The sequence below is a fragment of the Scyliorhinus torazame genome, chromosome 7 (genome assembly GCF_047496885.1).
Source record: "Scyliorhinus torazame isolate Kashiwa2021f chromosome 7, sScyTor2.1, whole genome shotgun sequence".
Taxonomy (NCBI): Eukaryota; Metazoa; Chordata; class Chondrichthyes; order Carcharhiniformes; family Scyliorhinidae; genus Scyliorhinus; species Scyliorhinus torazame.
The window spans coordinates 311,113,453-311,185,541 of NC_092713.1; the positions used below are offsets into that span (position 1 = coordinate 311,113,453).

At 46.7% G+C, this 72,089-nt stretch overlaps 3 protein-coding genes across 4 annotated transcripts in view; all 3 read left to right on the forward strand.

Annotated features, from left to right (window-relative positions):
• The first annotated feature begins 5,310 nt into the window (after positions 1-5,310).
• Positions 5,311-28,422, forward strand: LOC140427197 (protocadherin alpha-C2-like). Of its 2 annotated transcripts, none has more exons than XM_072512783.1 (2): positions 5,311-7,918; positions 28,280-28,422. In XM_072512783.1, the coding sequence occupies exon 1, from the start codon at positions 5,499-5,501 to the stop codon at positions 7,890-7,892; it is 2,394 nt and encodes a 797-aa protein (XP_072368884.1). In that variant the 5' UTR covers positions 5,311-5,498; the 3' UTR covers positions 7,893-7,918; positions 28,280-28,422. The 2 variants fall into 2 exon arrangements, with proteins under 2 accessions (XP_072368884.1, XP_072368883.1); XM_072512782.1 differs by lacking the exon at positions 28,280-28,422 and adding an exon at positions 25,623-27,211.
• Positions 28,423-28,772: 350 nt separating this feature from the next.
• On the forward strand, positions 28,773-31,616 carry LOC140427196 (protocadherin-10-like). Its single transcript, XM_072512781.1, has one exon. The coding sequence runs from the start codon at positions 28,774-28,776 to the stop codon at positions 31,177-31,179; it is 2,406 nt and encodes an 801-aa protein (XP_072368882.1). The 5' UTR covers position 28,773; the 3' UTR covers positions 31,180-31,616.
• A 40,279-nt stretch (positions 31,617-71,895) lies between these two features.
• LOC140427198 (protocadherin alpha-C2-like) overlaps positions 71,896-72,089 on the forward strand; it is a 2,960-nt gene continuing 2,766 nt past the window's right edge. The window contains exon 1 of the mRNA XM_072512785.1: positions 71,896-72,089. This exon is cut by the window's right edge and continues 2,766 nt beyond it. Within this exon, the coding sequence (XP_072368886.1) occupies positions 72,086-72,089 (4 nt within the window). The 5' untranslated portion in view covers positions 71,896-72,085.

Genomic DNA, 72,089 nt, shown 5'->3' on the forward strand with positions numbered 1-72,089 from the left:
GGTCTCTGTCGTCTTTAAATGCATTCCAAGCCCCGGCGTGCACTGCAATCTGGTTTATTGAATTTCACAGATGCATGCCCGTTGAGAGAAGGAATTTCATCTCATCTGTGTTTTAACTCTGCAACCCCTCATCCAAAAACTATGACCTCTCGTTCCAGAATGCACCACCAGAGGAAGCATCCTCTCCAGGTGTACTTTATCAATACCTTTTATGATATTATATACCTCAGTTAGATCTCTTATTATTATTTAAACTCCAGAGTGTAGGCCTAAGCTGCTCAATCTCTCTTCAGAAGACAACCCACTCATCTCTGGACGCAATCTGGTGAACTTCCTCTTGACTATTTCGAATGCAACTGCATCCGTTCTCAAATCTGGGGACCAAAACCATACTCCAGTTGCGGTCTCACTAATGCCTTGTGCAGTTTCAGCAGCACTTTCCTACTTTTATGCTCCATCCCTTTAGCTATAGAGGAGGCATACACGCTGGAAGTGTGCAACTCCAAAATTTCCGGCCCACTATTTTTTCACAGAATCCCTACAGTGTGGAGGAGGTCATTGGGCCCATGGAGTCTGCACCAACCCTTTGAAAGAGCACCCTACCTAGGCCGAACTTCCTGGCCTACCCCATAACCCCACTGAACCCTTGGACCCTTAGGGGGAATTTATCATGGCCAATCCGCTTAACCTGCACATCTTTGGACTGAGGGAGGAAACAGGAGCACTCAGAGGAAACCCACACAAAATTGGGAAAATGTACAAACTCCACACAGTCATGCGTGGAATTGAACCCCTGTCAATGGCGCTGTGAGGCAGCAGTGCTGACCACTGTGCCACCATTTTAATGCTGATCGCAGAGTGCTGCACTGAACCTACAGATGAATATGCATGACGCAACGCTGACTTGGTCCAATGTTCGGTGAGATTTTATAGTTTTTTCTTTCCGCTCTTTTTTCTTGGTCCAGAATTATCGAGCATTGACAGGAGACATCGAGAGCCATTCTTTGGTGGGCTATTGTGTTATATTATTCGTGTTTAGCGGTTATAAATAAATATGTCTAAAATGCAAATTATGTGAAAGCAAGTTATATATTTTTTTGTTAAGTTTGGTTTGCAATGAGGCTATTAATTCAATTAAAAAGACGATTTACTGTATAAAGGGAGTTTGGAGTCACAGAAAGTGAAATAAATAATTTTTCTAAACTTTAGTTTCCCATGAGGATGTTAATTCCATGCAAGGAACTACAATGGATAGAATGGGATTGGAATATATGTAATCTTCAGCAATCACCAGCTAAGGGGTATGATTGTCAATCGAAGTTACTCCGTGTTACTGGTTCTGTGGGACCATGCATGGTCGACGAGCCAAATCCTAAAATCACATTTTCAATCACTCTCTTGCCTTGAGTTTGCAAACTGTCGGATTGGTCCTTGTACTCTAGGTCACGGGTATTCCATTCTAAGGCTCATTTTCCATGCCTCCTCCTATCACCACGTGGTCTTGAAGAATTATGTCCCTTCACTCAGGAGGTTCCTCCAAGGCTCTCTCTTCGGAGGAAGGGACTCCCAGGCATTGATGATCATGTTCCGTGTCATGTGGGAAGCCTTCAAGGTGCCGTTGAAATGCTTACTTTGTCCTCCTTTCCTTTGGGATCATTCCTTGAGCTGGGTGAAGAAGATTTGCTTTGGCGGCCGGTACTATAGACAGCCCACCGGAGGTCATCATTGGTTTTGGATGATCATGGCCTTGATACTCGTGTTAAGCAAGCTTATCCTCCCAGGTGATTCAGAGCTACAGTACATTTTGATTTCGCAATTTATTTTACGCTGTATTGTTTAAGAGTCTCCCTGATGCATTGTAGCACGGTAGCACAAATGGATAGCACTGTGGCTTCACAGAGCCAGGGTCCCAGGTTCGATTCCCTGCTGGGTCATTCTCTGTGCGGAGTCTGCACGTTCTCCCCGTGTCTGCGTGTGTTTCCGCTGGGTGCTTCGGTTTCCTCCCACAGTCCAAAGACGTGCAGGTTAGATGGATTGGCCATGATCAATTGCCCTGAGTAACCAAAAAGGTTAGGAGGGGTTATTGGGCTACGGGGATTGGGTGGAAGTGAGGGCTTAAGTGGGTCGGTGCAAACTCGATGGGCCGAATGGCCTCCTTCTGCCCTGTATGTTCTATGTTCTAATATTCACCCTTACAAGTCTCACTGATTGCTTCAAATGATTGAACAAATTTTGATGCTTTAGGTGCCGCATGCACGACCCCTGTAAGCTGATGTGAATTTTTGCATGAACAGGTGTTGCAAAATCCAGTGCGGATTCAAAATATGTAGTCACCCTTCGCCTCTGCTGGGGCATCGCACTAATGCTTTGCTTCTTTGAATCCATGAAGCTCTTTTGAGTCTTCGACATCGGCAAAGGTATTGTGAGAGAGGAGTCAGGCTAGATCTCCACCTAACAAGGATGTGAATCAATTATACACCCCATAGAGTGTACAGGCAAAGGACATCATATGAAATGATGTCAGAGGAGGTGTGTTTTAAATTAGCGTTTTTCCAATTCCATGGGACATTCCCCGCATCAAGGGAATTTTGAACTATTATTAGCAATTGATCCACTATCTCCGCTGCCACTTCCTTTAAGACCCTGTGGTGTAAGCCATCAGGCCCTAGGATTGTGGCCCTTGAATCCCAATAGTTCATTGAGTACTTTTACGCTACTGAAGGGTAATGCAGGTCCACAGATCTTTAAAAGTGGCAGAACAGGTGGAAATGGTGATAAAGAACGCATATGGCATGCTATCCTTCAGCGTATGGGGCATCAGGTATCAAAGTCCACAAATTACGGTACAGGACGTCGGTTAGGCCACGATTGGAATACTGTGTCCAATTCTGGTCACCACACTACCAGGCGGATGTGGAGGCTTTGGAGAGAGTGCAGAAATGGTTTACTAGGATGTTGCATGGGATGGAGTATATCAGCTATGAAGAGAGACTGAATAAAATTGAATTATTCTCCCAAGAAATACGGAGGCAGAGGAGCGACCTGCTAGAAGTTGATAAAATAATGAGGGGTATAGATAGTGTGAACAGTTGGAGGCTGTTTCCCAGGGCCCAAATGACAAATGTTTGAATTTCCTCTCTGACTCTGGCTTCGTTCTCTTTGAGTCTCGACTCTGACTCTCGGCTCCTGCTTTTTTTAAATCACTGCGCTCAATCTCCGCTTCGGCTCTCCTTAACTCTCCTCTTTGACTCTGAACTCCCGCTCTTTTGAAATCCAGAGGACTAATGCCATTATTCTATTGGACATTAATTTATTTATTTTAGCGCATCCTCTGAGACCGCGCCTATTAATGAGGCGCACAGTGGAGACATGTGGCTTAATCATTTCTCACAAACTAATATTTCCCCAACAGCACACATAAATCCTCTTAGCATATTCAGCAATGAAATCATGTTATTATGGCAAAGGTAGGAAAGATATAGCATATCACAGCGACGATTGCTTTGAGATGATTTGAATGTGGCAAAGCAAACAACATTTTTCACCGAACGGATGGTAATTCGTGGCTGTTCTTGGCGTTGTGAACATGATGAAGATGGATAGAGCCGAATGAATGTAGATTTTAGGTTCAGTCTCTCTTACAGGATGTTATGAAATTCTCAGCTCCTAATTTCATTTTGTAAACACAGAAGGATTTTAAAATAATAATAATCTTTATTGTCACAAGTAGGCTTACATTAAGACTGCAATGAAGTTACTCTGTCAAGCCTCGAATCGCCACATTCCAGCGCCTGTTCGGGTACACAGAGGGAAAATTCAGAATGTCCAATTGACCTAACAGCACGTCTTTCGTAACTTGTGGGAGGAAACCGTAACACCCGGAGGAAACCCACGCAGACACGGGGAGAACGTGCAACCTCCGCACGGACATTGTCCCAAGCCGGGAATCGAACCTGGGGCCCTGACGCTGTGAAGCAACAATGCTAACCACTGTGCTACCGTGCGTTATTTGACGTTTATCGAGAATAAGATGTTAACCTGCTATTCCCGGAATGGAAACACGCCAATCTATCAGTAGAACACAGTAGAACACCTAGCTTCGTGACGTTATAATCTACTCATTTATTTCACATTTCCATTTGCTGCATTTGTTCAACTTGTACAACAAAATGCAATGCTTTTGATCGCAATTTCCTGCAACATAGTTGTGCTTCAAGTCTATACATTAACCACCATCTTGGGCGGCACGGTGGCTCAATAGCAGTTAGCACTGCTGCTTCACTGCGCTGAGAACCTGGGCTTGATGCCGGCCCCGGGTCACAGTCTGCGTGGAGTTTGCATTCTCCCCGTATCTGCGTGGGTCTCATCCCCACAATCCAAAGATATGCAGCATGGGTGGATTGGCCACGCTAAATTGCCCCTTAATTGGGAAAAATAATAATTGGGTACACGTTAATCATCAGCTTAAGTGAAATTCAAAAATACTCGTCGTAAAGTATATGCACTATATTTATTGTTGCACGGTTTGTTTTGAAGAGTTTTTTTATTGAAATGCACAGATTCTATTAAATAGGGCCAATTTCTTCCGACGTGACACCGACGTTGCGCAATAATAGTGAATTTGCTCACCACTGACAGGTTACTTCTGCGGACGAAATAGTGGTTTCTCCAGGATGGTTGTAGGGGCATTGATGTCGGAGGTTACAGATATGTCGATCTTTGCGGCAATGGCACGATGAGGCACCCTTGACAAATGCTGGTATGGAAGACGGCGCCAGTAATCCCATCATTTTAAAACATGAGACTGAAATTAAATTTATATATCAACAATTCTTTATGCGGAGATTGTTTTAGGCTTCCTTCGTCGAGCAATGGATGTATGCAGTGTCTGTTTCTGTGGCTTGGTATTCCTGAAGCCAGATCTCTGCCGGCTTGCATTAAGCGCAGGAGACCAGGACACTCTCCCACTCATAGTACCTGCTATAAGTCTGTTGGAATTATTTTCACGTTGATGATCCTGTTTAGTTGCGTTATACGCGCGTGTTCCCTGTATATCAAGATTCGGGTAGGACTCAAACGCTGTGTTTCAGACTCGGTGGTGGGGACGGTATCCATTGCGCCACAATACTTCCTAATACATTTTAAGTTGCACACTCTGAAATATAAAAACTTTCGGAACAGTCTAGCTTTAAGAACAGTTGCTGCAGTTATTGGTTGAGTCTCGCCGTGTCGCTGTCTACCAATAAGGAACTGAGTGACTGCCAGTGATCTACCCACCTCCTGCTTCAGAGAAACAACAGAAGAGAAGAGACAGACGGTGCCTGCCTTTTTGTTGGACGGCCATGTTCAGAGATGCTGCCCACACCGGTTCTTTTCATTCCCCCGTTCCATGTCCGCATTTAGAAATATATTTGCTCAATTTACGTAGTGGAGGAGAAAAAAATATATAAACGACCCGCCGATGTTTTGAGATTTTACGGCAAATTGCAGTCGCAGCAATGGCGAATATAGTCAGGAGTGGGGCGTTGTTTATTTTCCTGCTTTGTGCGGTAGACCTGGTTTCCGGACAAATTCACTACTCGATTCCCGAGGAACTGGAACATGGGGCCTTTGTAGGGAATATCGCTGAGGATTTAGCGCTCAAAATCTGGGAACTGCCGGCTCGGAAATTTCGGTTGGTCTCTGATGACAGGAAACAATACATGGAGGTAAATCAAGAAAATGGGATTTTATTTGTTAATGAAAGAATCGACCGTGAGCTGATCTGTCGACAAAGCGCTCCGTGTTCCCTTTGGTTTCAAGTAGCACTCGATAATCCTCTGGAAATGCATCATGTCACAGTGGAAATAATGGATGTAAATGACAATTCACCTAGTTTTTCGAAGGACGTATTCTCTCTGCAGATCGATGAGTTAACTGCACCAGGGGCGCGCTTCCCTGTCGAGCGCGCACACGATCCAGATGTGGGTTCAAATACAATCAGTAATTACCAAATCAGCCCAAACGAGCACTTCGGCATTAAAGTACAGACAAGAACAGATGGCAGTAGAACTGCTGAGCTGTTATTAGAGAAGTCGTTGGATCGTGAACAACAGTCCAGCGTTCATATTGTACTGACGGCCAGTGACGGGGGGATTCCTCACAGATCTGGCACAGCAGAGATTCACGTTATAGTAGTGGATGGCAATGATAATGCACCCATATTCGACCAGGAAATTTATAGAGCGGCATTGCCAGAAAACGCCCCTCAAGATACCTTAGTAACAAGAATTAATGCTGTTGATTTAGATGAAGGCGTGAATGCTGAGTTGGCCTATTCTTTCACAAGCCATGTGTCCGAAAGAATTGGCGAGCTGTTCAAATTGGACCCGATAACTGGAGAGATCAGAGTTCGGGCTGTACTGGACTTTGAGGAATCAGGTTTTTATGAACTTGATGTACGAGCCGTGGGCAACGCTCCACCTATTATGACTGGGCATGCCAAGGTTTTGGTCAATCTAATTGATGTGAATGATAACGTCCCTCAGATAGAGGTGAGATCATTGTCCAGCAGCGTCCCTGAAGATGCTATGCCAGGCTCGGTAATTGCTGCAATCAGTGTCACAGATTTAGATTCTGGAGCAAATGGTCAGGTCAAGTGCGAAGTGTCCGGAGATGTTCCATTTAAACTTCAAAGGTTTTTGACGAACAACTACAAATTGGTAACGCGAGGCCCCCTGGATCGCGAAACTGCCGCACTCTACAACATTTCTATTTCAGCCTGGGATGGAGGTGCCCCCCCTCTTTTTACAAGCAGAACTATTTTGGTTTCCGTTGCAGATATCAATGACAACGCACCTCGCTTTACAGAATCCTCATATAAGGTGTATCTGTTGGAGAACAATACTCCTGGAGGATCTATATTTGTTGTTACCGCTTTGGATTCAGATTTCGATCAGAATGGGGGAGTCATCTATTCAATTTTGGAGAATCAGATTGAAGAGAGTCCGACGTCAGCCTACGTCACAATTAACTCTAAAAATGGGAATCTTTACGCGATTCGTTCCTTTGACTATGAAAAACTGAAGTATTTCCATGTCAATGTTCAAGCTCAGGATGTTGGATCACCCCCACTAAGCAGCACCACCATCGTGAATGTTATTATTTTGGACCAAAATGACAATGCTCCGGTTATCGTTTCACCTTTAACATTGAACAGTTCAGCATCAGTAGAGATTGTGCCTCAGTCAGTTTATCCAGGTTACTTGATCACCAAGGTAATCGCAACTGATGCCGATTCCGGACAGAACGCACGGCTATCCTACCAACTGCTGGGGGCTACTGATCCCAGTCTGTTCAGAGTGGTGTCTTTGACTGGAGAAGTAAGAGCAACTGGACGATTCAGAGACGAAAACCTCATTGCGGAACGATTAATCCTCAGCGTGAAGGACAGTGGACAGCCAAGCCTTTCCACCACAGTCACAGTCTCATTTTCTATCGTCCCCAATATTACTGTAACATCTTCTGAACGAAGTAACGCCCCGATCCTGTCCGAACATTTCTCCGATTTAAATCGTTATTTGATCATCATTTTTGGGTCCACTTCATTTCTGTTTCTCGTCACCATAATTTTTCTGATCGTCTTGAAGTTTACCCAAAATAGAAACATTGCAGAAAATTACACATCTACAGCATGTTCTTACAGGCGAAGCAATTCGAATACGGCTTTTAATCAGACACCTGCACCAAATCAACCTTTAAATTACAGCGTTCCTGCTCAAACTGAAGGTTTTGGTTATACTGTCTGTTTATCACCAGAGTCATCGAAAAGCGATTTTCTGTTTTTGAAACCATGTCATCCGACTTTGCCATTCAGCGAAGTGAATGTCCGGGATACGAAAGCGATGAATTAATTTAGAAGCTATTTTGATGCAGGCAGGTAATTCACTTTAATGACGAATTACATGTGTTCTGTTAACAGATTCGTTATTGTTTATTTTACTAAAGATGCTTTCAGTCCTAGTAGAAGGCATGATAGGCTTTTTTAACTGCTCTTCCTATTTTGGTATAATGTCTGATACTGATTATCTGCATATATGCTAATTTTCTGACAGGCCTCAGAGACACATTCTGTATTAACCTGAGCATGAAATCTGGCTCCTATTTTTTCAGTTCTCTCCCCGTTGATCGTTTACCTCACGTATATAAAGCTGAATATTATAATAAGGCATGCTTGTTTCCTTTGACGGAAGCGTCCAGTACTAGAGAAAACCGATTTAAAGTGCTTGGCAAAAGAACCAGAGGAAACATGAGGGGAAAAAAATATTTTATGTTTTTGGTGGTTGTGACCCAGAATGCACTGCCCGAGAGGGCAGTGGGTGCTGATTCAATCCCTGCTTTCCAAAGCGGCTTGGGTAGTTAACTGAAGAGAAGGCGTTCAAGCCCCATCTGGAAAAGACAGGCGGATTTGGTACGAGCTGACTTGCTCTCGCAGGGGGTCGCCGTGGATACAATGGGTCGAATGACCATCTACTGTGATGAAATCATTCAGTGATTTTACAGTTCTGTGATTCCTGGGCCAGCGCGAAAAACAGTAGCGCTTCATGGAACTAAGACTCAGGAATTACACGTCAAAGTGTATTCAACCCTTTGGATTTAACCTTCCATGCAGTGACAATCTAGCGCTTTTGTGTAAACATCCCTCTGTTAAAATATTACATCATATCCCCAAATAAAATGTCGTAATTTAATAGAATTTGTGGATGGAAGATTTTGTTCTGTCTTTACGGCACGTACTGAGTTATTGGCGAAGCCATCTATTCCATGTTGAATTCGGTATTGGTGTAGTGCAAACTGCTCTCTTAAATGCACTGATATCTCAGATTATGTAGATAATGTAATGTTGGATATTCCCATTCCTAAAGTTGTGACGTTTCCTGTCACAACATGTGACGCGCACGTGACGGTCTTCGTTGTTATGAATATGCAAGACAACACGGTGGCATAGCAGCCACCTCACAAGGACAGGGAACCGTGTTCGATTCCGACTTGCACCTTCTCTCGCCGTGGCGCTCCGGTTTCCTCCCACAGTCCAACAATGTATAGGTTAGTTGATTGGGGATTCTCAATTGCCCCTTTGTGTCGAAATGTTAGATGGGGTTACAGGGCCGGGGTTAGGGTCCTCTTTCGGAGGGTCAAAGCGCTTCTGAGCTTTTATTGTGATCAATGTTCCTCTTCAGTATCCCTAGTATCCAAAATAAAGAATGAAACCAAACAAGTACAATTGAAATACTGCATAGTTGACAGTAATACGATTACGGTTGTCAAAAGAATTGTCCATTTATAACACAAATCATGTTTCATCTTGGAATTCTGCAGATCAGATGACCACGTGAGCTTTTAGATTATCCAGTCTTTGCAGGCTCAATGACTAACTGCTGAGGGGTTATCACAATTGTTCAATAATTTTAACAGCTGGAATTATCAAGCAAACGTTGCGCACGGGCATATTTTTTTTTGCGGAAATATTAAGGAACAAGTTTCAAAATCATTATTCAGATAAAAGTAAATTATAGGATCCTTGACGGTCATTGGGTGAAATTCTGTTTGGGAGACTACATTCTCCCGTCGCAGGAGATTTGATGCTGACTTGCGCTCCCAGCAATTCCTGCATGGCGAGGAATACAAGAGATTAGCGCGGGAATCCCGTTATTGAGCCGCGATTCCCCGATAGGGAAGTGCAGCGCCGCCCCCCTTCCCCCTCCCCCCCCCCCTCCCCCAGTCCCACCTCGCGCATCGCAAGGCAGCCTCCCCCGCATGGATTTTCTGGATGTTCACCCTTCGCTCAAGTACGAGGGTGACGCTACCCATCCCCTCAGGGACTCTCCAAATAGAGAGAACCCACCCAGGAACCCCTAAATAGGGAGTACCCACAACGGGACCCTCTAACTACCACCCCCGCCAGAAACCCCATAACTGAAGGGCTCCTAAGAACACTAAATAAGGAGATTCCCACCGGGGCCCCCTAAGTTCAGAGACCCCCACAGGGATCCCCTGACTACAGGTACCCCACCAGAAACCATCTAACTAAAGATAACACCAGGGACCCCCTAACTAAAGTGAGAACCTACAGGGGCCCTCTAAATAGGGAGCTCCCCCCCCCCCCAAAGTGTCCCCAGAAATATGTAGACAACTCACCGGACCCCCCGAATTAAAGGGAGCCCCAGAGGGTCCCCCGAACTGAAGTGACCCCTCATAGGGAATCCGAAATAAAATGACCCCAAAGGAACCCCCTAACCTAAGGGGCCCCAACGGGACCCCTATCACGAGGGTCCACGATATACCCCCCGCCCCAACCCACAGAAACGTGCCCCTATCTGAAAGTTAGGGAGCAGTCGAGACAGAGGAAGTGAAATTCACTCAGCTGGAAGCACCACGTGTGTATTCCTGGAAAGGGAACTGGTGTCGGCTCTGTTTCAACCCTTCAGAGCAATTAGCTGCAAACAATTCATTCATTTCGCGCAGTGGGCGGTGATTGACAGCTTCCAAAATTAGGTGCGATCCTTGTTTAGTTAATCTTCTTCATGGATGAGTTACTCTAAGTTCTGTAACCACAATGTTTACAAACATCAGCCTTATGAACGAGAGTTAAGTGCATTCCAATCACGCCTCCCACACTTGTGTGTTTTTGAAGTACTGAGCTGGGAATTGACAGCACTTAACTCTCTCTGATGTGGTTAATGTTTGTAAACGATGTCGTTCGGGCACGACCGTGAATGAAAAGGAATGGAACAGTGCTGACAGCCGGGCAGTGAGAAAGTTGTCAATCACAGCCTAGTAGTCACAAAGAAATGAATGTATGGCTTGCAGATACGTTTACAAACATCTGACTGGTTTTCCCTTTCCGTGAATTGACAGGTATTGCTTCCTGTGTCTGAGCCAGCAGGTGCTTGTCCAGGTGAGTGTATTCACTGCCTTTGTCTGGACTTCTCTCTATCTTCTACACATGGGTTTCTCTTCTGGTGAGCGTCCGGACAGAGATCTATTTTCTGAGGCTTCCTGTCAGGGGACTCTTTTCAGGAAGCCTTCCTGACTGTCATTGGAATGTCGCTTTAGGAAATGTTTGGCTGCTCAAGTAGCTGCAGTGATGTCAGAGTGTGGGTGGAACTGAGCTCTGGCTCTGCTTTTTAGTTTCGCTTTGAGGAAAAGCTTGTCTATGTCTGTGTTTTTTTAAGTTTAGTTTTAGTTTTGGAGATGCTGCAATCACAGCAGGAAGTGTTTTAATTTCCGCAAGCTCATGAATGTCCATTTGGTGATTACAACGTGGTACGTGTTCTCAATAGTGAAGTTAAACCTGATGTCTGCCTGTACAAAGGGTTCTGTTGTCTTATGGATGTTAAAAGGAAAGTTGAAGTATTACTTAGAATGGTGAATTCTTTGGGGGGGGGGGGGGGGGGGGGGGGGGGTTGAACTGATGGGTGCGAAGATGTTCACCGTATGTTTTAAAAAGGTTAACTGAGTTCACAGAATAAATATTGTTTTGCTTTAAAAGTTACTTTTACATTTCTGTTGCACCACACCTGTAGAGTGGGCCGTGTGCTCCCCATACCACAATCTAGTAAAAGTCGTGGCACAGGTCAACTCCATGATACACTTCGGTGTTCTCTATACCCCGGCCCATAACAAATTGGGGGCTCGAAAGGGATAGAAGTATATTTATTGGATTGGCTTAGTGAACTTAAAGACAGTGAGGGGTGAGCATATTGTGGTTGCTTTTCAGGTGTGGTATTTCAGTTTAAGTCGTGAGTGTGTTGTGGAAAATAGCTCTTTCAGAGGCTCTAAAGTTTTTGAGGGTGGAGACGGTCACATGCAGTACCTTATGGACTAAAAACAACCCTTCAGAGTTGGCAAAAACATTGCAATTAACATTACCTGACAAAATGCGAAAAGATGAGGTAATTATGGCGGTGCCTAAGCATTTAAAATTGCCTGAGATACAGTTCGACTCACTAGAAATGGCAAAATCCAGTTACAAATTAAACAAATGGAACATGAGAAAGAATTAAAGCCGCTTGAATACGAAAGAGAGAGAGAGGAAAAAGAAAGATATAGAGGGCAAAAAGAAAAAGAGAGAGAAGAAAGGAAAACAGAACAAAGAGAAAGAGAAAGGGAGATACGGATCAGGGAAAAAGATAACGCGAGAGAGTATGAACTTCAGAAAATGGCCATGAAACATGACAGTTAGTTAAAATCGGCGGACGTAAAGCGAAACATATAGTTGGAGGACAGTAATGAGGATAGTGAGAAAGAGCGTCACAGTCGAAGGCTTGGTGGGGATCTATTTAAATATTGACACGCAGTTTTATGAGAAGGAGGTAGAAGCCTTTTTCATTTCATTTGAGAAGGTAACTAAACAAATGAAACGGCCACAGGACATGTGGGTATCGCTGATTCAAACAAAGTTTGTAGGTCGGGCTAGTAAAGTGTTTGAATCACTATCGGAGGAGGTATCTGGGACGTATGAGGAGGTGAAATAATCCATCTTAAATGCATATGAATTAATGCCTGAAGCCGACAAACAAAGGTTTGGAAAGGTAAGGAAATAATTTGGTCAAACATACATGGAGTTTGAAACGATCAAACAGAGTAATTTTGATAGGTGGGTAAGGGTTCTGAAAATAAACCAACCGCATGAAGATCTGAGAGAAATTATACTTTTGGAGGAGTTTAAAAATTCAATTCCCGATGAAATGAGAACTCATGTGGAAGAGCAGAGGCTTAAAACTGTGAGGTTAGCTGCAGAAATGGCAGATGGTTATGAATTAGTTCATAAGCCAAAGCTTGGTTTCCGACATCAGTTTCAGCCTGTGAGGGAGAGAAACTGGGTACATGAGAAATACTCAAGTGGTAGAGACAAAGGTGATCTGATGGGAGATAATAAGGACAGTGTACCTCAGATTTAAAAACGAATCCAGGAGGGTGGAAGAGACATGACAATTTTCAAATGTTTTCACTGTAATAAACTAGGCCAAGTAAATTCACAGTATTGGTGGTGGAAGAAAAGCACTTGGAAGGCTGATATGGTAAAACAGGATAAGAGAATGGGGTTTGTTAAAGTTGTAAATGAATGCCCAAGTGAAGCGAAGGAGGTGCAAAAGATTGTACAGCCTGATCAAGAGGTGATTGATAAGAAGGTGCCAGTTCTCTTGAATTTACTTGGGTGGGTAAAGTTTACTCATGTGTATCAGGAGGAGCAGGTAAAGAAGTCACAATTTTAAGAGACAAGGTAGCGAGTAAATAATGGATGGTAAGAGATGAGGAGTTATGCAGTTTGGGAGGATTATTGCCAGAAAAGGTGATAATATGAGGAATTCAGGGTGAGAAGAGTAGTGTTCCATTATATAAGGAAAGGTTGGAAAGTCCAGTGAAGAGTGGTGAAGTGGTAGTAGGAGTAATAGAGACACTTTCTTGGAAAGGAATACAGTTTATCTTGGGTAAAGATATAGCTGGATCGCAGGTAGGAGTGATGCCTACTGTGGTTGATAAGCCAGTGGAAAATCAGACAACTTAATTGTTGAAGTTCCGGATTGTGTAATAACAAGGTCGCAAAGTCACAGATTAAGACAAGAGGAGAAATCAAAGAGTGAAGATGAAGTTGAAGTGCAATTATCAGAAACGATTTTTGATCAGATGGTTGAAAAAGAACAAGAACAGGTGGAAGATGAGGCGGATATTTTTAGTTCAGGAAAATTGGCCGAGATACAACAGAAATATGTAGAAATAAACCGAATGTATCAGAAAGCATACACGGAAGAGGAATCTGAGTGTATACCGGAGTGTTAGTATCGTAAAAATGATGTCTTCATGAGAAAATAGAGATCTTTACATATGCAGGCGGATGAAAAGCGGGCAGAAGTTCATCAAGTAGTATTGCCGGTAGGGTATAGAAGGGGGGTGTTGCGAGTTGCACATGAGGTACCAATGGGAGGTCATTTGGGAGCAAGTAATACTCAAGCTAAAATACAAAAAAAAAATTATTGGCCTGGACTACATGCAGATGTAGTTAAAATTTGTCGATCATGTCACACATGTCAATGATAGGGAAACCTCAAGCAGTGATAAACCCAACGCCCTTAATACCCTTCCAGCATTTGAGGAACCTTTTTAAGAAGGTCTTAATTGATTGCATAGGACCGCTTCCTAAAACGAAAAGTGGGAATCAATATCTTTTGACCAAAATGGATGTGTCTACTAGGTTTCCAAAGGCCATTCCAGTACGTAATATTAGAGCTAAAAAGATTGTGGAGGTGTTACTCAAATTCTTTACTAGATATGGACTACGCACAGAAATACAATCGGATCAAGGATCAAATTTTACCTTAAAGTTATGCAAAGAAGTAATGGAAAGCTTTGGAATAAAACTATTGAAATCAATTGCGTACCATCCAGAATTCCAAGGCGCATTAGAAAGGTGGCATCAGCCATTAAATACAATGTTGAGGGCTTATTGTCAAGATTATCCAGAGGATCGGCATAAAGGAATTCTATTCGTACTGTTTGCAATTAGGGATGCACCTAAATAGTCAACCAAATTCAGTCCTTTTGAACTAATTCTTGATCATGAGGTAAGAGGGCCACTTAAATTGATTAAGGAAAAATTGTGAGTGAGAAATCAGAATGTACATTATTGGATTAAGTGTCAAATTTGAGGGAACGATTAAATAGAGCAGGGGAATTGACTAGACAACATGTAAAAATTGCACAACATGTGATGAATCGGGTAGCGGACACAAAATCCAAAGTTCGTAGCTTTGCCAGTGGAGATAAGTTTTGGTATTGTTACCAGTGGTAGGTGAACCTTTAAAGGCAAGGTTTTGTGGACTTTATCAGATTGAAATGAAATTAAGTGAGGTGAATTATGTGGTAAGAACGCCAGATCGACCGAAAACTCACCAAGTGTGTCATGTGACTATGCTTACAAGGTACTTTGAAAGTGAAGGACAGAAAAAGGAGGAGGTTTTAATGATTCTTACTCAAAGTGACTAACCAAATCCAGATGACTGCGAATTTGACATACCTCAAATTAAATTGGAAAACGAGGGTGTTCTTAATAATTGGGATAAAGTGATGAGTTACCTTCCGGAGGAAACACGTACTGACCTGAAGATTTATTGATATACATGGGCAAGTTTGTGTACATAAGTTGGGAAGCACTAAAATGGCTATTCATGATGTAGATGTGGGAAATGCTGTTCCATTCAAACAACATCCATATAGACTTAACCCTTTAAAATTGGCACAGGTTAACAAAGAGATTGAAAGTATGCTTAAACAATGGTATAATTGAAGTGGGTTGGAGCCATAGTGATGGTAGCAAAACCGGACGGTACCAAACGGTTGTGTGTGGATTATAGAAAGGTTAATGCAGTTACAAGAACGGACTCTTATCCTATCCCACGTTTGCAGGAATGCGTTGAGAAAGTGGGACAACCAGCTTTTATTTCCAAATTGGATTTACTCAAAGGTTACTGGCAGGTACCTTTATCCGACAGGGAAAAGGAGATTTCAGCTTTTGTGATTCCAGACGGTATCCCAATTCAATGTTATGCCATTTGGCATGAAAAACGCCCCAGCCACGTTTCAACGGTTAACTAACAAAGTTGTTTCAGGATTACCCAATTGTGCGGTATACATCGACGATCTGGTAATTTTTAGCCAGACATGGACAGAACATTTGAAGCATTTGATGGAGTTATTCGGTCGACTTCAGGAGTCGGGTTTGGTGATAAACCTAACCAAAAGTGAATTTGGAAAAGCCCAAGTCCCTTTCATTGGCCATTCAATCGGACAGGGTCGAATCGTGCCACAGGGTGAGAAAACAACAGTTATTGAGGAGTTTCCAATACCCTCGACATGAAGGGAAATAATTCGATTTCTTGGCATGATTGGATTTGATCGAACATTTGTGCCAATTTTTTGGAACGTGGTTGCTCCACTGACGGACTTGCACAAGAAGCGTAACAAATTCCAGTGGACAGCGGAGGTTCAGCAGGCAGTTGACTGCCTGAAAGCTGTGATAACCAATGCTCCTGTGTTGGAGAATTAGAAGGGACTCTATGATCAGATAGAACTAAAGTATATGACTTTAAAGACAAATGCTGAGGCGTAGAGAACTGGGTGGATCGTGCAGAGACCTTCTTGTTCAAAGAGACTGTCAAGCGAGGATTCCAGTTGGAGAAAGAGGAACTAAAATGGACGATGGTATTATACATGTTTGCGTGTGCTGTTTTTTAAAACTAAAATGTATATTTACTGTCTGCATTTCTTAAAGAAAAGTGAAAAGTTGAAAAATGATACCATCTTGAAGTTGATGGTTTATTTTTCTTCTTGGGGGGAGGTGTCATGGGAATATTACTTTCAGAAATGTTTAGCTGATCAAGTGGCAGCAGTGATGTCAGAGTGTGTGTGGAGCTGAGCTCTGGCTCTGCTTTTTAGTTCCCTTTGAGGAAAAGCTTGTGTGTGTCTGTGGTTTTTAGTTTCGTTTTAGTTTTGGAGACGCTGCAATCACAACAGGATGTGTGTGAATCTCTGCAAGCTGAGAAAATGTCCATTTGGTCATTTAAACCTGGTAACTGTTCTCAGTAGTGAAGTTAAACCTGATGTCTGTCTATCCAAAGGGTTCTGTTGGCTATGGGGATGTTAAAAGAAAAGTTTAAGTATTACGTAGACTGTTGTATTCTTTGGGGAGGGGGTGTAGTTGAATTGATGAGTGCTAAGATGTTCACAATCTAGTAAAAGTCGTGAACTCCATGATACACTTTGGGGTTCTCTAAACCCTGGCCTATAACACTGACACGTATGGCGAAATTATCTAATAGCACGTATTTAGGGACTTTTGGGAGGAAACCAAAGCACCCGGAGGAAACCCACGCAGACACATGGAGAATGTGAAGACTCTGCACAGTTAGTGATCCAAGCCGGGAATAGAACGTGGGACCCTCGTGTGGTGAAGCAATCATGCCAACCACTATGCTACCCTGCACTAAAGGACATTAGTGAACCAGATTGTTCTTACGACAATCGACAATGGTTCATGGTCATCAGTAGACTTTTAATTGCAGACATTATATTGAGGTTTAAATTGAAGCCAGTCCCCAGAGCGTTTTCCTGTGCCTCTGCATTACAGATCCAATGATAGTACCACTGCGCCACCTCCTCCCCTAACAAGCTTCAGCTGCAGATTAGCACTACACTCCCCACACACAGTCATACCAGCCAACAGGTTGTCAGCAACAAGAATGGCAACAGAGCTTAAGATCATGGGCACAGTGGAGGAGAGGCGAACCATTCTGTTCCCCGGTGTGGGAAGGGGGCTGCCACCAGCCGCCATACACCGGGCCTGGGGTAGATGGTAGTAACTGTGAGTGCCATGGGCCCCACCACCAGGGCCGGACAGCAGTTAAGGAAGAAGCTCTATGTCCTACAGAGGGCGGCCAGAGTAATTATGCAGGATTGTGCCCCTGGCACCAACCCCCGTCACACACATACGGAACACCCCTCCATCCCAGAGGATGACTGATCCCCATCAGTCGGCAGTTTGTGTGCTATCAACCCTGCACCAGAATACCAGAACCCAAACTGCCCGCCATGGCCTGGTGCCCTGTTAACAGCGACTACCAGCTGCTTACCCGCTGTGTTGCGTCCTTCTGACAGCCTAACACTGCGCGTTTTCTGTCTTCCGTAACCGAGGAGGAGGCAGTGCATAACAGAGGAGAGGGAGGAAAGACAGGAGGGAGACCACGAGGCCTGTGGCCCATCACCGTCACAGAGCAGCGGCACTGGAACTGATCGGTGGGCTAGGAGAAAGGACAGTCGTTGAGGTGGTGTTTGGCATTGGGCAACCAAGCGAGACCTTGCTGAGTTGCGGTGACCTACGAGCACGAGTAGCACGACACCTGACCACTGCCACATCACACCCTCACCACCCCACAACATCCAATCACCACCCCATCTCCCCTCCATCACACCACACCACCGGCTCACCAATTCCAGACAGCACCCTCACCAGCCCACCTCCCCTACACCACCCATAACTCCCACACTCCACACCCACACCAGCCCCACACCACCCCTCACCACCCGTTTCCGAACACCACCCGTCATCACAACACATGATCCAATAATGCAGTCTGGCTTGTCTCTTGCAGGATCCTCTACCAATGAGCCAGGTCCTTCTGTTGTCCCCCGCCCCCAACCTCAATCCCAAGCGCATTCCAGCAAGGCATTGGCAATGGACATTGGCAAAAGCCCCAAAATGCAAACCCGAGAGACCCCGGCACACCAGTCCGGGGAAGACACTGACTTTCTGTAAAATCCATCTCCATCACTCTCCACCATCACAGCGACCCTCACCCTCACCATGCCTCGGTGGGGCATGCAGTGGAGAGGCTCCTTGGCGCATTATTTGATGCGCAACACACGTGCAGCAGTGCACCAGGTGGATGTAGGAGTCACCGAGCGGGTGGACGGTCGGAGGGCGGTTCGACCCTGTGGACTAGCTGCCGTTCAGATGGGTCTCGGGCTTCCTATCGATAATGGATTTGCAGACACAGAGCCGAGTGTTCGATGAGAGGATGTCAGCAACCATCCAGTGCCTGTAGGTTGCAGGAGTCCACAACCATCAGAGTCAAGAGGCGGTGCCAACCATCCATGCCGCCCAGGTCAAAACTGCATGGTGGCATCTGCGGTGGATGCCTTGGCGTGCGAAGATATCGGTCATGGGTCAGGCTGTTGAAGGCTTGGGGTACTCAGTGCGGCCAGTGGCCGAGGCACAGGACAGACCTGCCATGTCACAGGCAGTTATGTACCAAGGCCACCTAAGCATTGCAATGTCGCTGCAGAGATTGGCCCAGTCACAACGGTTATGGCTCAGGGCGTTAATGTCATTGCTTTGGCACTGGCTGACCTGAACCAGTCCCTAGTACCCCATGGCCGCGAGCAAGGTCACCCTGGTTGAGAGTAGAGTGGGACTCTAGGACGAGCAGCGCCAGTTAGAGGGAAAGCCCCAGGAGTTCGTTCTACTCGCACCCCCGACCAAGGAGTGGCCTGGGGGCCATTGGGCATCCGTGGGAGGAGGAGGTGTTGGTGTCCGTGCCGGTGACTCCCGCTGGGGAGGGGCTGAGACACTACACTGCATCGGACCCCCCCCCCTCCCCTCCTTTCCTCACGCATCTGATGGGCAGTGCGAAGAGCAGGGTGGTACCACGCCCCATGGGACACCGAAGCAGCGAGCCCAGTTGCTCCAGAGGACAGCCGCCAAAGTGGACCCATGTCAAAGGACAGAAATCGCACTGGGTCACCTCGACGCCTAATATGCAGCGTAGGGATCCACCTAAACATATCGTTCGGGCACGTAGGGCCAGAATGGTGGACACCAGTTAAGTTGGCACAGGTGCAGACACAGTGGGCTGGATTCTCCGATCCCCGACACTGAAATCGCGTTCGGCGACGAGGCGGAGAATCCTCGATAATGCCAAAATCGGGGACGGCGCAGCTTTTGCTATGCTCCACCCCCTGAAAAGTGGCATACTCTAGGAGTATGCTGCAAGCTGTATGCACGGCCTCAGCCCATTGCCTGAGGCCCGCACCACGATGCTCAGTCCTCGACAGGCCGAGTTCCCGATGGCGTGGTACACGTGTGGTCTCACCCATGATTAACTCAGCGTGGCGGCTGCCGACTCACTCCTGGGCTGGCCACAGTCGGGGGGGGGGGGGCAGATCTGCGGGCTTGAGGGGCTTCATTCTGGGCTGGGGGCATTGTGGGGGGTAGTCCGGGGCGCGCGAGCGGTCGAAGGGGGCTACTATCTTTGCAGTCCAAGTCCGCGGGCTGAGTCCACCATGCGTATGTGCGGCCATGGACCCGGCAATGATCGGAGCCGTATCGGCAGCTACAGATCGGTGCTGTACGCTGCCTCGCTGCGAGCATCGCACCCTTCTCTCTCCCGCCCCCCCCCCCCCCCCCACGCCGCTGGAGCAGCGAATCGGTGGCCGTTTTGCGCCAGTTCTCCTGGTGTAAATCACCACCCTTTTCCCGACAGGCTAAGTCTTCTAAATGGAGACTCCAGCCCAAAATAGCATTAGGGGCTAGGGCATAAGCCGTTATAGAAACGTTCACCTGTTATCTTTGCAATAAACACCTGCGCACAAATGTTCCACAAGGATTCGGTGCTCTTTCAGCAGGGGTGTGAGGGATGCCCTGGGCTGGCTGCAGTATGGGCACTGGGGTGGGTGGGGGGGGGAGCGTTTCGGCAGACATTAGATTTGAACAGGAGACAGGATCCTGAGGCTGGAACCTGCATATCGCCCCTGTATTCGGTCCCATCTCAACCTCTGCACCATAAGGGTTGGGGGGGGGGGGGAGGGGGGGGGGGGGGAGGGGGGGGAAGGGGGGGGGCGGGGACTGTGTCATGGAATGGCCAGTTCTCAAGCAGGAATCAGCCAGGTGGACGATGGAATGTGGTACCTTGGGAAAGAGTCAGACGTAAAATCCATGGAGCACCACATCTCATCCCAGAATGGGTTGTCATCATCCTCCATCCCATGGACCAGACCCGCACTCTGACGTGAAGCAGGTGGAAATCATAGAGGGGTTGCAAGGGATGGGGGCTGGAGGGTGGCATGCAATGTTGGTGCCATAGGCCAGCCCCATAGTCAATGAAGCTGGAGGTAATTAGTGCGCCCTAAGCGCGCCGGAGCTGGTGCAAAAATTGTGTGCCTCCTGCTACTGCCGGCCCCATGGCCTGCCAATTCTGACGCTCCTCCGCATCCTTCTTGTCGGACGAGGCCTGCTGTTGATTCTCCCTCTTCCAGCACGTCGTTCCTCTTTCTGAATGGTGCTGTGGAGGATGCAGCAGGTACCACGATGTGGAAGACTCTCTAAGTGCAACACTGCAGGCCCTCTCCAGACCAGTCCAGGCACCTGACCTGCATCAGGATGCGATGTACTGCTCGATCATGCCCCTGTTCGCTCCATGGGCGTCTTTGTGGTGGGCCTCCGCATTGGTATGTGTCCGGGTAGGCATCATGAGCTATACCCACAGCGGTTAACTGCTGTCGCCCAGGAGCCAACCCCTCACCTGAGGGTGCACCTCCAAGGTGTCAGGAAATGTTGACTGTACCAGCATGAAGGCGCTGTACACACTGGCCCGGTGTCGGGTGCAGCATGCTGATGTGCTGTTCATGGTCACACACCAGCTGCATGTTCATCGAGTGGAACCACTTTTGGTTTCTGAAGGGGAATACATCATGGGCCAGTGTTGTAGAGGAACATGCATCCCGTTGATCATCCGTGGAAGAGGGGGATCCCGGGTGATAGCAGCAAAGACTGCTGTCTGGGCATCCTGTTGGGCTCCCTCCACATTGAGTTTGATATATTGTGCTGACTGGTCATATAGGGGCTCCGTGATGGCAAGGATGAACTAAGCTCTGCGAAATATCAGGAAGGTCCTCACTCGGCGCCTGGAAGTCCCTGTGGCATAAAGGTTCAGGGCAACTGTTACCTTGACGGCCACTGGGAGTGGTTGCCTTCTGCCATTGACAATGGTTCCAAGTGTGCCATGATCCGGCAAATAAGTTGCACCGTCCCGCTGCTCAGCCGGATTCTCTGATAACCTGCCTTTTCTGGTAGGTGCTCGAATGACATGCAATGCCAGTACATGTGAGACCTGATATAGCGCCTGATTCGACTTCCTCTTTGTCCTATTGGGTGGCCGGCTCACCATCCTCACTGGCTGTCCCCTGTTCGTCTGGGGTAGGCTCCACTGCAGTCGGGTCCTCCCCGAACAGCTCCAGTTCATACAGCATCAGTGCATCCCTCAGGGCTGTGGCGGCTAGGATGAAGGCCAGCATTCCTGGTTGGATGCCAAAGTCCACCGTCAGCGGATGGGTAAAAGGCAGACATATTAGTATGGTGCGTGCCCCCGTTCCCAACCACATCCACCGGCGGCACGATGGTCCCGGCCTGCACAGCAGTCCTTCATGTCCCCCTCTGCTGACAGGGTTCTAATAGCTGGCTGTACCCATGCCAGAAGTACACTCATCGGCCCCGCCTGGCACCCTCCTATCGGGGCTAATGAGGACGTCCCCCTTGGGTTGGGCCACATGATGCCCTATTGGCCGTTGGCCACCAGTTGTGAGGCGGTTGGTGGGGTCGAGAGGGGTGGAGTGTGGGGCTGGTGGTGAGGGGCAATCCATACGGCCGGCACTACTCTGCACAGCAAGAGACCACGGTTGACGGTCAGTGGGATGTGCATCATGATGGCTGCCATGCAGGCCGTGGCAATTCCAGTCCTTGCCAGGACAGCCCACTCCCCCCCCCCCCTCCCCCCCCCCCCCCCCCCACCCCCAGCCAGCAACGTCAGCGGCTGGACCGGGAACGCACGTTCGAGCCTGAGGCGATATGTCCTACCTCCTCCCTCTCCATCACCAGCCAAGGCGCCGGTTTCCCGATTTTTAAAACCCAAGTGAACCTCGCCGCCGGTAATTCCTCCTAGCAGTGACAGGGCGTAATGGGAGCCCCGGAGAATACCGGTCGGGCCTGTTAATAGTATGCCAAAGGAGGTTACTATGCTTGCGGAATAGAATGCATTGACACCGCTGTTGAGGCACCACAGCATGGCATTTTGTTGGGACCTTAGTGCAGGCCACGACTTTCGGCTCACCCGCGAGTCTTCGCACAATCGGGTTTTGCGATTCCAGCATTGCTGTTCAGAGAATCCGGCCCATCATCACCCAAATTGAGAATTACACCCAATGCGATAATTGAATGATTTCGGATAATTTCTTTGAGCAGAACCTTCTATATCCAAATAAAGAGCATGACCTTCTAGCCCTTTAATGTGCAACGAAATATGATGAATGAATGCCCTCATACTGAAGACACTTTGAGACAGCAGTGATTATAATACGATTACGTTTTACACCCACGTTGAGCGAGCGAAGGGTGGGTCCCGGACACTTATTTTGAACTTAAAAAAGCACAATTGTGAGGGCATGAATTTAAAGTTAGCTACATCAAACTGGCAAAATTAGGTTAAGGGATAGGTCAATTGCGATGCGATGGCAGACCTTGAAGGGGGCATTTGAGAATACATATATTGGATATTTTCCAACGAGAAATTTATTTCTAAGAAAAGAACCCACCACACCTGGTTAGCCAAAGAACTTAAGGAAACTTAAAGAAAAATCAAATAATCATGGCAGGAGATATGACTGCACACTTTTTCTTTTGCACAGCACCTCGAGCCCCATTTCAGGATCTGTCCAAGAATGTTGCAGATGGCTACGGATGCACAGGGAGACTACTTAGCATCTCTGCCGGATTATGACACATCGGGACCGTGGGGTATGGGGAGGACATCACCTCCCGGTTGGCCGAGCATCGTGGGGGGAGGGGGGGGAAGAGGCTTACATTACCGCCCATCACTGCTGGCAGATCATCCGGTGGCTGGCATTACCCATGCCAGCAATATGCACTGTGACCACTGTGCTGCCACCTACTGTGGGGTCTACTGCGTGTGGCATCCTTGGGTGGGCCGTGTGATACCCCGCCAGCAGGTTGGCACCTGGCTATGGGGTGGGGGTCGGTTGGGGCCACTGTCTGGCACTGACTAGTTCCATGCTTGCTGGCATGTATCCGGGCACGGCCCGAAGATGTGGCTGGTCGAGGGGGTTGCCATCTGTTCAGACGGTAGCTGTGGTATGTTGTGTGTCCTGTGTGTGATCCACGGGTTGTGCCTATCTGTCTGGGAGCAGGGTTATAGGGATAAAGGAGGGCGTTTTTGAAGGCTGCTGGTCCTGTGGGGTGGTCAAGCTGATGGTGTCACTGCTGGGGCATCCTCCTTGGAGGGGTACTGTGCCACGCTGCTGCCGAATGCCGCGATGCGTGTGTCCGCTGTTTGGGGTGCGCTCTGCTCTACCCCTGTAGTGGGGCAGTGTCTCAGATGGGTGCACTGAGGTGTGCCATCACCGAGTGGGTCGTTGTCTGTTATCACGTGGATGAGTCGGCTGGGGTCTGAAGGTTCCTGGGGATTTGGCCTGGGGAGGGGCACCATAATGTCTGGTGGAGCTCTGCGCATTTACAGGACACAATGGGCAGTCAGTGGAGTTCGTCGCCAGACGACTGCCTTGCAGACCACGGCAATGGCAGTCCATGGTCAGTAACCCCGGCCCAGGGGTGGACACCCTGAACCCAGAGTTCATCTCCTTGTCGCCCCCCTACACCCCCGGCCCTGGCAGATTATTCCCAGACATCAGCACAACTGTCAGCCCACTGTGTTCCTTTTGGTCACTCTTCTTACCTCCTCTCGCCCTCAGCATAAATGGCGCCTGCTTCTGGTTCTTCAATGCCACAAGTAAACCGCACGGTCGTCATTGCCGCCTGGGCGGCGGAGCTTGGCGGGAGTCGGCAGAAGACTGGGTCAATCCCGTTAATGATATGTTTTCTACTGTGCGTGTTGCATGTTCACGCCGCCAGCGAGGCACCTGCGCTGGCGGTCGGTGAGGCGTCAGGCGACCTCGATTTCCGGCTGACCCCCGATTCTCCGGCCGAATTGCGATTCCCTTATTGCTGAACGGAGCTCCCCCCCCCCCCCCCCCCCCCCCCCACCCCCCAACACACACTATTCATATGTTATTGCTGGGTGCTTAGAACGTTCAAGGCAATGAGGCAGAATAGACATTGTTTTGTAAAGAGGAAATCCCGTACAACCAGTTTAGTGGAGGTATTTTGGAAGTAACATTGCCGTTAATTAAGGGGAACCGGTCCTACACCTAGATTTCCAGAAATTATTTTGAATGGCGCCACAACACGTTTATCGAAAACAAAAGATCGTGGTGCCGGCGTCATATTGGCATGGATAGAAATTTAGCGAATGAACAGGAAACAGAGAGTGCATTAATGCTGGCTCGCCCATACCATTCCATGTGACAAGCAGGAGTGGAAAATACACACGTGCCTTGCCAGTAAGGCCCGACACCTGGACGAATAATAACAATGCGTTAAAATGCTTTGACAAAGAATCATCCAGACTCGAAACGTTCGCTCCTTTCTCTCTCCAGAGATGCTGTCAGAACTGCTGAGATTCTCCAGCATTTTCGTGATTTGCTTCTGGTTTTAAGTGATTAAATTGTGCGACTCTCTTTGACAACGCCTTGGTTGTTCATATGTTTCTAAGAAACGTGCTTCTTAGATACTTTTATTAACCTGAAAAGGGGGCCTATTTGCTCAGTTAGCTGGTTTGTGATGCAGAGCGACGCCGAAAGCAATTCCCATGCCTGCTGAGGTTATCCAGATCTTTGCCAATCTCCTGAGGTGTGGTGACACTCAGGTTCATTCACAACCTATAAACTCTCTCTCTCAGACCTCACTCAAAAGGCAAGAGTCGCCGATGGCCCTCGCTGACTATGGCGACTTACATTAACCTGACTTTTTAACTTGCCAGTAATTTATTTTCATAATCTCTGCTTTCCCGGTTTCATAGGTTTTTTTAAAAATCCGCTTTTTATCTTTCGTGTTCAACTGTGTTGTCTACTGCGCACCGAATCTTGCATTAGCTATAAACTGTCCTTTTCTTATTTAAATTTAGTCTCCAGATCTTATTCATTCAGCCAGGTCCAGCTGTGGAGCCTCTCGGAGCAACATATGTACTCTGTACCCGGAACATTTACTCTTTGAAGGCCTCCAGCTTTATATATTTTTTGCGTTTTAGACAAAAATGTGACTACATCTACTTACGTCAGATCACTTTTCCACTCACTAAATCCCCTCTCCAGTGAAGCATTACACGCTTAAAATTCTTTGTCCTTTTTTTCGTAACTATTCTTCCAACCTCGCGACCACGACCACCTCGAAGGGCAACGACAGTAGACTGAAGCAAACAGCATTACCTGCAAGTTTTCCTTCGTACCCACATCATTCCTGGGCGTCCCGACACCACACAGAGTGCTACAGTTGGAAAACACACCTCTCCACGACCTTCGCGGAGGAATTTGGTGATGTTAAATAAATCCCGGCGTTGCTGGCGAGGTTTTCATCCCATGAATGAATAAACTAAAGCTGAAGGACGGTCTAAAAACCTCAACTCACAGGTCCGGTAGTCGTGTGATCTTGTAAGTAATTACCATAATAGACCTTCGAAGACCAAACTAAAGCTGTAGAAAACAGCTTCCTTCCCAGTTATGTATGTGACAGCAGATCAAATAACTGCGACTGGACTTACTGAAAGATCCTAACAATATGTAGTTGCACCAATGTGATCAACACTTTTCAACAAATGGTTGGATAAAATTATCCTACGCGATATGCGAGAATGAACGAAAATCCGAACTAACCTCAAGATGCTGCTCATAAAAGGACCATTTACATCGCTGTATCATCTGAGGCACGTATCCCGACCTCCTGTTTTGTGACTTGTGATATTCGCACTGAGTCCATAATATCAGCCATTATAGACGATGAAACGCTTCCAGAAAGAAAGCTGGCATCATATTATTTAGTATATTAAAGTACAGTTTAAGTTAATGCAGTTGAACACGTTTATTTCTTTTTAGATTATCAACATTAATAAAACAACTGATGAGCAACACCTCTTCTGCAACAGAAGTTGATCTTTCGCTTCCAATAATTGTTATTCTGGCTTGGACGTTCAATGGTTTTCTCATAATACAACTGTTTGAAAAGAAGAATCAAATCGAGAAAGTAAAATTGACCTAAAATGTAAAATTTGGCCAAAGTGCAGATTATCCTTGTTTAGAAAAAAATGGTGAGGTAGAAAATTATGGTCGGGAGATAGACTTACTCACAATATTTTTATGCATCGTAATAAAAATCTGACACCAATACAGATGAATACATTGTGAAGCGTGCGAATCTGAAATCGATAGGGCCATCGTTGAAATGCGCAAATCAGTTTGCATGATGCATTAACACTGTGCGCAATGATTGGTAGTCCGCATGCATTCCCAAGTAATGCGGGTGTCATTCCGCACAGTAATCATCAGTGCAAAAGTAGCTTAACATTAATGTTGATGTAAGTATTATTATTCTCAAATACTATACAGGTTATTGAAAATAAATTAATGTATACATGTTCAGTCTCTGTTTTGATAATGTGAGAGTAATGAATTGCAATACTTGAAGCACATGTTTCTTCGTTAAATAAACGCAGTGACTACATGTTTCAGATGTCACCTTATTTTTATGTAATCATAGAATTTACAGTGCAGAAGGAGGCCATTCGGCCCATCGAGCCTGCACCAGCTCTTGGAAAGAGCACCCTACCCAAGTTCAGCACCTGCACCCTATCCCCATAACCCAGTAACCCCACCCAACACTAAGGGCAATTTTGGACACTAAGGGCAATTTATCATGACCAATCCACCTAACCCGCATATCTTTGGACTGTGGGAGGAAACCGGAGCACCCGGAGGAAACCCATGCACACACAGGGAGGATGTGCAGACTCCGCACAGACAGTGACCCAAGCCGGAATCGAACCTGGGACCCTGGAGCTGTGAAGCAATTGTGCTATCCACAATGCTACCGTGCTGCCCTATGATTCTATAATTCTATGATAATCTGTGGCGGTAAAATCACAACAAATGTTTCACCTTCTATTGAAATGAATAGACCCATAGTTAAGTTAACAGAGTGACATGTGTTGAAACATAAATTCAGAAATGCGCCGAATGCACTAGTTCAGCAGATACTCTATTCCAGGTTTCTTTAATGTTGGCGATTTAAAGAACATACAAATGGACACATATTTCGGCCAAAGACGATGCATTATGCTGCCGAATTGACTTTTCTGAAGAGTACGAACTATTCAAGCTAACTCGCTAAGAGCAATGTCAAAACTTACTTCAGGAAACCAAACATGCTGTTGTCTCACTGAAGGCACAGTATTCAGTTATAGTAACAGACGTTCTCACGCGATGTTTGTTTGTTGGTAAATTGATAATGTACTGAATTGAATTAAAAGTACAGTGAAAATGTTGTACATTTGCAAAGACTGCTTACAATGCAAAACTGAAAAAGTTGTGCAAACAATTATTTTTGTGCGCTAAGGATAGAAATTAGCGTATTGTATAAAAACATATTTAAGGTAAAATTTGCATGAAAAATGCTGTATAAGCAGATGTATGCTTTGAGATCTTCTTTAACTTAAATATGTTTCAGGTACTTTTACACAATGCAACTAATTGATTATAACGGCAGTCAAATGTATTGGTATGTTATCCACAGCAGCACATCAGAAAGAACAGTGCTTGCGACGGCTGATGCCATCATGGACGTTTGTAAGTAACTACAGTACTTTTGATTATACACTTTGAATAAAATAGGAACCGATTCAAATACATTAGGAAAATGATCTAATAACATTGACGCCTGTCTGAACATTTTAATTGCACACTTAAAAGTATAAATGCTTTTGAAGCAGTATAGCTTTAAGAAAAAATGTTGCAGTTATTGGTTGGGACACTTTGTGTCGCTGTCTACCAATAAGGAGCTGAAATACTTCTCGAGATCTATCCCGCCTCTCGCAGATAGACACTGTGCAGATTGGAAGGGTGAGAGTCAGACCTTTCCTGCGTTCATGTGGAGCGGACATGTTCATAAAATAAGAGGCAGAATGAATTTGCCTCTCCCGATTGAGCAACAGCATTCAGATGAAAAGTCGTCTCTTCCTTTTTGGTGACAGTGGTTATTATTAGTGATTGGAAAATTCTGCCACAGCAATGGCGAATATAGCCAACAGCCGGTCGTCTTTCATTTTTCTGCTCTGTATATCGGGACTGGTTTCTGGACAAATTCGCTATTCGATTCCCGAGGAGCTGGAGTACGGGGCCTTTGTTGGGAATATAGCTGAGGATTTAAGCCTAAACGTTCGGGCATTGTCAGGCCGCAATGTCCGACTGGTCTCCGACAGCAGGAAGCAATACATAGAGGTAAATCTCGAAAATGGGATTTTATTTGTTAATGAAAGAATCGACAGGGAACAACTTTGTAGACAAAGCCCGAGCTGTTCTCTTTCGTTTCAGTTAGCCCTCGATAATCCTTTGGAAATGCGTCGCATTGCAGTGGAAATATTAGATATAAATGATAATGCACCTAGTTTTTCAAAGGAAGAATATGCTTCAGGGATTATTGAGCTAATTGCACCAGGAACGCTTTTGCCTCTCGAGAGCGCGCACGATCCGGACGTCGGCACAAATGCAATCAGCACTTACCAGATCAGCCCAAACGAGCACTTTGGCCTCAGAGTTCAGGCACGAAACGATGGGACGAAGAGTGTCGAGCTGCTGTTAGAGAAGCCGTTGGACCGTGAACACCAGTCAGCCTTTAACCTTGTACTGACTGCCATTGACGGCGGGATTCCCAACATGTCTGCTACAGCTCGAATTGTCATAACTATCATGGACGCAAATGATAACGCACCTGTATTTGATCATGAAACAATACGGACTAATGTTCCAGAAAACATCCGCGAAGGTACGTTTGTGATAAAAGTAAATGCTGTTGATTTGGATGAAGGTACAAACGCTGAGCTAACATATTCCTTCTCGAGTCATGTTTCCCAAAATGCTCGTAAGTTGTTCAAATTGGACCCCATAACCGGAGACATCAGAGTTGAAGGTCTATTGGATTTTGAAGAATCTTATATCTATGAACTTGATGTCGAAGCTGTGGATAAAGGTCCCTATCCAATGGTAGGACATGCAAAAGTTCTGATTGGTCTAATTGATTTGAATGACAACGCCCCTGAGATTGAGGTGAGGTCATTATTCAGTGCAGTTCCCGAAGATGCACAGTCTGGGACCATGATAGCTACAATCAGTGTAAGGGATGCAGACTCCAGTGAAAATGGGCAGGTTCAATGTGAAATTGATAGGGATATACCATTTCAGATTCAGCCCTCTTTCAAGAATAACTATAAATTGGTTGTCAGTGGTGATTTGGATCGGGAAACGACCCCGCTCTACAATATAACGATCATGGCCCGGGACAGGGGATCTCCACCTCTTACAACAAGCAAAATTGTAATGGTGACAGTTTCTGATGCAAATGATAATGTTCCAAGATTTACACAATCTTCATATAACGTGTTTGTGATGGAGAACAATTCACCCGGTGCTTCCATTTTTGCTGTTACCGCTTCAGATCCAGATTTGGATCAGAATGGAGAGCTTTCCTACCTTATGCTAGGAAATAATATAAAATATACATCAGCATCTCCTTATATTATGATTAACTTGAAGAGTGGGGCCATCAATACACTACTTTCATTTGATTATGAACTGCTGAAAACATTCCAGATCATCGTTCAAGCTCAAGATGCCGGATCTCCTCCCTTGAGCAGCACTGCCACTGTGAATGTTGTTATCTTGGATCAAAACGACAATGCTCCAATTATTGCTTCACCTATAGCTTGGAACAGTTCCTCGGCCGTGGAGATTCTGTATCATGCCTTCAGCCCAGGTTATTTGATCACCAAAGTAATCGCAACTGATGCGGATTCTGGACAGAATATGCGGCTTACCTTCCAAATTCTGGAGGCCACTGATCCCAGTCTCTTCAGTCTGGGCCGACTCTCTGGAGAAATCAGAGCGGCGAGACATTTTAGGGAGCATGACTCCATGATACATCGAGTGATAATCCACGTGAGGGACAATGGGCAGCCCAGTCTCTCCAGCACAGCTACAATCTTCATTTCAATCTTACGTAATGTTACTGAAAAACCCTCACTACGAAGTTACCAACCGAGAAGCCCTGAGCAATTTCCTGATCTGAATGCATATTTAATCATCATGTTTGGCTCAACATCCTTCATATTCTTTGTAATAATAATTTTCCTGGTGGTACTGAAGTGCAAGCAGAACAGGAATGCAAATTATTACCTCTCCACAAGTTCTTGTTGCTGCATTCGGTGGAATTCGAATGACGCTTTAAATCGGAGAGCTATCCCCAAAGAACTTCTAAATTACTCAGGCGCCCGTCAAACGCTTCCCATTTCTGACACGCATCAGTACACTGTCTGTTTAACTCCAGAATCATCCAAAAGTGATTTTTTGTTCCTAAAACCATGCGAAGCAACTTTACCTCTGAATGATTTGAATGTTCGTGGCGGTAGCGTGAGGAAATGATACATATTGACATTTGATAATTGATAATAATTTACTGTTGTGATGGAGTTTACCTATTGTGCAGTAGAATTAATATTTATTTCAGCACATGAACGTTCTGTTGGATATGTATGATATTAATCGTAATATTTGTTTGAGATATGTCAATATCTCGAATGCCTTCAGCGCACGTAAATACCTGGCTCGGTAGTTGTTGTAATATCTGCTTGGCCGAAATTGGTAAACATTTGGAATCGTCATTTCCCCCACTACCTATAATTATAGTTGCTGGCGGTTCGAAACCTTATTCTTCAATATCTTCATTTACATTTTAGTTTTTAGATTCTAATTATGTAAGCTCATTGCTTCTTTCACTAATTAGAGGGTCCTTAATTTTGTCAATTTAATTCCTAGATCGCTTATCGTGTTTTTGTATAGAATAAACTGAAGCGAATTGTTCAACAAATGAAACGTGACTTTTGTTTTCGTTTCGCCAAACTGCATCCTGGCCGTCGTGTCAAGTCAGTACTTCAAACGGTACGCCGAACACACATTTCTGATCAGTTCAGCTTGCACAAATCAGCGAATGGTATTGTCAACTCTGAAATGAGCTGATGTCGCTTCGAAACTACATGGAAGCATAAATGTATTTCAGGAGGAATTGGAAAAAACGAGTTTAAACATACTACAATGGCACATCAGCATTGGAAGGGAATGTCATGTATCCAAACTTGACAACAATAGATGTTTTTCTCCCCAGAGCTCAGCTAGTCATGTACACAAATATAGAAAAAGGAGTGGCGACCGTGATAAATTAGAATTTCAGTTGAGAAAGGCGAATTAATTAAAATATGTTGTATTTAATAGACTTAACCATGCAGTGTATTTAGCCATGATATGCAACAAGGATCTTCAACTTCAGTCCCGAATCCACATCTACCCGGAAGCTTCACAATCGAATCTGCAGATCACGAGCTACTCAGCCCTGTTTTGGTCATAGCTATTGTTAATTGGCTCATCCAGTTTCAAACTTTTGGATCTGATTATTTTGTTCCAGGAATTGTTTCGAATCCTGTTGCATGTATCCATAAATCTGACTCAAATAATTCGTTTCGTTGGTAATAGAAACTTGAACGCATAGCGAGCAATGGAAACATGGAAGGAAATCTTAATTTGTGATGTTGAAAGTGTTATAGAAAAACATAGAAAAGACAGCACAGAACAGGCTCTTCGGCCCACGATGTTGTGCCGAAACCTTGTCCTAGATTAATCATAGATTATCATTGAATTTACAGTGCAGAAGGAGGCCATTCGGCCCTTTGAGTCTGCACCGGCTCTTGGAAAGAGCACCCTACCCAAACTCAACACCTCCAACCAACACCAAGGGCAATTTTGGACACTAAGGGCAATTTATCATGGCCAATCCACCTAACCTGCACATCTTTGGACTGTGGGAGGAAACCGGAGCACCCGGAGGAAACCCACGCAGACATGGGGAGGACGTGCAGACTCCGCACAGACAGTGACCCAAGCCGGAATCGAACCTGGGACCCTGGAGCTGTGAAGCAATTGTGCTATCCACAATGCTACCGTGCTGCCCTTAAGAACAAATAAATCTACACTATATCATTTTACCGTAATCCATGTACATATCCAATAGCTGCTTGAAGGTCCCTAATGTTTCCGACTCAACTACTTCCACAGGCAGTGCATTCCATGCCCCCACTACTCTCTGGGTAAAGAACCTACCTCTGATATCCCTCCTATATCTTCCACCTTTCACCTTAAATTTATGTCCCCTTGTAATGGTTTGTTCCACCCAGGGAAAAAGTATCTGACTGTCTACTCTATCTATTCCCCTGATCATCTTATAAACCTCTATCAAGTCACCCCTCATCCTTCTCCGTTCTAATGAGAAAAGGCCTAGCACCCTCAACCTTTCCTCGTAAGACCTACTCTCCATTCCAGGCAACATCCTGGTAAATCTTCTTTGCACCTTTTCCAAAGCTTCCACATCCTTCCTAAAATGAGGCGACCAGAACTGTACACAGTACTCCAAATGTGGCCTTACCAAAGCTTTGTACCACTGCATCATCACCTCACGGCTCTTAAATTCAATCCCTCTGTTAATGAACGCGAGCACACCATAGGCCTTCTTCACAGCTCTATCCACTTGAGTGGCAACTTTCAAAGATGTATGAACATAGACCCCAAGATCTCTCTGCTCCTCCACATTGCCAAGCACCCTACCGTTAACCCTGTATTCCGCATTCATATTTGTCCTTCCAAAATGGACAACCTCACACTTTTCAGGGTTAAACTCCATCTGCCACTTCTCAGCCCAGCTCTGCATCCTATCTATGTCTCTTTGCAGCCGACAACAGCCCTCCTTACTATCCACAACTCCACCAATCTTCGTATCGTCTGCAAATTTACTGACCCACCCTTCAACTCCCTCATCCAAATCATTAATGAAAATCACAAACAGCAGAGGACCCAGAACTGATCCCTGCTGTACGCCACTGGTAACTGGGATCCAGGCTGAATATTTGCCATCCACCACCACTCTCTGACTTCTATCGGTTAGCCAGTTTGTTATCCAACTGGCCACATTTCCCACTATCCCATGCCTCCTTACCTCCTGCAGAAGCCTACCATGGGGAACCTTATCAATTGCCTTACTAAAATCCATGTACACTACATCCACTGCTTTACCTTCATCCACATGCTTGGTCACCTCCTCAAAGAATTCAATAAAACTTGTAAGGCAAGACCTACCCCTCACAAATCCGTGCTGACTATCCCTGATCAAGCAGTGTCTTTCCAGATGCTCAAAAAACCTATCCTTCAGTACCCTTTCCATTTCTTTGCCTACCACCGAAGTAAGACTAACTGGCCTGTAATTCCCAGGGTTATCCCTAGTCCCTTTTTTGAACAGGGGCACGACATTCGCCACGCTCCAATCCCCTGGTACCACCCCTGTTGACAGTGAGGACGAAAAGATAATTGCCAACGGCTCTGAAATTTCATCTCTTGCTTCCCATAGAATCCTTGGATATATCCCGTCAGGTCCGGGGGACTTGTCTATCCTCAAGTTTTTCAAAATGCCCAACATATCTTCCTTCCGAACAAGTATTTCCTCGAGCTTACCAATCTGTTTCACACTGTCCTGTCCTACAATATCGCCCCTCTCATTTGTAAAGACAGAAGAAAAGTACTCGTTCAAGACCTCTCCTATTTCTTCAGACTCAATACACAATCTCCCGCTACTGTCCTTGATTGGAACTACCCTCGCTCTAGTCATTCTCATATTTCTCACATATGTGTAAAAGGCCTTGGAGTTTTCCTTGATCCTACCCGCCAAAGATTGTTCATGCCCTCTCTTAGCTCTCGTAATCCCTTTCTTCAGTTCCCTCCTGGCTATCTTGTATCCCTCCAATGCCCTGTCTGAACCTTGTTTCCTCAGCCTTACATAAGTCTCCTTTTTCCTCTTAACAAGACATTCAACCTCTCTTGTCAACCATGGTTCCCTCACTCGACCATCTCTTCCCTGTCTGACAGGGACATACATATCAAGGACACATAGTACCTGTTCCTTGAACAAGTTCCACATTTCATTTGTGTCCTTCCCTGACAGCCTATGTTCCCAACTTATGCACTTCAATTCTTGTCTGACAACATCGTATTTACCCTTCCCCCAATTGTAAACCTTGCCCTGTTGCACGCACTTATCCCTCTCCATTGCTAAAGTGAAAGTCACAGAATTGTGGTCACTATCTCCAAAATGCTCCCGCACTAACAAATCTATCACTTGCCCTGGTTCATTACCAAGTACTAAACCCAATATTGCCCCTCCTCTGGTCGGACAATCTACATACTGTGTTAGAAAAGCTTCCTGGACACACTGCACAAACACCACCCCATCCAAACTATTTGATCTAAAGAGTTTCCACTCAATATTTGGGAAGTTAAAGTCACCCATGACTACTACACTGTGACTTCTGCACCTTTCCAAAATCTGTTTCCCAATCTGTTCCTCCACATCTCTGCTACTATTGAGGGCCCTATAGAAAACTCCTAACAAGGTTACTGTTCCTTTCCCATTTCTGACTTCAACCCATACTACCTCAATAGGGTGATACTCCTCGAACTGCCTTTCTGCAGCTGTTATACTATCTCTAATTAACAATGCCACCCCACCTCTTTTACCACCCTCCCTAATCTTATTGAAACATCTATAACCAGGGACCTCCAACAACCATTTCTGCCCCTCTTCTATCCAAGTTTCCGTGATGGCCACCACATCGTAGTCCCAAGTACCGATCCATGCCTTAAGTTCACCCACCTTATTCCTGATGCTTCTTGTGTTGAAGTATACACACTTCAACCCATCTCCGTGGGTGCCTGCAAGTACTCTCCTTTGTCAATGTTCCCTTTCCCACTGCCTCATTACACTCTTTGGCGTCCTGAATATCGGCTACCTTAGTTGCTGGACGACAAATCCGGTTCCCATTACCCTGCCAAATTAGTTTAAACCCTCCCGAAGCGTACTAGCAAACCTCCCTCCCAGGATATTGGTGCCCCTCTGGTTCAGATGCAACCCGTCCTGCTTGTACAGGTCCCACCTTCCCCAGAATGTGCTCCAATTATCCAAATACATGAAGCCCTCCCTCCTACACCATTCCTGCAGCCAGTTCAACTGCACTCTCTCCCTATTCCTAGCCTCGCTATCACGTGGCACCGGCAACAAACCAGAGATGACAACTCTGTCTGTCCTGGCTTTTAACTTCCAGCCTAACTCCCTAAACTTGTTTATTACCTCCACGCCCCTTTTCCTACCTATGTCGTTGGTACCAATGTGCACCACGACTTCTGGCTGCTCCCACTCCCCCTTAAGGATCCTGAAGACACGATCCGAGACATCCCTGGCCCTGGCACCCGGGAGGCAACATACCTTCCGGGAGTCTCGCTCGCGACCACAGAATCTCCTATCTATTCCCCTAACCATTGAATCTCCTACAACTATTGCTTTTCTATTCTCCCCCCTTCCCTTCTGAGCCCCAGAGCCAGACTCAGTGCCAGAGACCTGGCCGCCACGGCCTTCCCCCGGAAGTTCATCCCCACCCCCCCCCCCCCCAACAGCATCCAAAACGGTCTACTTGTTTTGAAGGGGAACGGCCGCGACGGATTCCTGCACTGTCTGCCTGTTTGTTTTTTTCCCCCTGACTGTAACCCAGCTATTCTTGTCCTGTACCATGGGTGTGGTTACCTCCCTGTAACTCTTCTCAATCACCCCCTCTGCCGCCCGGATGATCTGAAGTTCATCCATCTTCAGCTCCAGTTCCCTAACACGGTCTTTGAGGAGCTGAAGTTGGGTGCACTTCCCGCAGGTATAGTCATCGGGGACACCGGTGGTATCCCACAACACCCACATCCTACAGGAGGAGCATGCGACTGGCCTAGCCTCCATCCCCTCTTACCTGACAGAATATAGCTGCCCTGTGGACTAACTAGATCTCCGCCCTCCGACTCTGCTCACAGTCAGCTACACTTTCTGTAAACTCTTGGCTCTCTTCTCCCTCTTTGTGGAAATGTCGGAAACAAAATGAAAGGAGCACCTTACTCCCTCCTCACCTAACTCCCTCGGTCACCAAACTCTTACTATAGCACTCAAAATGCACCAAATTCAGCACTCAGTGCAAACAAAGTCTGCACTGTAGGGGATCACTTTTATACTGTGAATCTAGCCTCTGAAAACTGGCCTAATCCAATTAACTAATTAACAAGCTCCAGCTGCAAGTGCCTACAAGTAGAAGCTTGTTTAAAGCTGATTGAAAATTCACGTTCTTCTAAACCAAACAGCAACTTTTAAGTTAATTAACTAAATAAAAGAAAGACTAAACTTTAGATAAAAATGAAGCCTTATATTCCCTCGGTCACCAAACTCTTACTATAGCACTCAAAATGCACAAAATTCAGCACTCAGTTATATCGAGAATTTATCGTGAGATACCAAAGTGGGCGCCCGATGGATAATCAGAATATTCGCATTGTTAAGCTTCTAGAATGTGTTTGATGGAAAGGAGGCACAACAACTCATGCACGTTTGGATAATGGAAGCATGGACAACATAGAGTGGAGAGTCGCCAAATTTTGAATCATCAACTAAATATTAGCAGCACACATCGAACACTCGAAGTACATTTATCTCTCAAATGCAAATACAATTGCCTAACAATCTATTACGAGCGTGGTGCAAATATGAAAATTGATTGCAAACCTTTTTTTTTTAATATAACGCGGTGCATGCAAGCGACTTTCAATTATGTGGAATTTAATATGAGTTTTAATTGTGTTTAAACTTTTTATATGACCATTTTGCAAGTAGGAACGTCTACCAACATGGGCAGTAAAGGACTGTCTGCTCCATTGAGCCACAACTGTCCAGTCATCACCTTACCAGGCATTATTGGCCCACCACTGTTCCCTCAGGTCGTCTTCCGTGCAATGTCGTGGGAGAGGAGTGTCATCAAGTAAAAACGAAATAGCTCGGTCATTCCATTTTGAGGAAAGTACCCTCTAAACCTATCAGGTCAGTTCAGGAGATCACAGTAATAGCGAGGCGCATTTACTTTTTCCTTGTTTCGGATTCGAATCTTCGAGAAAGGCCTGCATTTAATGACTTATCATTGTTTCTTTGGCGGGTCTACTTCTTGAGCAGCTGGGCACAGTGTGGTGAAGCTGATCCCAATATGAATTATTTATAGTGATTTAATAAGACAGAATGGTTTGATGAGCTTTTCATTACCAGAAAGTGAATTGTGAATATAGTTGTTTATATCTATATATAAATATATATAGAACTTACCACATTAAATGAAAATAATAAATAGATACAAGACATTAACACATTAAAACCAGGAATTATTCTCCTGCCATTCCTTGGATTTTTGTGATCCTTCATATCACACTGGATTTGAGGGAAACTGCAATTTATTTTATTCATTCATGGGATGTGGGCGTCGCTGGCTGGGCCAACATTTGTTGTCCATCCCTAATTTTCATTTCATTTTTCATTTCTAATTGCCCCTTGAACTGAATGTCCCAGTCGACCATTTCAGAGGGGCAGTTAAGAGTCAATCACATTGAATGGTAGACTGATCGAGACAGTAAGAGCCGATTGGATCCAGGGCGATTTGACAAAATGGAACGAAAATTGGTTTAGTAGCAGGAGACGGGGGATGTTATCCAAAAGTTGTTTTGTGATTGGAAGCCTGTGTCCAGTGGTGTACCGCTGGGATCGATGTTGGATGCCTTGCTTTTCATAGCGTACGCTAATGGTTTAGACAGAAATATGGTTGGTACAGTCAGTATGTTTTTAGATGACACAAATATTTGTGCTAATTAGCGAGGAGGGAAGCATTAGATTACAGGGCGATATTGGCGGGCTGGTCAGATTTTCAGAGCAGTGGCAAATGGCATTTAACCCTGTACAGTGTGAGATGATGCATTTTGGAAGGACTAACAAGACAAGGTAAAGCACAATGAACGGTAGGGCCCTCAGAGACACAGAGGACCAGAGTGACCTTAGGGTGAATGTTCATAGGTCACACAAGGCCGCAGAACAGATATATAAGCTGGCTAAGAAGGCATCTGGAATACTTGCCTTTATTGATCAAGGTAAACAATGTAAAGCAGGGAGGTTATGATGGAGATGCATAAAACGGTCCTGAAGCCGAAGCTGGAGTAATGTGTGCTGTCTGGTCGCCACAATAGAGGAAGGATGTGATTTGACTAGTAAGGGTTAAGAGGGGATTCATCAGGGTGCTTCCTGCGCTGCAGCGTATCAGCTGTAAAGTGAGGCTCGTGTTGTTCTCCGTAGAGCAGAGAGGGCAGAGTGGGGACCTGACTTAGGTGTACAAAGTTATGAACGACATTGATACGATAGATCAGATGTAAACTTCTTTGAGTGATCAATAACCAGGCGACGAAAATTTAATCTAATGGGCAGGCCACTTAGAGGGAGTTAAGAAAATACCTTTTCACCCAGAATGTGCTGAGAATCTGGAACTTCACTGATTCAAAGGATGGTGGAGGAGGGGACCCGAGAACATTTAATAAACATTTATATGAACATTTGAAACATTATAGCAAAGAAGGTTGCGGACCAAGTGCGAGAAAATGTGATTTGAATGGTTTGGTACTTGATGGCCGGCACATACATGATGGGACAAAAGACCTCTCTGTGTGTTGTGAAACACTACGGTTGCATGGGTCCAGTGTCACATGTCGGTGAAACCAGGTAAGGGCAGAAAATGTCCTCCCCTGGTTTCAGGGCCATTAGAATTTCAATTCCAGATTTTTGTTCGATTCAAATTTCACCGTCCGTGGTGGAATTCGTACATAATTCCTCAAAGGTAGTCACTAGATGTTCTAGTCTCCACTGCACCCCCGCATCCGCAAAGGAAACCAAGGTGAGTCCAAACAAGATAGTCAACAATGTCACCATTGGTCTTTATATTTTCTGATTGTTCACTGTCCCTTCTTATTTCTCTCTCAGCCACGGCCTGCACAACTAAAGACTCATTTGCTGTGATGTGCCACTAAACAGGGCTTCACAACTGCGCTACCCAATTGCAAGATACTACAGTTGTCGACGAAATACAAATGTTCCAAAATCGTTTCCAGATTCGTTTTTGTTCCCATTCGCCCAGAAAGGTTTTAACACTAGCACAGATATCCTGGCTGGCTGCTCTGCAAAATATCTGCACATGTTTTCTTATACTAATGCGAATGTTTCTTCCATTCGTTTTTTAAATTCTAAATGTTTAAAGATTGTGCATTGAAGCTAAAATAGATATGAATAGATTTTTTTAAAAGGTTAGAGTGTAGGAATGAAATCCCCCATAATCTAAGACTGCTAGCATTAACGTTTTCTGGATTTACTCCTCGATCTCGTTTACATTCTAACGTTTTATTGAATAAGCGGAGATAGACAGTTTAAATTTTAGCTTAAGAATAAACCTTATTATTGTCAAATGTAGCTTACCTTAACACTGCAATGAAGTTACTGTGAAAAGGCGCTAATTGCCACACTCCGGCACCTGTTCGGATACACAGGAAGAATTGAGAATGTCCAAATTACCTAACAGCGCGTCTTTCAGGATGTGTCGGAGGAAACTCACGCAGACTCGGGGAGAACGTGCAGACTCCGCACAGACAGTGACCCAAGCGGGAAACGAACCTGGGACCCTGGTGCTCTGAAGCAACAGTGCTAACCACTGTGCTGCTGTGCCGCCCATAAATAAACTTTCATTCCTTACTCCCTTTCAATAAAGTGCCTCAACTTATGACCTACATATGTCAATCGGATGTGCGATGGTGAGAGTGGATTCAGTAGTACAGACATGCGATTCTGCGGTCAGAAAAGAGATGGCAGGACGGTGTGTCGCCTCCCTGGTTCCCAGAACAAAGATGTCCCGCAGCAGCTTGAGGGCTTTCTGAAGAGGGAGGGCGAGCAGGTAATGATCGTGGTATAGTACGGAACCAACCACGCAGGCAAATATGCTTTGAGGTCCTGCAGGCAGAATTTAGGGAGTTAGGATATTAATTGAAAGGTGAGGCGTTAGAGGCATTAAATCTCAGGATTGTTGCAAGTGCGGCGTGCCAGCGAGAGTACAAATAACAGGATATACCCTCGACATTTTGGAGAAGGGAGGGATTCAGATTCCTGTGAGATTGGGAACGGTCTAGGAAGGTTTTTTAAAAAAAATAATTTACGGGATGTGGATGCCGCTGGTTAAATCTTCATTGATTCTTATTCCTATTTTCTCTTCAGCAGGTGCTGGTGAGTTGTCTTCTTGAACCGCTGCAGTCGTTAAAGTGTAGGTACACACACAGTGCTTTTCGGGAAGGTATTCCAGGGGTTTTACCAGCGACAGTGATGGAACAGCAATATACTTCCAAGTCTGGGCGGTGAGTAACTTGGAGGTGAACCTCCAGGTGGTGGTGTTCCTAGGTAACCACCGCTCCTGTCCTTCCAGGTGGTAGTGGTCGTGGGTTTGGAAAGTACTGCCGAAGGAAGCTTGGCCAGTTCCAGCAGTGCATCTTGTAGATTGTACTAATTGCTGCAGTGGTGGAGGGATGGAATGTCTGAGGAACCCCTGCAGTGATGTCTGAAGCTGGGCTTATTAGACGCCAACCACCACAACCATATTCTTTTCTGCCAGGTATGACTCCAACCAGCGGACGTTTTTCCTCCTGTCACTGACTCCAATTTTGCTCGGGCTCCTTGGTGCCATGCTCGGTCAAATGCTACCTTGCTATCAAAGGCATTCACTTTCACCTCACACCTGGCATTCAGCTCTTTTGTCCATGTTTGAACAAATGCTTTAATGAGTTCAAGAGCTGAGTGACCCTGGCGGAACCTAAAGTGAGCGTCCATGAGCAGGGTACTGCTAAATAAGTGCCACTTGGTAGCACTGTTGATGACTCCTTCCATCGCTTGGCTGATGATAGAGAGTAGAGCGTTCGGGCAGTACTTGGCTGGGTTGGATTTTTACTGTTTCCTGTGTACAGACCAGACCTGGACAATGTTCCACATTGCCCGACAGATGCCAGTGTTAACGTTGCACTGGGACAACTTGGCTAGAGGTGACTCAAGGTCTGGTGCACAAGTCTTCACTGCTGTTGCTGAAATATTGGCAGGGCCCATAGGCTTTGCAGTATCTAGTCCCTTCAGTTGTTTATTGATATCACGTGAAGTAAATCGTATGGACTGACGCCTGATAACTGTGATGATGGGGACCTTCGGAGGAGACCAAGATGGATCATCCACTTGCCACTTCTGGCTGATGATTGTTGCGAATGTGTCAGCCTTGCCTTTTGCACAAATGTGCTGGGCTCCTCCATCATTGAGAAGGAGGATACCTGTGGAGCCTCCTGCTCCGGTGAGTTGTTTAATTTTCTACCACCATTCATGACTGGAATTGGCAGGATTGCAGATCTGAGATTTGATGCCTTCGCTGTAGAATCACTTAGCCCTATTTATTAGCTGCTGCTTATGCTGTTTCCACACAAGTAGTCCTGTGTTGTAGACTAGCAGATGGTTATCACATTTTCGGTGTGCTGGTGTTGCTCCTTGTATGCTCTCCTGCACTCTTCATTGAACCAGGGTTGATCCCTTGACTTGGTAATGGTAGAGTGGAGGATATGCCAGACCATGATGTTGCAGTGAGGCTGAGGGAAATTGTGCTGCTCCTGATGACCCACAGCGCCTCCCAGATGTCCAGTGTTGAGTTGCTAGGTCTGGTTGAAGACTATCCCATTTATCACGGTGACAGTGGCACTCACTACGACAGCGGGGATCATCAAGGTAATGCTGTGACTTTGTCTTGACAAGGACTGCGCAGTGGTCGCTTTTACAGATAATGTCATGGACAGATGCATCTGCAGAAAGCAGGTTGGTTAGGATGACGCCAAGTATGCGTTTCCCTCTTGTTGGTTCTCTCACCACCTGCTGTGTCCTTTAGGGCCGGACCAGCTCGGTCTGTGGTGGTACTACCCACCCACTCTTGATGATGGACTTTGACGTTCCCCACCCAGAGTTTATTCTGCCCCGTTGCCACCCTCAGTGTTTCCTCCAAGTCATGTTCAACATGGAGGAGTACTAATTCATCAGCTGATGCTGGCTGGTACGAGGTAATCCACCGGAGGTTTCCTTGCCCATGTTTAACCCGAAGCCATGAGACTTCACGGGGTCCAGAGTCGACGTTAAGGACTCCCAACACTACTGCCTCGCGACTGTATACCCCTGTGCCTCCACCTCTGCTAGGTCTGTCTTGCAGAACATACACAGGAATAGTGATAGTGGTGTCTGGGACATTGTAAATTATTATTCTGTGAACATCACTATGTCAGGCTGTTGCATGATTAGTCTGAGACAACTTTCCCATCTTTGCACAAACCCCCAGATGTTAGTAAGGAGGATCTTGGACTTACGGTGACGGGGATGTGCTGAGCGAGCGCGAAAATGGTGGCTCTCCTCCTGAGAAACTGAATTTATTGCCTTTAAATTCAAAATAGGCAGTTAAAATCGGCTCACCCTCGTCGAACATCAGAAAGACGAATAATGCCGAGCAGCAGCAGCTCCAGGGAACGAAAAGAAGGATTTGGCAACAAAATCCTGGAGAAGTGAACCGAGCAGATAGTAAGCACGCGAGGAGATGAAGCTCCGGCCACACCCAACCGTGAGCGATCACCAGGCCACGCACCGTTCTTCCCCTCCCGGCCAGCGGATGGAGGGAATTCCTTACGAAGGAACTCCAGGAACTCAAGGAGGTCATTAAAATGGATATGAGGGAAATGGTTAATGTGGCAGTGGCGGCGGCACTGCTCACCATGCAGGAATCCATGGAGAAGGTGGAGAGGCAGTTGGAGACGACAAGAGGGTTGGAAAAGGCCTCAATGGACAAGAGTGACAGCAGTGCTGCACTGGACACGGAGGTGGCAAGTATGGTGGCAATTCAAGGAAGATTGTGTAGAAGATTGTAGTTTAGTCGGGCAGTATGGTCGGCACGGGCTTGGAGGGCCGAAGGGCCTGTTCCTGTGCTGTACATTTCTTTGTTCTTTGTTCTTTGCTAAGGGGAAAGATTGAAGATCAGGAAAACCGATCACTGCGCCAGAACCGACGTATACCGGAGGGAACTGAGGGCAGGAACCCCACAGAATATATGGTCCAGATGGTAGGCAACCTGGTGGGAAGAGTAAGGTTCTCCAAGCCTCCAGAAATAGTCAGAGCCCACAGTTCACTCCTGTTAAAGCCCAGCGGCGGGGGACAACCAAGGGTCATAATTACAATATTACACCGGTACCAAGACTGGGAAAGAATCCTGAACTGGGCAGTCACACAGGTCCTGCAACTTGGAGGGACATCAAATCAGGATTAATCAGATCATTGGGGCAGACTTGGCCAAGCGCCGTGTGGAATTCATTAGCGCCAAAGCAGCCCTTTACAAACATAGGGTGACATTCGGAATACTGGACTCAGCTAAGCTCTGGATCACCTTCCAGAATTGGGAACACTACTTCACGAGACCTCTGGACGGGGACGAATTCGCCCATAAACATGGGCTGAGAAGACAGCAGCAGAGCCAGTGATGAAACGGACACTCTTTAAGATTGCGACAGTAAAAGACTGTTTGTGCAGGCCTTCTTCTCCTGGGTTTCAGTCTGAAAGCTATGGCTCATAATGAAGGAGGAGAGAGATGCAGGGGAGGGCGAGGAGGAGGAAGGGAACAGACGTGTAGCGGGTGATTTGGAGGTTCGGCCGACCACAGGAGTGGGGCCATCGCACTACTGTGAAAGCTAGTACCAGGAGGTATGAGAGACTGGTGGTCCGTGGCGCACCTCCTGTCGGGGAGAGGGTGCCTGGTGACGGGGCGGGGAGGGGGTAGCTGTGGCCACCACCAACGCAGTAAGAGGTGTGAGGAGGGAAAATGGGGGAAGAGGACAACAATATAGTTAAGGGGGGCGAAGAGGGGGATATCGGTGGGGGAAAGAACAAGCGACAAGCACTGCTGCCTCACAGCGCCTGGGAAGAGGGTTCAATTCCAGCCTCAGGTGACTGTGTGGAGTTTCCATGTTCTCCCCGTGTCTGCGCGGGTTTCCTCCGGATGCTCCAGTTTGCTCCCATAGTTCAAAAATGTGCAGGTTAGGTGGATTAACCATGTTAAATTGCTCCTTAGTGTCGAAAGGGTTAGGTGGGATTATAGGATAGGGTGGCGTGGGTCTAAGTGGGGTGCTCTTTCCAGGGGACGGTGCAATTTAGATGGGCCGAATAGCCTCCTTCTGCACTGTATGGATTCTATAATTCTATAATCTATGATGCGTTGTGATATGATTCTATGAAGGAGGTGATTAGGGCTCTAAATTCGCTACGATGGGTCGCACATGGCATCAAGGTACACAATGGCACCATGATCAGCCACGTTGGAGGGTCTCCAAACAAAGGGAAGCTCCGGAGTGAAGGAGGTCACCGACAGGGCCGTATACATAGTTTGCAGACATTTTGGGCAGCCCCTGGACAAAGAGAAACCACGGACCTTAGTGCCCGGCCTCATGGGGTGTACGGTGCCTGTGGCCATTTTGGATGGCCCGTGAACAAAGGAAAGCCCCAGAGTGCAGGGCCGCATTCATAAGGTTAGTATGATCATCCCACAGGAAGGGGGCACAGAAACCTCCCATTAGAATAATCACCTAGAACGTCAAGGAAATTAAGTGAAAAGATCCATAATCTTCGCCGACGGAAAAATATTAATACTAATAATAATCGTTTATTGTCACAAGCAGACTTCAATGAAGTTACTGTGAAAAACACCTAGTCGCAACATTCCGGCACCTCTTCGAGGAATTTAACCCGTGCTGCTGGCATTGTTCTGCATTACAAGCCAGCTGTTTAGCCCACTATGCTAAACCAGCCCCAGAACTGACATAGGGCTGACATAGTCTTCCTCTAAGAAAACGCACATGAGGGAGGAGGGCCGACTCCGGGTAAGAAAGGGCTGGGTGGGGCAGACGTACCATTCATGCTTCGGGATGAGAGCAATGGTTTGGCCATATTGCTCAGTAAGAGGAAAGTGATTACGGTGGTGAGCACGGTTACAGATCCAGGGGGATGTTATGTCATGGTCAGCACTGTCCTAGAAGGAGCACCAGTTGACCTTGTGAACGTGTACACTCCTAACTTGGATGACACGGAATTCATAAAGAAACCCCGACATGGCAGGTTGATGGAAAAAGTGAAGTCGTATGGGGTTCAGGGTGTACTAGCTGGATGGATAAAGAACTGGCTGGGCAACAGGAGACAGAGAGTTGTGGTGGAAGGGAGTGTCTCAAAATGGAGTAAGGTGGCTACTGGTATTCTACAGGGATCCGTGCTCGGACCACTGTTGTTTGTGATACACATAAATGATCTGGACGAAGATATAGGTGGTCTGATGAGCAAGTTTGCAGATGATACTAAGATTGGTGGAGTTGCAGATAGCGAGGAGGACTGGGAGAGAATACAGCAAAATATTGATAGATTGGAGAGTTGCAGAGAAATGGCAGATGGAGTTCAATCAGGCAAATGCGAGGTGATGCATTTTGGAAGATCTAATTCAAGAGCAGACTAAACGGTTAATGGACGAGTCCTGGGGAAAATTGATGTACAGAGAGATCTGGGAGTTCAGGTCCATTGTACCCTGAAGGTGGCAACGCAGGTCGATAGAGTGGTCAAGAAGGAGTACACCATGCTTGCCTTCATCGGACGGGATATTGAGTGTAAGAGTCAGCAGGTCATGTTACAGTTGTATAGGACTTTGGTTAGGCCACATTTAGAATACAGCGTGCAGTTTTGGTCGCCACATTACCAGAAGGATGTGGATGCTTTGGAAATGAAATGAGGGTGCAGAGAGAGGGTGCCGAGGAGGTTCGCCAAGATGTTGCCTGATATGGAGGGTGCTAGCTATGAAGAAAGGTTGAGTAGGTTAGCATTGTTTTCATTGGAAAGACGGGGGTTGAGGGGGGACCTGATTGAGGTCTACAAAATTATGAGGAGTATGGACAGGGTGGATAGCAACAAGCTTTTTCCAAGAGTGGTGGTGTCAATTACAAGGGGTCACGATTTCAAGGTGTGAGGGGGAAAGGTTAAGGGAAATGTGCATGGAAAGGTTTTTACGCAGAGGGTGGTGGGTGCCTGGAAAGCTTTGCCAGCGGACGTGGTAGAGGCGGGCACGATAGCATCATTCAAGATGAATCTAGACAGATATATGAACGGGCGGGGACAGAGGGAAGTAGATCCTTGGAAAATAGGCGACAGGTTTAGACAAAGAATCTGGATTATAGAACATAGAACATAGAAAATACAGCACAGAACAGGCCCTTCGGCCCACGATGTTGTGCCGAACCTTTGTCCTAGATTAATCATAGATTATCATTGAATTTACAGTGCAGAAGGAGGCCATTCGGCCCCTTGAGTCTGCACCAGCTCTTGGAAAGAGCACCCTACCCAAACTCAACACCTCCACCCACCACCAAGGGCAATTTGGACATTAAGGGCAATTTATCATTGGCCAATTCACCTAACCCGCACATCTTTGGACTGTGGGAGGAAACCAGAGCACCCGGAGGAAACCCACGCAGACACGGGGAGGACGTGCAGACTCCGCACAGACAATGACCCAAGCTGGAATCGAACCTGGGACCATGGATCTGTGAAGCAATTGTGCTATCCACAATGCTACCGTGCTGCCCTTAAGAACAAATAAATCTACACTATATCATTTTCCCGTAATCCATGTACCTATCCAACAGCTGCTTGAAGGTCCCTAATGTTTCCGACTCAACTACTTCCACAGGCAGTGCATTCCATGCCCCCACTACTCTCTGGGTAAAGAACCTACCTCTGATATCCCTCCTATATCTTCCACCTTTCACCTTAAATGTATGTCCCCTTGTAATGGTGTGTTCCACCTGGGGAAAAAGTCTCTGACTGTCTACTCTATCTATTCCCCTGATCTTCTTATAAACCTCTATCAAGTCGCCCCTCATCCTTCTCCGCTCTAATGAGAAAAGGCCTAGCACCCTCAACCTTTCCTCGTAAGATCTACTCTCCATTCCAGGCAACATCCTGGTAAATCTTCTTTGCACCTTTTCCAGAGCTTCCACATCCTTCCTAAAATGAGGCGACCAGAACTGTACACAGTACTCCAAATGTGGCCTTACCAAGGTTTTGTACAGCTGCATCATTACCTCATGGCTCTTAAATTCAATCCCTCTGTTAATGAACGCGAGCACACCATAGGCCTTCTTCACAGCTCTATCCACTTGAGTGGCAACTTTCAAAGATGTATGAACATAGACCCCAAGGTCTCTCTGCTCCTCCACAATGCCAAGAACTCTACCGTTAACCCTGTATTCCGCATTCATATTTGTCCTTCCAAAATGGACAACCTCACACTTTTCAGGGTTAAACTCCATCTGCCACTTCTCAGCCCAGCTCTGCATCCTACCTATGTCTCTTTGCAGCCGACAACAGCCCTCCTTACTATCCACAACTCCACCAATCTTCGTATCGTCTGCAAATTTACTGACCCACCCTTCAACTCCCTCATCCAAGTCATTAATGAAAATCACAAACAGCAGAGGACCCAGAACTGATCCCTGCGGTCCACCACTGGTAACTGGGATCCAGGCTGAATATTTGCCATCCACCACCACTCTCTGACTTCTATCGGTTAGCCAGTTCGTTATCCAACTGGCCAAATTTCCCACTATCCCATGCCTCCTTACTTTGTGCAGAAGCCTACCATGGGGAACTTTATCAAATGCCTTACTAAAATCCATGTACACTACATCCACTGCTTTACCTTCATCCACATGCTTGGTCACCTCCTCAAAGAATTCAATAAGATTTGTAAGGCAAGACCTACCCCTCACAAATCCGTGCTGACTATCCCTAATCAAGCAGTGTCTTTCCAGATGCTCAGAAATCCTATCCTTCAGTACCCTTTCCATTACTTTGCCTACCACCGAAGTAAGACTAACTGGCCTGTAATTCCCAGGGTTATCCCTAGTTCCTTTTTTGAACAGGGGCACGACATTCGCCACTCTCCAATCCCCTGGTACCACCCCTGTTGACAGTGAGGACGAAAAGATAATTGCCAACGGCTCTGCAATTTCATCTCTTGCTTCCCATAGAATCCTTGGATATATCCCGTCAGGCCCGGGGGACTTGTCTATCCTCAAGTTTTTCAAAATGCCCAACACATCTTCCTTCCTAACAAGTATTTCCTCGAGCTTACCAATCTGTTTCACACTGTCCTCTCCAACAATATCGCCCCTCTCATTTGTAAATACAGAAGAAAAGTACTCATTCAAGACCTCTCCTATCTCTTCAGACTCAATACACAATCTCCCGCTACCGTCCTTGATCGGACCTACCCTCGCTCTAGTCATTCTCATATTTCTCACATATGTGTAAAAGGCCTTGGGGTTTTCCTTGATCCTACCCGCCAAAGATTGTTCATGCCCTCTCTTAGCTCTCCTAATCCCTTTCTTCAGTTCCCTCCTGGCTATCTTGTATCCCTCCAATGCCCTGTCTGAACCTTGTTTCCTCAGCCTTACATAAGTCACCTTTTTCCTCTTAACAAGACATTCAACCTCTCTTGTCAACCATGGTTCCCTCACTCGACCATCTCTTCCCTGCCTGACAGGGACATACATATCAAGGACACGTAGCACCTGTTCCTTGAACAAGTTCCACATTTCACTTGTGTCCTTCCCTGCCAGCCTATGTTCCCAACTTATGCACTCCAATTCTTGTCTGACAACATCGTATTTACCCTTCCCCCAATTGTAAACCTTGCCCTGTTGCACGTACCTATCCCTCTCCATTACTAAAGTGAAAGTCACAGAATTGTGGTCACTATCTCCAAAATGCTCCCCCACTAACAAATCTATCACTTGCCCTGGTTCATTACCCAGTACTAAATCCAATATTGCCCCTCCTCTGGTTGGACAATCTGCATACTGTGTTAGAAAAGCTTCCTGGACACACTGCACAAACACCACCCCATCCAAACTATTTGATCTAAAGAGTTTCCACTCAATATTTGGGAAGTTAAAGTCGCCCATGACTACTACCCTATGACTTCTGCACCTTTCCAAAATCTGTTTCCCAATCTGTTCCTCCACATCTCTGCTACTATTGGGGGGCCTATAGAAAACTCCTAACAAGGTGACTGCTCCTTTCCTATTTCTGACTTCAACCCATACTACCTCAATAGGGTGATACTCCTCAAACTGCCTTTCTGCAGCTGTTATACTATCTCTAATTAATAATGCCACCCCCCCCCCACCTCTTTTACCACCCTCCCTAATCTTATTGAAACATCTATAACCAGGGACCTCCAACAACCATTTCTGCCCCTCTTCTATCCAAGTTTCCGTGATGGCCACCACATCGTAGTCCCAAGTACCGATCCATGCCTTAAGTTCACCCACCTTATTCCTGATGCTTCTTGCGTTGAAGTATACACACTTCAACCCATCTCCGTGCCTGCAAATACTCTCCTTTGTCAGTGTTCCCTTCCCCACTGCCTCATTACAAGCTTTGGCGTCCTGAATATCGGCTACCTTAGTTGCTGGACTACAAATCCGGTTCCCATTCCCCTGCCAAATTAGTTTAAACCCTCCCGAAGAGTACTAGCAAACCTCCCTCCCAGGATATTGGTGCCCCTCTGGTTCAGGTGCAACCCGTCCTGCTTGTACAGGTCCCACCTTCCCCAGAATGCGCTCCAATTATCCAAATACCTGAAGCCCTCCCTCCGACACCATTCCTGCAGCCACGTGTTCAACTGCACTCTCTCTCTATTCCTCGCCTCGCTATCACGTGGCACCGGCAACAAACCAGAGATGACAACTCTGTCTGTCCTGGCTTTCAACTTCCAGCCTAACTCCCTAAACTTGTTTATTACCTCCACACCCCTTTTCCTACCTATGTCGTTGGTACCAATGTGCACCACGACTTCTGGCTGCTCCCACTCCCCCTTAAGGATCCTGAAGACACGATCCGAGACATCCCTGGCCCTGGCACCCGGGAGGCAACATACCTTCCGGGAGTCTCGCTCGCGACCACAGAATCTCCTATCTATTCCCCTAACCATTGAATCTCCTACAACTATTGCTTTTCTATTCTCCCCCCTTCCCTTCTGAGCCCCAGAGCCAGACTCAGTGCCAGAGACCTGGCCGCTAGGGCCTTCCCCCGGTAGGTCATCCCCCCCAACAGCATCCAAAACGGTATACTTGTTTTGAAGGGGAACGGCCACGAGGGATCCCTGCACTGTCGGCCTATTTGTTTTTTTCCCCCTGACTGTAACCCAGCTATTCTTGTCCTGTACCTTGGGTGTGGTTACCTCCCTGTAACTCTTCTCAATCACCCCCTCTGCCTCCCGGATGATCCGAAGTTCATCCAGCTTCAGCTCCAGTTCCCTAACACGGTCTTTGAGGAGCTGAAGTTGGGTGCACTTCCCGCAGGTATAGTCAGCGGGGACACCGGTGGTATCCCTCACCACCCACATCCTACAGGAGGAGCATGTAACTGGCCTAGCCTCCATCCCCTCTTACCTTACAGAATATAGCTGCTGTGTGGACTAACTAGATCTCCGCCCTCCGACTCTGCTCCCAGTCAGCTACACTTCCTGTAAACTCCTGGCTCTCTTCGCACTCTTTGCGGAAATGTCGGAAACAAAATGAAAGGAGCACCTTACTCCCTCCTCACCTAACTCCCTCGGTCACCAAACTCTCACTATCGCACTCAAAAATCACCAAATTCAGCACTCAGTGCAAACTTGAGGCCCGCAGGCTGGGAGGGCCAACGGGCCTGTTCCTGCACTGTAATTTTCTTTATTCTTTGTTCTTTGACACATTTACACACCAACGCATCATGGGGGAAATCTATGCTTCCAGGCGTAGTAAGAGTGGAATTCTCCACAACTGTGACCTTTGACCGCGCTCATCACCACATGGGTGTGAGGTTGGAGACAAGTCGGGACTGACCCCTGCCTTGGAGGTTGGAAACGTCCCTCCTCGCCGATAAGGCCTTTTACGACATAATATCGCAGACTATCGGTGGGTACCTTAGCAGGAACCAAAATGGGGAGGTCTCACCCTGCATGTTTTGGGAGGCACTGAAGGCTGTGATTGGAGGAGAGATCATTGCTTGCAAAGTACGCAGAGAGAGGAAGAAAGAGCAGTTGGGCAATGAGTGGTCAACTCCATACTGGAGGTAGACTGGTGGTACTAAGGGGACCCGATCGTAAAGCATCTAGCCAAAAGGGAAAAGCTTCAAATGGTCTTTGACTTGCTCTCCACATGGAAGCCAGTGCACCAACTCCACCAGACATGGGGTCATTCTATGAACACGGAGAGAATGTCAGCTGCCTGCTGGCTCACCAGCCAAGAAAGCAGCAGCCACGAGTTAAATAGCGCAGCTTTGGACAACAACGGCAGGCTGGTAGTCGAACCAGAAAAGGTCAACGAAGTACTCGAGGCTTTCTACTGGGGCCTGTACACCTGCGAGTCACTGGTGTGGACCCGAGGATCGAGCAGTTCCTCGATGGACTGGACATGCCAGTCGTGGGGGAAGATAGAACGCCGGGCCTTGAAGGCACCATTAGAACTGGGGGAAGTGATGGAGAGTATCAGCTCTATGCAGCCGGGGAAGGCACTGGATGCAGATGGATTCCCAGCAGCCGTCGACAAAGCTCTCGAGCCAGCACTCGCCCCACTTACGGGTGATTTTCGCAAACTTGCTAGTAAAGGTCTACCTGCCACCAACACTGTCACAAAGCCTCAATATCCCTGATAGCCAAGAAAGGCAAAGAGCCGACTGAATGCGGGTCCTACGGGCACATCTCTCTGCTCAATGTAGATGTGAAAACTCTCGCAAAATTCCTAGCTGGCGGCTGAAGCACTGCATACCAGAGTTGGTCGCAGGGGACCTAATGGGCGTTGCCAAGGGCAGGCACCTAAAGTCGAAAATCAGACGCCGCATGAACGTGAACACCAGAAGTGATCATCTCTCTGGACCAAGAAAAGGACTTCGACAGAGTAGAGTGGGAGTATCTCACAGAGGCACTGGAGCGGTTTGACGTTGGTGCTGATCATTTGTATGAAACTTCTGTACAAGATTCTCATGTCGAGCGTGTGGACTGACACCACCAGCTTTAAATACTTCCAGCTGCACAGAAGCACAAGGCAGGGATGCCCGCTGTCCCCGTTGCTGTTTGTCTTTGCAATGGAGCCTTCCTGGCCTACAAACAAAACTTCAGCAAAAGCAAATCTTCCTGGTGAACCAACAAGGGGGAGGGACAGAGCTTCATGCATTACCGTTCAAACAAGTCCAAAACAAATACCACTACATGGGGATTCAAATTGACCACGACTTGGCACGGACTCAAAAATGGAACCTGACCAGTCTCGTGGAGGCAGTAAAGAGGGACCTGCAGATGTGGGACGCCCACTCTCTCTGGCAGGGAGGGTGCAGACGATCAAGATGAACGTTCTGCCCAGGTTCCTCTTCCTTCTCAGATCCGTACCGATCTACATCTCCAAGGCCTTTTTCAGCATAGAAGATCAACTACATGTGTGTGTGTGGGGGGGGGGGGGGGGGGGCGGTAGCATTTAAAAGATCCAAGAAAGGGTCCTACACAGGAAAAGAAGCATGGGAGACTTTGCCCTTCCAAACCTACAATTTTACCATTCGTGGCCACAGCAGAAAGAATGAGGGCAAAGAGAAAATGCTGGAAAATCTCAGCAGACCTGGCAGCATTTGTCAGGATAGAAAAGAGCTAACGTTTCGAGTCCAAAGATTTGACAATGGGTCATCTGGATTCGAAACGTTAGCTCTTTTCTCTTCCTACAGATACTGCCAGACCTGCTGAGATTTTCCAGCATTTCATCTTTGGTTTCAGATTCCAGCATCTGCAGTAACATGCCTTTATTTATAAAGAATAAGGAGATGGGTGAAGGAACCAGGTGCAGAATGGGTGAAGATGGAGGAGATTTGTCAAATGGGGACGTCCCTCCAGGCCCTAGTCACGTCAGCACTCTCGTCCCCACAAAAACAAAACTCCCAAAAAGCCCAGTGGTAGTAACCACGCTTTGAACATAGTACCAGCTGAGCCAGCACTTCGGCCTGACCAAAATGCCCCAACAAGTAACAACCACAGGTTCACGCCAGTAACAATGGATCGTGCCTTTAAAATGTGGAAGCAGGACGAGGGGGCACTGACAGTTAGCGACATGTACACAGACAATAGATTAGAGACTCCGAGGGAACAGAGGGAGAGATCTCAGCTGACCAAAGAGAACAAATTAAGGCACCGACAAATCAAAAACTTCCTCCATAGGGAAACAACTACGGTGCCGTGGACGCCGTGACACTTACTGTTAGAGGATATGTTGACCGCAGGCGACTTGGGGGATGGGACTGCGAGGACCTGTATGGATGTTTGTTGGAGGAGGCCCGCTCACCCCGGACGAGAGAAGAGAAAAATGGGTGTACGTATTTCGCATAGATGTTCGGGGAGGGGGGGGGGGGAATTTTGGATTGAAGCACTAAGGATGGGGAGGAGGGCCAACTCCCTAGCCTTTGCCTCCATAATCGCCCGCCAAAGAATCCTGCTCAGCTGACGATCGGCACTACCACTCAAAGCTGCAGATTGGCTGCCCGACCTGTCGGAATTCCTCAAGCTGTTAAAAATATAATTCACCATCCGTGGGTCGGAGAGGGCGTCTGCCAAGACGTGGAAAGCATTCACAAACTTGTTCCAATGCGCGTGTCCCTCCCCCCACGCCCCGCCCCACATCCCTGCTCCATTGGTTGCCTCTTAAATGCTCTCTGCAATGGCCGAGCAAGCCACTCAGTTGTACGCAACCACTTCAAAACAGGGAAAACGAATGAAACCGGACGGACCGCCAGGCGAGTCCCAAAGCGCAGAGGAAAGGGGAATGGAGGAAGGGGAGGGAAAAGGGCAGGGGATGGAGCGGCGAGCGAGAAATGAAGGGGGGACCACAGGAATACCCAAAGGGCGACCACAGGATACAGGTGAAATTGTCGCGGAGGACGGGTCAGAGGACAAGAGGGAAAAACAGGGAGAACACCAGCATGCCCCCCAGGGCCAACATCGGGAGCGTAATCAGGGCAGAAAGCCAGTCGTGTAAATAGTCATTACGTCCCTTCTTTGAATATGTATATAGATTTTGTTTTTGCTTGCTGTTTTATGTGTTTCTGCTGGCCTCTCAGAGGGATCTCAGTAAAAATGAAAGTATTTCCCTTTCATTGATTGCTGGACCATGTACCATAAAAAGATGAAAATAAATAAAAACCTTTTTTATTAAGTAGGGAGCACTTTGTAGGTTCGATAGGACTGGATTTGTCATTGGTTCGAATGCCTGCATCGATAGCGGGCGGTCCGTCCGGTTTCATTCCTTTTCCCTGTTTTGAAGTGCAGCTGAGTGGCTTGCTAGGCCATTGCAGAGAGCATTTAAGAGTCAGCCATATTGCTGTACGTCTGGAAACACATCAGCATGTGATTAGGGCAGTCTTCCTTCCCTAAAGGACAGTCATGAACCAAATGGGTTGTTAACGACAATCGATTCATGGACTTCTAATTCTAGAAATGTTATTGTGTTTAAATTCGAGCACGGGTCCCAGGTCATTATCCTGGGGCTCTGGGTTACTAATCCAGCAACAGCAGCACTACAACACCGACCGACCCCCCCCCCCCCCCCCCCTTGGTGGGACAGGTGCACACAATTAATAAACAATTAATACCCCTGGATATTCAGTTCCAATCCTTCGTAACTTTGCAGGCACATCTCAGTAATTGCAACTGTATAACAGTTTATATTCATATGTGCTTAATTAATTACCTTACTGCGAATGTTGTGCAAACTACGACACAAAGGCGTACTCTCGTAAAACATTTGAGCTATTTTAGCTTTATTTGTTTTACGCCTTTGTTTTTTCTGTCTTTCATTTTTGTTTCTTAGATTTCTGTCTTGAACTTCCATCCTTGCTGCACCCTCGGCTGTCTCCCTGCTCAGATGCCCAAAAAGTTTACAAAGTCCCCGACAATACGAGCAAACAGCAAACACTCCCGAAAGGCTATTGGTCCGGGATCTGCCCATAAGCAACCCTCCTTGCTTGTCCCTGTCCCACCTAGAGGGGGCCGGTGCCGACTCAATGGGACGAATGGCAAACTTCTGCACTCTAAGTTCTATCCCCCTAACCGAGTAACCCCACCTGACATTGCGGGGTAATTTAGCATGGCCAATCCACCTAACCTGCATATCTTTGGACTACGGGAGGAAACCGGAGCACCCGGAGGAAACCCACACAGACACGGGAAGAGTCCAAACTTCACACAGTCACCTGAGGCCAGAATTGAACCGGGGACCCTGTAGGCAGTTGTACAGTGGAATTCTTCATTAAGGAAGTCGAATACGGAACTTGCATCCTGAATCTAAATAAAGGGATATATGAGGGTATGAGGCATGAATTCGCAAGGATAAATTGGAGAATCTTACCAAAGGTGTAAATCGTGGTTAATGGATGGTCCATTTTTAAACAACGTGTGCATGAATTACAAGAATTATTCATTCCTGTTTGGCGCAAAAATAAAACAGAAAAAGTGGCTCAACTATTGCTTACAAAGAAAATTAGGGATAATATTATTGAATATTATTATTGGGCGGCATGGTAGCACAATACATAGCACTGTTGCTTTGCAGCGATAAGGTCCCAGGTTCGATTCCCGGTTTGGGTCACTGCCTGTGCAGAGTCTGCACGGTCTCCCCGTGCCTTGCGAATTCATGCCTCATACCCTCATATATCCCTTTATTTAGATTCAGGATGCAAGTTCCGTATTCGACTTCCTTAATGAAGAATTCCACTGTACAACTGCCTACAGGGTTCCCGGTTTGGGTCACTGCCTGTGCAGAGTCTGCACGTTCTCCCCGTGCCTGCGTGGGTTTCCTCCGGGTGCTCCGGTTTCCTCCCACAAGTCGATAAAGGCGTGCTGTTCGTGAATTGGACATTCAATTCTCACTCTGTGCTCCCGAACAGCCGGAATGTGGTGACTGTTTTTTTTTCACAATAACTTCATTGCAGTGTTAATGTAAGCCGACGTTTGACTATAAAGATTATTATTATTAAATCCAAAGAGGATACATATAAAATTGTCAGAAGAATCAGCAAGCCTGAGGATTGGGAACATTTTAGAATTCATCAAAAGTTGATATAAGAAATTTGATCAAGATGAGGGAAATAGAACATGAGAACAAAATTGCAGGGAGCAGACAAACTGACTGTAAACACCTCTGAAAGCATGTGAAGATTTAAAAAAAGGTTAGCAAAAACAAATGTAGATCCCTCACAGTTTGACGCCAGGGAAATTATAAAAGGCACAAGGAGTGGCAAAATAATTGAACATTGTTTGGTTCTGTCTTCACAAATGAGGGCACAAATAATGTCCCAGAAATGCCAAGGAACCAAAGGTCAAGTGAGATGGCAGAACTGAAAGGAATCAGTATTTGTAAGAAAACTGTGCTGGGGAAATCAATGCGGGTAAAAGCTGACAAATCACCAAGGTCTGATAAGCCACATCCGAGAGTATTCGTAGAAGTGCAGATCGAAATATTTAATGTACTTGTGGTCATCTTCCAAAATTCTATGGTCTCTGGAGCAGTTCGCACAGACTAGAGGGAGGAAAATTGAAGTCCATTTGTAAACCAAAGCTAGAGAAAGGGTGAGAATTATAGACCAATTAGTCTAACATCAGTAGTGAGAAAGATGCGAGAGCCTATTAGGAAATACGTGATTAAATAACGTTTGGAAAGCATTCAGGGCCAGACAAAGTATGGGTTTATGGAGGACAAATCATATTTAACAAATCTACTGGAGTTTTTGGAGGAAGCAATTAGTAGAATAGATAAAAGAAAACCCTTCGATGTTGTGTACTTGGACTTTCATAAGGCTTTTGATAAGGTCATTCATCAGACGTTAGTAGGCAAAATCAAAGCACGTGAGATTGGTGGTAATGTATTCGCACGGATTGAGAATTGGTTGACATGCAAGAAACAGAGAGAGGAACAATTGGGCCCTTTTCCTTGTAGCCGGCAGTGACTGGCGGGGTACCGCAGGGCATAGTACTTGGGTCCCGACTGCTCACATTATAGATAAATGACCTGGAACCAAATATACAAGTTTGCTGACGAAACTAAAAGGACGAATTATCAGCTGTGAGGAGGATGCAAGGAGGCTTGAAATTGACTTAGACAATTTGAGCGAGTGGGAAACACATGGCAGATGCATTGCAACGTGGCGGAGTGTGAAGAAATGCACTTCAGTGTGAAAAACATAAATTATGTGTATTATTTCAATCGTGATATATTGGGAAATGTGGATGTACGAAAATATATGAGTGTTCTTGTACGTCAATCCATGAAAATGTAGAGGCAGGTGCAGCAAACAATTAGGAAGACAAATGGTATGATGACCTAAGTTGCAAGAGGATTTCATTTCAAACAACGGATGGCTTATTGCAGTTATATAGTGTCTTCGTGAGACTACCCTTGGTGCATTGCATGCAGCGAAGGTTTAATATGCTGATACCGCGGTTGACAGGACTTTCCCGTGAGGAGAGGTTATTTGGATTGGGCCTGTATTCACTAGAGTTTCAAAAGATGAGAGTAGATCTGATTGAAATGTATACAATTCTAACAGGGCTGAACAGACTAGGTGCAAAGATGTTTTCCTTGGTTGTGGAATCTCGAAACACGGGGCAGCGTCTCAGCAAACAGTTAGATAATTTAGGACTGAGATCAGGAAAATATTTATTCACAGAAAAGGTAGTGAACGTCTGGAATTCTCTACTACATAAGGCTGTAGAAGCCAAATCACTGTATTTATTCAAGAAGGAGGTAGACTTTCTTTCGATTTTAATGGCATAGAACATAGAACATAGAACATACAGCGCAGTACAGGCCCTTCGGCCCACGATGTTGCACCGAAACAAAAGCCATCTAACCTACACTATGCCATTATCATCCATATGTTTATCCAATAAACTTTTGAATGCCCTCAATGTTGGCGAGTTCACTACTGTAGCAGGTAGGGCATTCCACGGCCTCACTACTCTTTGCGTAAAGAACCTACCTCTGACCTCTGTCCTATATCTATTACCCCTCAGTTTAAAGTTATGTCCCCTCGTGCCAGCCATTTCCATCCGCGGGAGAAGGCTCTCACTGTCCACCCTATCCAAACCCTGATCATTTTGTATACCTCTATTAAGTCTCCTCTTAACCTTCTTCTCTCCAACGAAAACAACCTCAAGTCCATCAGCCTTTCCTCATAAGATTTTCCCTCCATACCAGGCAACATCCTGGTAAATCTCCTCTGCACCCGCTCCAAAGCCTCCACGTCCTTCCTATAATGCGGTGACCAGAACTGTACGCAATACTCCAAATGCGGCCGTACCAGAGTTCTGTACAGCTGCAACATGACCTCCCGACTCCGAAACTCAATCCCTCTACCAATAAAGGCCAACACCCATTAGGCCTTCTTCACAACCCTATCAACCTGGGTGGCAACTTTCAGGGATCTATGTACATGGACACCTAGATCCCTCTGCTCATCCACACTTTCAAGAACTTTACCATTAGCCAAATATTCCGCATTCCTGTTATTCCTTCCAAAGTGAATCACCTCACACTTCTCTACATTAAACTCCATTTGCCACCTCTCAGCCCAGCTCTGCAGCTTATCTATATCCCTCTGTAACCTGCTACATCCTTCCACACTATCGACAACACCACCGACTTTAGTATCGTCTGCAAATTTACTCACCCACCCTTCTGCGCCTTCCTCTAGGTCATTGATAAAAATGACAAACAGCAACGGCCCCAGAACAGATCCTTGTGGTACTCCACTTGTGACTGTAATCCATTCTGAACATTTCCCATCAACCACCACACTCTGTCTTCTTTCAGCTATCCAATTTCTGATCCACATCTCTAAATCACCCTCAATCCCCAGCCTCCGTATTTTCTGCAATAGCCTACCGTGGGGAACCTTATCAAACGCTTTGCTGAAATCCATATACACCACATCAACTGCTCTACCGTCATCTACCTGTTCAGTCACCTTCTCAAAGAACTCAATAAGGTTTGTGAGGCATGACCTACCCTTCACAAAGCCATGCTGACTATCCCTGATCATATTATTCCTATCTAGATGATTATAAATCTTGTCTCTTATAATCCCCTCCAAGACTTTACCCACTACAGACGTGAGGCTCACCGGTCTATAGTTGCCGGGGTTGTCTCTGCTCCCCTTTTTGAACAAAGGGACCACATTTGCTGTCCTCCAGTCCTCTGGCACTATTCCTGTAGCCAATGATGACATAAAAATCAAAGCCAAAGGTCCAGCAATCTCTTCCCTGGCCTCCCAGAGAATCCTAGGATAAATCCCATCAGGTCCCGGGGACTTATCTATTTTCAGCCTGTCCAGAATTGCCAACACCTCTTCCCTACGTACCTCAATGCCATCTATTCCATTAGCCTGGGGCTCAGCATTCTCCTCCACAACATTATCTTTTTCCTGAGTGAATACTGACGAAAAATATTCATTTAGTATCTCGCCTATCTCTTCAGACTCCACACACAATTTCCCATCACTGTCCTTGACTGGTCCTACTCTTTCCCTAGTCATTCGCTTATTCCTGACATACCTATAGAAAGCTTTTGGGTTTTACTTGATCCTTCCTGCCAAATACTTCTCATGTCCCCTCCTTGCTCGTCTTAGCTCTCTCTTTAGATCCTTCCTCGCTACCTTGTAACTATCCATCGCCCCAACTGAAACTTCACACTGCATCTTCACATAGGCCTCCTTCTTCCTCTTAACAAGAGATTCCACTTCCTCGGTAAACCACGGTTCCCTCCCTCGACGCCTTCCTCCCTGCCTGACCGGTACATACTTATCAAGAACACGCAGTAGCTGATCCTTGAACAAGTTCCACTTATCCAGTGTGCCCAACACTTGCAGCCTACTTCACCTTATCCCCCCCCCCCCCCCCCAGGTCACGTCTAATGGCATCATAATTGCCCTTCCCCCAGCTATAACTCTTGCCCTGCGGTGTATACTTATCCCTTTCCATCATTAACGTAAACGTCACCGAATTGTGGTCACTGTCCCCAAAGTGCTCTCCTACCTCCAAATCAAACACCTGGCCTGGTTCATTACCCAAAACCAAATCCAACGTGGCCTCGCCTCTTGTTGGCCTGTCAACATATTGTTTCAGGAAATCCTCCTGCACACACTGTACAAAAAACGACCCATCTATTGTACTCGAACTATATCTTTTCCAGTCAATATTTGGAAAGTTAAAGTCTCCCATAATAACTACCCTGTTACTTTCGCTCTTATCCAGAATCATCTTCGCCATCCTTTCCTCCACATCTCTAGAACTATTAGGAGGCCTATAAAAAACTCCCAACAGGGTGACCTCTCCTTTCCTGTTTCTAACTTCAGCCCATACTGCCTCGGAAGAAGAGTCCCCATCTAGCATCCTCTCCGCCACATTAATACTGCTCTTGACTAGCAGCGCCACACCTCCCCCTCTTTTGCCTCCTTCTCTGAGCTTACTAAAACACCTAAACCCGGAACCTGCAACATCCATTCCTGTCCCTGCTCTATCCATGTCTCCGAAATGACCACAACATCGAAGTCCCAGGGACCAACCCATGCTGCCAGTTCCCCTACCTTGTTTCGTATACTCCTGGCATTGAAGTAGACACACTTCAAACGACCTACCTGAACACTGGCCCCCTCCTGCGACGTCAAATCTGTACTCCTGAACTCTATACTCTCATTCTCCCTTACCCTAAAACTACAATCCAGGTTCCCATGCCCCTGCTGCATTAGTGTAACCCCCCCCCCCCCCGCCCCCCCCAAAGAGCACTAACAAATCTCCCCCCCCCCCGCCCCCCCCCCCCCCCCCCAGGATATCTGTGCCTCTCAGGTTCAGATGTAGACCATCCTGTCTGTCGAGGTCCCACCTTCCCCAGAAAGAGCCCCAGTTATCCAGAAATCTGAATCCCTCCTGCCTGCACCATCCCTGTAGCCATGTGTTTAAATGCTCTCTCTCCCTATTCCTCATCTCACTATCACGTGGCACGGGCAACAACCCAGAGATAACAACTCTGTTTGTTCTAGTTCTGAGCTTCCATCCTAGCTCCCTGAAAGCCTGCCTGACATCCTTGTCCCCTTTCCTACCTATGTCGTTGGTGCCAATGTGGACCACGACTTGGGGCTGCTCCCCCTCCCCCCTAAGGACCCGGAAAACACGATCCAAGACATCACGCACCCTTGCACCTGGGAGGCAACATACCAAACGTGAGTCTCTCAAACTCCCACAAAATCTCCTATCTGTGCCCCTGACTATAGAGTCCCCAATTACTAATGCTCTGCTCCTCTCCCCCTTCCCTTCTGAGCAACAGGGACAGACTCCGTGCCAGAGGCCCGTACCCCATGGCTTACCCCTGGTAAGTCGTCATCCCCACAAGTATCCAAAGTGGTATACTTGTTTCTCAGGGGAACGACCGCAGGGGATCCCTGCACTGACTGCTTCTTCCCAGTCCCTCTTACAGTTACCCATCTATCTCCAGTCTTTGGTGTAACTAATTCCCTGAAGCTGCTATCTATGACGCCACTCTGCCTCCCGAATGATCCGAAGTTCTTCCAACTCCAGCTCCAGTTCCCTAACTCGGTCTTGGAGGAGCTGGAGATGGCAGCACTTCCTGCAGGTAAAATCAGCAGGGACACTAACGGCATCCCTCACCTCAAACATCCTGCAGGAGGAACATTGCACTCCCTTCCCTGCCATTCCTCTAACTTTCTACCAAGATCTGGCTAACAACTAAATTAAATTTTTTGTAAAAAATAATAATATAATAAAATATGGTACTTACCTCAGACCAATGGGTTTTATTATTAGGTTAGAGGAGGAGGGCGGGTGGGAGACACTACACGTGTAGTGTCTCGGGTTTCCTCTCCACCAGAATTTATTGGTGAGGGTCTTCCCAGACGTCCGCGGGTCGACTTCCTGTTCCCGCCTAAAACAGCTCCTGCTGAAATTGACTAACCAGCCAGCTCCACTCCCGCCGAAATCGACTGGCCTGCCCCTGCAAAGACAAGTGCTTTTAAAGGACAGACTTACCTCCCAGCAGCCACTTCCGCACTGCTCCCGCTGAAATTGACTCACCAGCTGTTCTCCCACCGAAATCGACTGGCCTGCCCCTGCAAAGACAAGCGCTTTTAAAGGACAGACTTACCTCCCAGCAGCCACTTCCGCACTGCTCCCGCTGAAACTGACTCACCAGCTGTTCTCCCGCCGAAATCGACTAGCCTGCCCCTGCAAAGACAAGTGCTTTTAAAGGACAGACTTACCTCCCAGCAGCCACATCCGCACTGCTCCCGCTGAAACTGACTCACCAGCTGTTCTCCTGCCAAAATCGACTGGCCTGCCCCTGCAAAGACAAGTGCTTTTAAAGGACAGACTTACCTCCCAGCAGCCACATCCGCACTGCTCCCGCTGAAACTGACTCACCAGCTGTTCTCCCGCCGAAATCGACTGGCCTTCCCCTGCAAAGACAAGTGCTTTTAAAGGACAGACTTACCTCCCAGCAGCCACTTCCGCACTGCTCTCGCTGAAACTGACTCACCAGCTGTTCTCCCACCGAAATCGACTGGCCTGCCCCTGCAAAGACAAGTGCTTTTAAAGGACAGACTTACCTCCCAGCAGCCACTTCCGCACTGCTCCCGCTGAAACTGACTCACCAGCTGTTCTCCCGCTGAATTCGACTGGCCTGCCCCTGCAAAGACAAGTGCTTTTAAAGGACAGACTTACCTCCCAGCAGCCACTTCCGCACTGCTCCCGCTGAAACTGACTCACCAGCTGTTCTCCCGCCGAAATCGACTAGCCTGCCCCTGCAAAGACAAGTGCTTTTAAAGGACAGACTTACCTCCCAGCAGCCACATCCGCACTGCTCCCGCTGAAACTGACTCACCAGCTGTTCTCCCGCCAAAATCGACTGGCCTGCCCCTGCAAAGACAAGTGCTTTTAAAGGACAGACTTACCTCCCAGCAGCCACATCCGCACTGCTCCCGCTGAAACTGACTCACCAGCTGTTCTCCCGCCGAAATCGACTGGCCTTCCCCTGCAAAGACAAGTGCTTTTAAAGGACAGACTTACCTCCCAGCAGCCACTTCCGCACTGCTCTCGCTGAAACTGACTCACCAGCTGTTCTCCCACCGAAATCGACTGGCCTGCCCCTGCAAAGACAAGTGCTTTTAAAGGACAGACTTACCTCCCAGCAGCCACTTCCGCACTGCTCCCGCTGAAACTGACTCACCAGCTGTTCTCCCGCTGAATTCGACTGGCCAGCCCCTGCAAAGGCAAGTGCTTTTAAAGGACAGACTTACCTCCCAGCAGCCACTTCCGCACTGCTCCCGCTGAAACTGACTCACCAGCTGTTCTCCCGCCGAAATCGACTGGCCTGCCCCTGCAAAGACAAGTGCTTTTAATGGACAGACTTATCTCCCAGCAGCCACTTCCGCACTGCTCCCGCTGAAACTGACTCACCAGCTGTTCTCCCGCCGAAATCGACTGGCCTGCCCCTGCAAAGACAAGTGCTTTTAAAGGACAGACTTACCTCCAAGCAGCCACTTCCGCACTGCTCCCGCTGAAACTGACTCACCAGCTGTTCTCCCGCCGAAATCGACTGGCCTGCCCCTGCAAAGACAAGTGCTTTTAAAGGACAGACTTACCTCCCAGCAGCCACTTCCGCACTGCTCCCGCTGAAACTGACTCACCAGCTGTTCTCCCGCCGAAATCGACTGGCCTGCCCCTGCAAAGACAAGTGCTTTTAAAGGACAGACTTACCTCCCAGCAGCCACTTCCGCACTGCTCCCGCTGAAACTGACTCACCAGCTGTTCTCCCGCCGAAATCGACTGGCCTGCCCCTGCAAAAACAAGTGCTTTTAAAGGACAGACTTACCTCCCAGCAGCCACTTCCGCACAGCTCTCGCTGAAACTGACTCACCAGCTGTTCTCCGCCGAAATCGACTGGCCGGCCCCTGCAAAGACAAGTGCTTTTAAAGGACAGACTTACCACCCAGCAGCCACTTCCGCACTGCTCCCGCTGAAACTGACTCACCAGCTGTTCTCCCGCTGAAGTCGATTGGCCTGCCCCTGCAAAGACAAGTGCTTTTAAAGGACAGACTTACCTTCCAGGAGCCACTTCCGCACTGCTCCCGCTGAAACTGACTCACCAGCTGTTCTCCCGCCGAAATCGACTAGCCTGCCCCTGCAAAGACAAGTGCTTTTAAAGGTCAGACTTACCTCCCAGCAGCCACTTCCGCACTGCTCCCGCTGAAACGGACTCACCAGCTGTTCTCCAGCCAAAATCGACTGGCCTGCCCCTGCAAAGACAAGTGCTTTTAAAGGACAGACTTACCTCCCAGCTGCCACATCCGCACTGCTCCCACTGAAACTGACTCACCAGCTGTTCTCCCGCCAAAATCGACTGGCCTGCCCCTGCAAAGACAACTGCTTTTAAAGGACAGACTTACCTCCCAGCAGCCACTTCCGCACTGCTCCCTCTGAAACTGACTCACCAGCTGTTCTCCCGCCGAAATCGACTGGCCTGCCCCTGCAAAGACAAGTGCTTTTAAAGGACACACTTACCTCCCAGGAGCCACTTCCGCACTGCTCCCGCTGAAACTGACTCACCAGCTGTTCTCCCGCCGAAATCGACTGGCCTGCCCCTGCAAAGACAAGTGCTTTTAAAGGACAGACTTACCTCCCAGCAGCCACTTCCGCACTGCTCCCGCTGAAACTGACTCACCAGCTGTTCTCCCGCCGAAATCGACTGCCCTGCCCCTGCAAAGACTAGTGCTTTTAAAGGACAGACGTACCTCCCAGCAGCCACTTCCGCACTGCTCCTGCTGAAACTGACTTACCAGCTGTTCTCCCTCGGAAATCGACTGGCCTGCCCCTGCAAAGACAAGTGCTTTTAAAGAAAAGACTTACCTCCCAGCAGCCACTTCCGCACTGCTCCCGCTGAAACTGACTCACCAGCTGTTCTCCCGCCGAAATCGACTGACCTGCCCCTGCAAAGAAAAGTGCTTTTAAAGGACAGACTTACCTCCCAGTAGCCTCTTCCGCACTTCTCCCGCTGAAACTGACTCGCCAGCTGTTCTCCCGCCGAAATCGACTGGCCTGCCCCTGCAAAGACAAGTGCTTTTAAAGGACAGACTTACCTCCCAGCAGCCACTTCCGCACTGCTCCGCTGAAACTGACTCACCAGCTGTTCTCCCGCCGAAATCGACTGGCCTGCCCCTGCAAAGACAAGTGCTTTTAAAGGACAGACTTACCTCCCAGCAGCCACTTCCGCACTGCTCCCGCTGAAACTGACTCACCAGCTGTTCTCTCGCCGAAATCGACTAGCCTGCCCCTGCAAAGACAAGTGCTTTTAAAGGACAGACTTACCTCCCAGCAGCCACTTCCGCACTGCTCCCGCTGAAACTGACTCACCAGCTGTTCTCCCGCAGAAATCGACTGGCCTGCCCCTGCAAAGACAAGTGCTTTTAAAGGACAGACTTACCTCCCAGCAGCCACTTCCGCACTGCTCCCACTGAAACTGACTCCCCAGCTGGTTATCCCACCGAAATCGACTGGCCTGCCCCTGCAAAGACAAGTGCTTTTAAAGGACAGACTTACCTCCCAGCAGCCACTTCCGCACTGCTCCTGCTGAAACTGACTTACCAGCTGTTCTCCCTCGGAAATCGACTGGCCTGCCCCTGCAAAGACAAGTGCTTTTAAAGGAAAGACTTACCTCCCAGCAGCCACTTCCGCACTGCTCCCGCTGAAACTGACTCACCAGCTGTTCTCCCGCCGAAATCGACTGACCTGCCCCTGCAAAGAAAAGTGCTTTTAAAGGACAGACTTACCTCCCAGCAGCCACTTCCGCACTGCTCCCGCTGAAACGGACTCACCAGCTGTTCTCCCGCCGAAATCGACTGGCCTGCCCCTGCAAAGACAAGTGCTTTTAAAGGACAGACTTATCTCCCAGCAGCCACTTCCGCACTGCTCCCGCTGAAACTGACTCACCAGCTGTTCTCCCGCCGAAATCGACTGGCCTGCCCCTGCAAAGACAAGTGCTTTTCAAGGACAGACTTACCTCCCAGTAGCCACTTCCGCACTTCTCCCGCTGAAACTGACTCGCCAGCTGTTCTCCCGCCGAAATCGACTGGCCTGCCCCTGCAAAGACAAGTGCTTTTAAAGGACAGACTTACCTCCCAGCAGCCACTTCCGCACTGCTCCGCTGAAACTGACTCACCAGCTGTTCTCCCGCCGAAATCGACTGGCCTGCCCCTGCAAAGACAAGTGCTTTTAAAGGACAGACTTACCTCCCAGCAGCCACTTCCGCACTGCTCCCGCTGAAACTGACTCACCAGCTGTTCTCTCGCCGAAATCGACTAGCCTGCCCCTGCAAAGACAAGTGCTTTTAAAGGACAGACTTACCTCCCAGCAGCCACTTCCGCACTGCTCCCGCTGAAACTGACTCACCAGCTGTTCTCCCGCCGAAATGGACTGGCCTGCCCCTGCAAAGACAAGTGCTTTTAAAGGACAGACTTAACTCCCAGCAGCCACTTCCGCACTGCTCCCACTGAAACTGACTCACCAGCTGTTCTCCCGCCGAAATCGACTGGCCAGCCCCTGTAAAGACAAGTGCTTTTAAAGGACAGACTTACCTCTCAGCAGCCACTTCCGCACTGCTCCCGCTGAAACTGACTCACCAGCTGTTCTCCCGCTGAAATCGACTGGCCTGCCCCTGCAAAGACAAGTGCTTTTAAAGGACAGACTTACCTCCCAGCAGCCACTTCCGCACTGCTCCCGCTGAAACTGACTCACCAGCTGTTCTCCCACCGAAATCGGCATCAAAGGATATGGGGATAACGCAGGAACATGGCACTGAGATAGAGTACCAGCAATGCTCACATTGAATGGCGGGGCAGGCTTGAAGGGGTGAATGGTTTACTCCTGCTCCTACATTCTCTGTTTCTCTGTTATGACTATACCTACACGCTCGGCCTGTAAATAATTTACATATTTTTCAATATGGGGGCAGCGGCGATTCTGCTCATTGGAATAATGTTTTTCCATTCTGGCAACCCAAAATCGTTCGTTCAATTATTTGTTGTAAAGGTTTGCATCCACCGTTCGATTCATTGCGCCTTGTGGCCTTTTGAAACTTCATGCACTCTAGATCTTTGCATTTGTTATTCGCATCAAAAGAGGAGGGTTTGCTACACACCATTACTTTTAAAAATCCTCTAAAACCTCAGAACATTGTTATTTCATATTTTCTTCAACATGCAGTAACGTTCCTTGAAATTGAATATTGTACTATAATGAGCGAACATTGGCAGTAATGACCAAATCTCACTAGCAGTTTGATTATTGCTTTGATATAGAGAGAACCTGTAACGACACTTTGACTGGTGCTGTTGAATGTAGGACCTTACATGTGTTGTGAACACATGTACGTTTTTCGCCTTTGTAGCTCAGGAAAGATATGGCAATTTTATGGCGGGTTTGAGTCCAAGTTTTTGCTTTTTGTGCGAAACTGGATGCATTATCATAGAATCGGACAATACAGAAGGAGGCAATTCGGCCGATAGAGTCTGCACCAACCCATGAAAGAGTATTCTACCTAGTCCCACTCCCCAGTCATGTCTCCATAACCCCGTAACCCCACCTAACCTGCACATCTTTTGGACACTAAGGGGTAATTTCGCATGGCTAATCCACCTGACCCACTCATCTTAATAATAATCTTTATTAGCGTCACAAGTAGGCTTACATTAACACTGCAATGAAGTGACTGTGAAAATTCCCTAGTCGCCACACTCCGGCGTATACTGAGGGAGAATTCAGAATGCCCAATTCAGTTAACACGCACGGCTTTCGGGACTTGTGGAAGGAAACCAGAGCACCCTGAGGAAATCCACGCAGAGAAGAGGACATGGGGAAAACCCCACAATCACAGCAGGCCGAAATTGAATCCGGGTCCCTGGCGCTGCGAGGGAGCAGTGCTAACTACTGTACCACCGTGCCGCTCTACAGTACATCACTTTGAACCCGGACTAAGAATGCATATGATAATTAGAACATCTTTCAGCATCTCCGTACCAAATAAAGCATGTCTGCAAAACTTCAGGGAGTTCCTTCGCAGAAAAGGCAGTATAGAATGGACACTCTGGGTGGCTCCATCCGTAAAAATGAATGTCGTCGGGAATGGAAATGTAACGTAATGGGTTCTGTAACTGAATTCCTCCAAAGATTTGCTTGACAAATCAATCAGCTGTGAAATCATTTGCAAAAGACGTTATGGACATGAAACGATTATCAGGCTATATGAACACGCAACATTTGTTTAGGAGCAGGTGCGGGAGAGGATGCAAGGAGATGTCGGGGGGGGGGGGGGAGCAAGAAAATAGTACCTGTAGTGGTCGGGGACGAACACCCACAGAATTAGAAGACAGGTGAGCAGCTGACCATTTCCTCTCTTAATGTGTGAAATTCTCGGTTAAATGCCCGCAAGTGCTGCTGCTGAATGTCTGCTAAACTATTTCTAATTATAGTTATTATCCTATGTTTGTACCGCGAATAACTATTTATATTGCGTTGAATGTGTTAATTTACGGCGTAATTTACAATTTGCAATAGCTTTCAGCGAATATTTTATGCATCTATTTAGCTAGGACGGCGTCGTTCAACGAAGCATTTGTTAGCAGAAAAAGAAAAAATGGGAAGTATCTGAAGTGCAAGTCCTGTAGAGATTTGTAACAAGAAATGTGTGGTCAACACAGTGTCACAACAATAAATGTAATGAAATAGTACACCGGTCATTGTGGAAATATGAAATGAAGATGAAGAAATGGAATGTGCAGCATCGAAGTGTTATTAATTTGTCTCAAGTATAGGAAATGTAGTTTGATACATTTGTCTTTAAGTATGCTACTTTAGAAAGACCCATGTCTGAAAGAGGAAATTATGCGGCAACCGACAATTGACAGTTGCTATGCTGTCACATGTAGGATGTCATATTAACATAAATGGGCAGTCAAAAGGCCCTGCAATGTGCGTGCTTGCTGCAATACAACTCCAGCTGTAATTTAATTTGCCAAGAATTGTTATTCACCAGTGATTTTACGTAACATATTTCAACTTTGCTAAAATGCCAAGAATAAATGCTCAAATGCAAGCTGTCGACGTGAGGCAAACCGAGCAGCGTATCGTCCTTCATATTTTGAACCATTTTTGTTCTTAGTCGAATGCGTAACATCTAATCGAATTTCACTATTGTCTGTTTTAATAATGATAAAGGATTATAATCATACAAGAGCTGCTGAAAGCATACTAGCGTCAATATATTACGTGATTATCACAGAACGTTTTCATTCCATTTTGACATTAATCACTGTTATAGGATACATCCACGAGCTCAAAGGCAGTAGAATGTTGGTAATGCTCATTTTTTAACCACTTCCAATTCGGAAAAAAGGGTCATGATTAACAATCGCTTATGTGATAAAACACATGGATGTACAATTTTAAAATATTAACAACGCAAATAATTATATATTTGTCTTGAAGCTTGTCATGACTTTAAATCATGTGTTATTTTAACATGGCTTCAATCGGCCAGTAGAAGGCGGCAATAAAGGGGTATACGAATACAATTATATTCCACTATGTGAGTATTGAATTTAGACTCTTTGAAAACATTGTTAATTTTCCAGCACCAAAAATTATGGAAATGGGAAGAGAACACCATGACTAGATATTAAACGTGGTGCATGAAAGTTATCACTCGGATTAATCACAACTCATTGATACCTTACAGGGAATAACAATATAATCGACGCTTGGAGACGGAACAAGAATTATTCAAAACCATTTCCCATAGCGTTCGTTACAGAATTCATTTTAACTTAGATACTGTAATCATTTTATCATTGCAGGCAACAGCATGGACTTGTAGACGGTTGACCATAGTTCTTCCCAGGGATACCCACCATGTTTATGATTAAAACAAATTATCTATCAGCTTTTCGGCTTTACAGCTCCAAGCTATTTTCTGCTTAGATCGACGTGACACGTGATTGCAGATTGATATTATATTGTGTTGATCACATTATTAGTCACATGATAATTTCACTTGAATTATCGCGTGAAGGGGCGAAAGCAGCAAATAGATTTATATGCAATAAACAGAACAGACATGTATTGAAACTTAAGTGAAGCACCACCTGACAGAGTTAAATATTATTAATTTGGCGACAACCTTTTCGAGCCCTAGAAACATCGAAGAGGCAATTGGAGGTAAGCATCCAATATGGTATCTGCAAGAATATGTAGGAATAAACGATTAAGCGCTCGTCCGAATGACAACTATCCAAAGGAGCCATTGAAGGTATCCAAATCCGCTCGCATTTATATAAAGCCTTTTAACGCAGTAAAACGTCCAGAAACATAAGCGTCGTCAATGATGGGAGAATTTAGGAGAGCTGGGGAGGTTTAGAGAGGACATTCCAGAATTTTACTTCCAGAATTCATGGCCGTCAGTAATGAAGAGATCAAATTAGGATGCACTAAGGAGCCAGAGTTGCAGCAGTCCAGAGATCACATCGCCAAAAGAACACGAGGACCCAAATTATCGTACAATGGAAACGCCACGGTTGGATGATTTCTCAAATCATGTAATGGTGTAAAATAGAAACATCTGATTCGATACACTGCCCACTTTATTGAGATCTTATACACAGAGCATAGATTTATAAAAAGAGACATGGCCAGTATTATATGTGTAGTATATCTCAATATTTCAGTTGCGCACTGGTAAATATTTTTGGTTGCTGGATGAAAATAGTTTGCAGCAGTTCTGCTTTAAGAACTGTTGCTGCAGTTATTGGTTAGGACACGTTGTGTCGCTGTCTTCCAATAAGGAGTTGAGATGCTGCGAGAGATCTGGACCCTGCTCCGACAGGGAAACACAGAACAGACACTGAGAGAGAAGGAGGCAGAAAGCCTGTTCCTGCGTTTATGCTATCCGACCCTTTTCGTGGGAAAGAACCCGATCATCAGTTTTTCTCGGCTGTGGATTAGCGCAGCGGTCAACATTCGCTTATCCTTTTGTTCGGCTAACATTACCGATTGGCAGATATATATCGGCTTTACTGCAGAATCTAGCTATGA

Excerpts from the sequence above, each read along its gene's own strand:
- LOC140427196 (XM_072512781.1), top strand. The coding sequence starts at position 28,774 with ATGGCGAATATAGCCAACAGCCGGTCGTCTTTCATTTTTCTGCTCTGT.
- LOC140427197 (XM_072512783.1), top strand. The coding sequence starts at position 5,499 with ATGGCGAATATAGTCAGGAGTGGGGCGTTGTTTATTTTCCTGCTTTGT.